Raw genomic sequence first — 67,904 nt, 5'->3', positions numbered from 1 at the left:
GAGTAGCTCTATTTTTAACTCTTTGAGGAGCCTCCACCTGGAGGGTGAGGCCTGAGGCCGGGAACTCTCCTACAGGGCGCACATTCCAGGCGTTTCTCCCGCCCTTTCAAACGTCCTGTGGTTGGTGGATCCTAGAGGGATCTGAATAAGCTACTTGGTTATTTCACAGCCTCTTGTGTTCAGTGCAGATGGATGGACCCGGGAACACAAATCTGGTTCACTTTTGATTCTGTGTGACCTTGGGGAAGCAACTTGTCCCTTTGGGATTCTGCTTCACCGTCTGTAAAATGAGACTTGAAGTCTAGATGACATCCTTTGATGCGGTAGAAATCGCTCTTGAGGGATCCCTGGGTGGCGCAGCGGTTTGGCGCCTGCCTTTGGCCCAGGGCGCGATCCTGGAGACCTGGGATCGAGTCCCACGTCGGGCTCCCGGTGCATGGAGTCTGCCTATGTCTCTGCCTCTCTCTCTCTCTCTCTCTCTCTGACTATCATAAATAAAAAAAAAAAAATTAAAGAAATCGCTCTTGACCGAGGAATTTGTGACAGTCCACAGACTTGCAGAATTGTAACTGGCGTCAGGTTAACTTGTTAGGAGACCATGTTTTTCACAGAGCTGCCTTTTTTTTTTTCTTTTTTTTTAGTAAAATTCAGACTTTGTTAGGTAATTACATTCTAAAAATTGTGTTTGTACCAAATTCTGAGGACTGCCATGTTTAAGTGCAGAATTAAAGTTAGCTTATTAAATAATTACATAATTTAACAGAATTCAAAGCAGAAGAGTTTTTGATGGAACAAATGACTTTTAAAATTAACTTTTTAGTTAAAATTTTAGTTGACATACAGTGCAATATTGGTTTCTGGAGTAGAATTCAGTGCTTCATCACTTACATACAACACCCAGTGCTCATCCCAAGTGCCCTCAATTTCCATCACATAGGCAGAGGGAGAAGTAGGCTCCCTGCAGGAAGCCCGATGTGGGGACGTGATCCCAGGACTCCGGGATCAGGATTGGAGCCAAAGGTAGATGCTCAACTACTGAGCCACTCAGGTGGCCCCCATCTGTTTTTTTTTTTTTCTTAAATTCCACTTATGAGTGAGAGCATATTTTTGTCTTTCTCTGGGACTTGCAAATAACCATTTTAAGTCTTTTTTAAAATCCCCCCTCTTGCAGCCACTGTTCAGGCCCTGCATTGCCCCACTAATTATTCCATGTAAGACTGTATCCATTGTGTTTGACTTTGTTTTCAGAAAAACTAAAATCAGCTTTAGGATGAAAATAAACAGTCTGGATACCATCTACATTGATTTTTTTCCCTGTGTCCTAATGGAGTATTAATGCTCCTTATTATCTGAGCTTATTATAGTGTCCCAGGAATGGGAATAATACCACTTTCGAGAGCGGCTAGTGTTGAGAAATTCACAGCAATGGAGGAACTATTATAATCAAATTGAAGAAAATTAAATGTATCACCACATCTAATTGTAAAGGTTCATCACAGACTTACTGGCCATTATGCAGACATTCCTGGACCAATTCTGATTTGTTTCCCAAAGTTTTTTTCTTCAACTTGACTTTCCAGGTCTACTTTGCACCCAAATCCATGCAAGAAGTAGAAGATAGTACCGATCTAAGCTCTCAAGTTTCCCTCCAGTGAGGGATAGAGAGATTATTATTGGGGTTAGTAGAGTGGTGATTTTGAGAAAGAATTAGGAAAGTAGTTTCAGGACCCACTGATGGAAGGGAGGAAGGTAGGAAAACACCAAAGTTTAGGGTGTTTTGAGGCAATCCATTGATGCAGGGGACATAGGAAGCACAGAACAGGTTTAGGGGAGAAGACAGGCTTGGTTTTAGATTTCAGAACGAGGTATGAAAGATATTGCTTTAGAAAAACTTGATCTGCAGATGTGGGATTCAAAAGAGAGGTCCGTATTGCAGTGGTTCTTATCTTTTTGGCATAGGTGATCTCGGACGCCTTTGAGAACAGAAGGAAAATGTTTTTTCTCCCCCAAGAAAAATGTACATTCCTACATTCAAGATTTTGTATACCTTCTGAGGGGACTCACGTATTTTCCCAAAGACACTCTGAGTTAAGAACCTGAAAGCCAGAAACCTGAGACATGTGAGCCAGCGACAGAAGCTGAACAGGAGCAGCTGGAGTGGTTAGGAAAGCAGTGCCACTCTCAGCCCTAGGTCTAGGCCTAAGCTTCACATGGCCTTATGTTGATCCTCTTCTAGCTATGTCACTGTCCCTCCACAGGGTGAGGTGTCCCAGGGCCGATGGGATGCACTCATCCAAACCTGGGGCAGCCCCTGATACCCAAAGCTCTAATCCTGGGACCCTGGGATTTTTTCTTACCCAATGGCTCTGAGTCTGCTTTGAGGCCTGGCATGTCCTCTTCCCCTAGCTGTCCTTGAGGTCAGATCCCTCTGTTGAAGGGGTGGCTATTTGGTGGTGGGTGGGCTGTGGGTAGAGTGGGAGTTAAAGGGAGCTTGAACAGCAGGGAGGGGTGGAGAGAGGCTGCCAAGTGCTACACAGAACTGAGTCCAGGTGAGAGGACAAGCAGGGTTTGCAGGGCTGGGGCCCAATTCTCAAGGTGCCATGCTTCTGTACGAAACTCCAAGGAGACTATGAGCTTTATTTCTAAACTTTAAAACTTTACACATAGGATCTCTGCCTGTATCCAGGCCCCAGAGTTTTCCAGTGTAAGTGGTGAAGCTGCAGGAAAGAGATGGCCCAGGATGCTGAGGAAAGAGTGTGTTAAGAAGGAAATGGCAAATATCAATGTGACATAGGAGGGCTTCTCCAGGGCTGGTCCCCGGAGGAGTAGCTGCTGCAGCTCCTGGGAACTTCTGAGAAATCAAATGCTCATGCCTCACACCAGACCTACTGAATCAGAAACTGAGGGTTGGACCCAACATTCTGCATTCAGCCTTGTGGTCGCTGCATCTTTTACAGCAGTGGTTCTAAAGCTTTAGAGGGCACCAGACAGGAAAGTCTGTCTGCTTTGGGAACAAAAGAACTGGCCGAAGAAAGTGACCTCTCGCAGGAAAAGGAGAGGATGATGGCCTGGTTGGCAATACCTGGCGCCTCACAGAAATGGACTAGAGTGTCCAGAAGGAGCTTGCTGTGGACAGGAGCGAGATGGCCAGTTCAGTCTGAGGTGACAGTGCAGATTTCAGCAGGTGCCTTTAAACTATGTGACGGAAGCTGGAGAATATGTCAGGGCTCCACGCGTGGGCCTGGCATGTGGTGTAGTGAGTGTACTTGAGCTCTCCAAAGCAGAGGCTGTAGAAGCAGAATGTCCTTGAGTATGTCTATCTAGTTAATGCACCAGGTGATTAAACCACTTCCTCCATCCAAGGCCTGGCAGGCAATGCTATTCAAAATCAGAAAGTCAGACCTTCTACTGAGAGTAATAGCCAGTTTCCAAAGCTCCTCCACCACCAACTCCTCCCTGCACGCATCTGTTTACATCTGCATTCATGTCTTCTTGCCATATGTGCAGAACTCTCTAGAGTCTTATCCGAAAACTTGAGTCTGTCTGAGGACAAAGATCCTGTCCTGAGAAAAATGTTATCCTTGCTCAGAGGCAACCTCTCTACTTAGAGAATGAGGGGAAATCCCATCGCCCTGATTTTACTAACAGAATATTGTCTCTGTTGTGCAAGGAAGTATCTGTTGCTTTTTAATCAACCTAGAGGTTACTTTAAACAAGGAGGTATGTTCCTTCCTGTAGTTACCTCAACTGATATTTTCCAAAGGGAAGCCAATAAAACCAGCAGCCGTGCTGGTTTTAATTCATTCATAAGACTGTTCAACACATTTTTTCCACTCTTTCAACACATTTCTTCCTTTCTGGGTTATAAACCCAGCAAATAACACCACCACCACCACCACCACCACCGCTACTACTATTACTACTACTACTACTAAAATATAATACATGTACATATATACAAAATAAATTTTACCCATAATTATGGCTCCATATATTTAAAAAGCCCAAACTGCTCTCTAAATCCATCAACTTACGCAGAGTTTCTGAATGAATATTTTTTTTGTGTATTTCACAGCTTTGCAAGTACTTAGCTAGAAAAAAAAAAAAGCTACTCAGTGATGACTAACATGTTTGCAATGAGAACATAATGTTATTTCAGTAATTACTAAAATGATAGACTCTAAATCAAAGGATTCAAAAGACTACAATTATTTCTATTTTTTATTTGCTTTTCAGAGCAAAGCAGTTTTGGTACCTTTTGTTATTCCATTAAGAATGTTGGTTCATATACTTGATTCCTGTTATACTTAAAAGCTGCAACATCTTGCACTAGTATGGGACATTTGTTACAATGGATGAGCCAACACTGACACATTATTCGTAACTGAAGTCCACAGTTTACATTAGGATTCATACTTATACATTCAATTGATTTTGACAAATGTATCCACCATCACAGTATCAGGCAGAATAGTTTCACTGCCCTAAAAATCCTGTGCTCTCACCTATTCATCCTTCCCTCCACCTAACCCCTGGCAATCCATGATCTTGTCTCCACAGTTATGGCTTCTCCAGAGTGCCATACAATTCAAATCATACAGCATGCAGCCTTTTCAGATTGACTTCCTTCACTTAGCAATATGCATTTAAAGTTCCTCCATGTCTTTCTGCAGTTTGATGGCTTATTTCTTTTTAGCACTGAATAATATTCCACTGTATGGATGTACCACAGTTTATTTATGCATTTACTTATTGATGGACATTTTGGCTGCTTCCAAGTTTGGGCAATTATGAAATAAAGCTACTGTAAACATTCATGGGCAGGATTTGTGTGGACATAACTTTTCAATTCATTTGGGTAGGTACCAAGGATTGTGCACTTAGTTTTACAAGAAACCCCTGGAGTGTCTTCCAAACCACCATTCTGCATTTCCACCAGCAATTACTGACAGTTTGTTATTTCATGATCCTCTCCAGCACTTGATGTGTTTTGAATTTTAGCCATTTTAATAAGTGTGTGGTGGTATCTCATTGTTTAAATTTGCAATTCCCTAATAACATGTTGTCGAGCAACTTTTAATGTGTTTATTTACCAACTATATATCTTCTTTGGTGAGGTATCTGTTATCTTTTGCCCATTTTTAAATTGGGTTGCTTTCATGTTGCTGAGTTTTAAGAATTCCTTGTATATATTGATACCAGTCCTTCATCAGATAATGTTTTGTAAAGACTGACTTCCAGTCTGTGGCTTGAGTTTATTTTTGTAAAAGGTATAAGGTTTGTGTCTTGATTCGTTTTTGTTGTTGTTGTTTTGTTTTGTTTTTACGTGGGTATCCAATATTGCTCCTTAAAAATACTATCCTTTCTCCACTGAATTGCCTTTTCTCCTTTATCAAAGACCAGTTGACTATCTGGGTCTATTTCTGGGCACTCTGTTCTGCTCTATTTATATATTTGTCTATTCTTTTTTTTTTTAATTTATTTATTTATGATAGTCACACAGAGAGAGAAAGAGAGAGGCAGAGACACAGGCAGAGGGAGAAGCAGGCTCCATGCACTGGGAGCCCGATGTGGGATTCGATCCCGGGTCTCCAGGATCGCGCCCTGGGCCAAAGGCAGGCGCCAAACCGCTGCGCCACCCAGGGATCCCATATTTGTCTATTCTTTCATCAATATCACAATCTTGATTCTTGTAGCTTGAGAGTAAGTCTTGAAGGCAGGTAGTGTCTGTCCTTCAACTTTGTTCCCCTTCTATAATATGTTGGCTATTCTGGGTCTTTTGTGTCTTCATATAAACTTTTAGAATCACTTTGTCAACAACCACAAAATAACTTCTTGGGATTGTAATTGACTCTGTAGATCAAGTTGATGATACTAAGTCTCCCTATACACGGATACGAAATATCACTTTATTTATTTAGCTCTTTGATTCCTTTAATTAGATCCTATATTTTATTAGATTTCTACTTAAGTATTTAATATTTTGGTACTAATGTATTATTATTATTTTTTAAAGATTTTATTTATTTATTCATAGACACCGAGAGAGAGGCAGAGACACAGGTAGAGGGAGAAGCAGGCTCCATGCAGGGAGCCCGACGTGGCACTAGATCCCGGATCTCCAGGATCACACCCCAGGCTGCAGGCGGCGCCAAACTGCTGAGCCACAGGGGCTGCCCCTAATGTGTTATTATTATTGTGTTTTTAAAGTTCCAGCCATTCATTGCTGGTATACTGATACTGGTAATTTGTGTCTTCCATCTTCTTAATTAAGCTAGGTAGGTTTATTAATTTTGTTGATTTCAAAGAAACAGCTTTTTTTAAATAATAAATTTATTTTTTATTGGTGTTCAATTTGCCAACATACAGAATAACACCCAGTGCTCATCCTGTCAAGTGCCCCCCTCAGTGCCCATCACCCATTCACCCCCACCCCCCACCCTCCTCCCCTTCCACCACCCCTAGTTCGAAGAAACAGCTTTCATTTTCATTGATTTTCTCTACTGATTTCCTGGTTTGAATTTCATTGATTTGTGTTTTAATTTTTATTATTTATTATGTTTATTTTGTGTTTAATTTGCCATTCTTTTCCTAGGTTCTTAAAGTGGAAGCTTCAATTACCGATTTTAGATCTTTCATTCAATGCTATACATCTGCTAAACAAGGCTTTCACTTCAGCCCACAAATTCTGTGTTATATTTCCAATTAATTTAGTTAAAAATTTATTTAAATCTCTCAAGAATTCTTCTTTAGCCCACGTATTATTGACAAGTGTGTTAAATCTCCAAATGTTTGAGGGTTTCCAGGTATCTTTCTGGTTTTGATTTCTAGCTTAATTCCATTGTGGTATGAGAGCATATTATGTATGGCTTGCATTTTTAAAAAATTTGTTAAGCTGTATTTTATGGCTCAGAATGTGGTCTATCATGGTGAAATGTTCTTCATGAACTTAAGAAAAATGCATATTCTGCTATATTTAGAATATGAAGTATTCTGTGGATGTCAGTGAGATCCTGTTGATAGTGTTACTCAGTTCAACTATGTCCTTACTCATTTTTTTTTATCAGTTTGTTACTGATAGAGATTTTGAATTCTCTAACTGTATTACTGGATTCATCTATTTTTGCTTGCAATTCTATCAGTTTTTGCTTTATGTATATTGATGCTATGTTGTTAGGTGTATATACAGGAAGTACTGTTATGTTTCTTGGAGAATTGATCCTTTCGTCATTTTGTAATCTCTTTTTATCACTGACAATCCTTCTTGCTTGGAAGTCTAGTATAGTTACTTTAGCTTTCTTATTTTTTTAAATTTTGTTTATTTATTCATGAGAGGCACAGAGAGAGAAGCAGAGACATAGGCAGAGAGAGAAGCAGGCTCCACGCAGGGAGCCCGATGTGGGACTCAATCCCGGGACTCCAGGATCACACCCTGGGCCAAAGGCAGTTTAACTGCTAAGCCACCCAGGCATCCGTAGCTTTCTTTTAATTAGTGCTAGTTTGCTATTTCTTTCTCCACCCTTTATTTTCAATCTATGTGTCTTTAAAGTGGGTTTCTTACAGACAGCATATAGGTGATAAGCTTGTTTTTTTTTTTTAATCCACTCTGACAATTTCTGTCTTTTAATTGGTGTATTTAGATCAATGATATTTAACCTATTGATACAATTGTATTAATATCTACTATAATTGTTACTGTTTTCTATCCATTGCCCTTGTTTTTCTTCTATTGTCTTTCACTCTATTTCTGGCTTTTCTGCTTTTAACTCAGCATTTTATGTTATTCCATTTTCTCTCCTCCCTTAGCATATCTCAGCATAAACTTCTTTAACATTTCTTTTCCAGTGGTTGCACTGGAGTTTGCAATGTAAACAACCAATCCAAGTTCACTTTCATGGAACACTATACCACTTTATGTATAGCGCAAATACCCTGTAATAGAATATCCTGCTTGCCCTGTTTCCATCCCTTATAATATTGCTATTATTCACTTCATTGATCCATTAGCTATAATCACTAAATACATGTGGCTATTATTATTTTGAACCAACTGTTAATCTGTTCAATTAATAATATGGAAAACATGAGTTTGTTTTCATTTATTGTTTCTCTAATGATTTTCCTTTTTTTTAAATGTAGATCTGTTTCTGACCCATGTAGCTTCCTTTTTTTTTTTTTTAAGATTTAATTTATTTATTCATGAGAGACACACAGAGAGAGGCAGAGACACAGGCAGAGGGAGAAGCAGGCTCCATGCAAGGAGCCTGACATGGGACTTGATCCTGGGTCTCCAGGATCACACCCCCGGCAAAAGCCGGTGCGCTCAACCACCGGGCCACTGGGGCTGCCTACCCATGTAGCTTCCATTTTCTCTGCAGAACTTTCAACATTTCTAACAAAGCAGGCCTACTGGCAAAAAGTTCATCAATTTTTATTTGTCTAGGAAAGCTATTTCTCCTTCGCTTTTGAAGAACAATTTCCATAGACACAGAGTTACATGTTGGTGATTTTTCTCTCAACACTTTAAATGTTTCACTCCCTTTCTTATTGCTTGCATAGTTTCTGAAGAGAAATCTGATGTATTTCGTATTCTTGCTCCTAAAGGTAAGTTTTTTTTTCCTTCTGGCTTTTTCAAGATTTTCTTTTTGCCTTTGATTTTTTGCAGTTTGAATACAATATACCTAGGCGAAGAGTTTTTGGTATTTAACATGCTTGGTGATCTCTGACCTTCCTTATCTGTAGTTTGGTATCTGTCATTAATTTTTAAAAATTCTCAGTCATAATTAATTACTTAATACAATCTCTTTTTATTGTGATATTCTCATTGCACATATGTTACATTAAAACACTGTCTCACAGTTCTTGGATATTCTATTTTCATTCTTTTTTTCTCTTTGCATTTAAATTTTGGAAGTTTCTTTTTTTTATTTTTTTTTTATTTATGATAGTCACATAGAATGAGAGAGAGAGAGGCAGAGACACAGGCAGAGGGAGAAGCAGGCTCCATGCACCGGGAGCCCGACGTGGGATTCGATCCCGGGTCTCCAGGATCGCGCCCTGGGCCAAAGGCAGGCGCTAAACCGCTGCGCCACCCAGGGATCCCAATTTTGGAAGTTTCTATTGACATTGCTTCAAGCACACAGATTCTTTTCACGGCCATGTTCAGTCTTTTCATGAGCCCATGAAAGGCATTCCTTATTTCTGTTATAGCGCCTTTGATTTCTAGTATATCCTTTAAATTTTTTCTTAGAATTTCCATGTGTCTGCTTGTATTACCCCTCTGTTCCTGCACGTTGTCACGTTTCCCACGAGAGCCCTTACAATATTAATCATAGTTGTTTTAAATTTCTAGTCTTATATTCATCATATCTGACGTTTGCTCTATCTTTCCAAACTGTGTTTTGTGTTTTAGTATGTAGCATAATTTCTTGTTGAAAAATGGAAATGATGTAGTAGGTAAAAGGAACTGAGGTAAATAAGTCTGTAGTGTGAGATTTTATGTTTGCCTGGCTAAGAATTGGACTATGTTTACTGTCTGCTGCAGCTGTGGGTATTATAGGCTAAAATTTCCTCTGGTGTCCTTGTTTTGTTCTGTTGTCTTTGAGTTTCCCAATACACTTCTTCAATACACCCAAAGATGAGCAGTTTATCCAGTTGTAATCCCATTATTATACAAGCACCTTGTTGATGTGGTGGTAAGGTAGGTATGGGTGAGAAAAATTCCACAGTCCTACAATAAGCTCTCAGTTTTACTGAGCTTCTGCCTCTGGGCTGTGACCTTACAAGTGCTTCTCAGACTTTTTTTCTCCTCCTTGAGTGAGAGGAGTAAAGCTAGAGGGGGGCTGGAGTTGGGTATCTCCTTTCCTCCAGGTCAGTCAGGCTCTGATAATATCCCAGCAGGTCAGGGTCTGGTAAAACAGTTCCCCTTGAGGGAAGGCATTCCTAGAAGAACAGTGTGTGTGTGTGTGTGTGTGTGTGTGTGTATTAAATCAAGTTTGCCTAAGAGATGTTATTATAACAAATCCAGAGGAGATCTTTTAATTTTCTTTTAAATGTTTTAGGATATAGACAAAGACATTGTTTACTTCTATGACTTGCCTAGTATTAGCTAATCTCAGTAAACTGTGGGTTTACAAAATACAGCAAATCCCTCTCTCTTTACCTCCTTAGCAAGAATAATTTCAAATTCAAACAACACACAGTTGTTTCTAGTAAAGGGATTTGCTCATATTCACAGAATTCGCAAAACAGATCTGAGTATTACGCTTATATGAAGCTGAATATGGGAAACATGTCTCATGAAATTGGCCAGTCATATACAAACAATATGAACGATTCAAAAGCAAAATTTTATTTTGCAATACCTATTTTTGTGATTATGTATATACAGCTTAATCTAGGAAAATTTATAGTAAACAGTGCTTTTTAGAAATTAATAAACCATCTACTGTATAAGCCTGTATACCTGTGGCACATGAAACCAGCAAACCTCATGTATGTACTTCATGTATGCCAGTGTATTTTCACTTGTCCTAACAATCAAGTAAAAGCCCACAGTGCTCATATGAAAAGAGCCATATCATAACTTTGGTATAATTACTGTGGCTGCAATAAAACCCCAACATACACACAACCCCAGACAGAGGTGTCTTAAATGGATGGAGAAAAATAACAATATAATTTATTTAAAAAATACTCCAAAAAAAAAAAAAAAAAAAAAAAACCTCCAAAGGTCCTTTTCTTGATTAAATCTGTGATCATTTTTCCTGCCTCCTGAAAAGATCCTCAAAGTTTATCTGTGAGGCCTCTTCCTTTGGTTACATTAACTCTGTCCCATGATGTCACACACTCATTAGCTTCATGAACAGTTTAGCTCACATACACAGAACATTAAAAAAAAAAAAGAAAAGAAAAGAAAAAAGAAATAATCTATTATCAGAAGAATCGTATGTTAAGGATTCTAAGGAAATCCACAGAAAATGTCCTACTTAGAACATTTTGATTTTCTTTCTCCTAAAACACAATGAGGCAAAATGTGTGAGTGAAAACAAATAATACAAAAGCACAACTCTTGGAGGAAAAAATCTGATATTTACCAACGGTTTGGTGGAAGTTACATTTGAACACTTAAATGATGCAGTCCATAACGTGGATCTGGAGTGTGTCTATGTCGGGTAGAACTTCTCCACATTTGGGGCAGGAATGAATCGGAATATTCCGCTGCTGCTGCCGCTGCCAGCTTCTATCCTCAGTTCCTGGGAATAAGCATTCAATGAAAAGCTATTCCATTTCTTTCACATTGCAAGTGACTTTGTTTGATTTTAATAATGGGTGATTAATGTTAACACCCATTAAGCTCTGCGACTGATACCTAGTGGGGAGTGAATAAAGGGTTTTTTATTGGGGGAGGGGCGGTCCTTATTAACTTAAGAAATCTATACACAGAGAAAAATCTCCCAAAATGGTACCTGCTTTCCTATTACTTTGTGATTTGGACTCTAGTTCAGGTTGTAGGCATGTGAAAATATGTGGTTTCAGTTCTAGGGACAGGACAATATGTGTTCTAATGAAAACAAGAATATTTGAGGGAAGGAACAAGATAGATGAGGATATGAGCTGAAGAGAAGGTGGAGAAAACAGTGAGCAGCATGTGGGCAGGAAATCTCACAACAGTGCGAACCTTCTTGGAAGCAGAGACAATAATGACATTCATTTGGCCCACGTGTCTGAGTACCTGGGAGGATGTAGAGAGGGATACAGAGATGGTGGGGACTTTGGGTGAGAAAAATGACAGCAGGAGTGCAGGACGGAAGGGTCACACTGTGTCCTGTTAGTGGGTTAGTCGGACGACAGAGAAAGGTCCCCTGACGAGACCCGTTGCACTTGAGAGGAGTTTTAAGAATAAGTAAAGGCTGCTCAGGGAAAGTCAATGATGAGAAAGAATAGAATAACAGGTCATGTCATTTTGTCCAATTTTGGAACTGGACTGAGGGTCAGGTCGAAATTAAATATGGGATGTCTGGGTGGCTCAACAGTGGAGCATCTGCCTTCAGCTCAGGGTGTGATTCTGGGGTCCGGGGTCAAGTCCTGCATCAAGCTCCCCACAGGGAGCCTGCTTCTCTCTCTGCCTATGTCTCTGCCTCTCTCTCTCTGTGTTTTATGAATAAAGAAATAAATTTTTCAAAAAATAAAGAATGTTTGAGATAAGCCTTGACTCTAAGTAGGTCCCACGTGTGAAAACTGGAAATGACTTCCAGCTCCTGGGACATCTCCTTGGTCTGACCTTTCTGGACCAAAGCAAACCATTTTGGTCTCAAGACTTTCAGTTGGCCCACCGAAATGTTTGCTTTTGGAGGCTGACAATCTTATACGTAATTTTTGGCTTCTGAGCATATTATTTGAACTGAATAACATGTGAGACTATTGCAGACAGTGTGTGTTCAGCAAATTCCAGAAGCACCCTTGAATAGAAATACTGATCCCTAGACATGAGTTCTGAAAGCTGGGGACTTTCTCGTGGTATCATGATCCTAGATCATGGCTCAGCCAACTTTTTCCACTGTAGATGACAACTGGTCACTGATCAGCGACTGCTGATTCTTCATTTTTAAACTTTTTTGCTTCCACCTGTGCCTTTTTTTTTAGGTCCTGATCTAGGTTTCGACACTCAGACTTTGATTGTTGCTATTAGTCCATTAATGGGTTCTCTGTACCTCCTGGCTTTTTGCTATAAAAAAAACTTCTTCGGTTTTTGCTTTTTTTTTTTTTTTAAGATTTTTTATTTATTTATTCATGACAGAGAGAGAGAGAGAGGCAGAGACACAGGCAGAGGGAGAAGCAGGCTCCATGCAGGGAGCCCGACGTGGGACTCGATCCGGGGTCTCCAGGATCACACCCCGGGCTGAAGGCGGCACTAAACTGCTAAGCCATCGGGGCTGCCCAAGGTTTTTGCTGTTAACACATCACATTCCTCTCCGCCTTGGACCCCTCATTCTCATCCTGTGCTTATGTGAATCCTAGCTTCAAGTTCAAGCTTAAAGTCACACCTTTTCAAGGCCTTTCTCAGCTCCCCTGGTCCTCAGTCATCAAACTGTCCTCTGACCTCCAGCAGCATTATTTCTATTACTTAAATATTATCTTATTTTATGAATCCATCCTTTTCTGTGCAGAGCCTGTCTCTCCAACTAGGCTATACGCTGTGCAGGCCTGACCTTGCCTTGTGCCTTTTAGTTCCCTTTTAGTTCTCAGCTGAGAGTCCTGGATCAGGGCAGATGCATTGATGGCCACAGAAGACCATAAATAAGGATGACTTATGGTGAAGATAAGGTACCTTTGTTATGAAGCTAAGAAAATAATAATAAAAAAATAAAATAAAAATTTTCATGCAGTCTCTATTTGGAATGTTGCTTTTTACAAGACAAAAAGCATATTAGGATTATCATGACTAAATCTGTACTCTGTGATGGTTTTTATTTTTTTATTTTATTATTTTTTTTTCTGTGATGGTTTTTAGTTTATAAATACAAGTCAAAGAGTGTTTGACTTTTTTAAAACATAAATAGGCATGTGCCTTCTTTAATTATGACAAAAGAAAATCTTCCTCTAAGAAATTCAGGTGCAAGAGATTGTCTATTTGGACTCAAAACAATGTTGCAGGCACTTTTGATAAAAGAGGTATAGACGGGTGTTTCTGGGATACTTAAAATCGGATTAGAGAAAATGTCTGATGGTGCTCAGGTGGGTAGATGTAGCTTCCAAAGAAGAGCACAGCTTCACCCTGTGATGCTAACCATGTCTGAGGCCAATGTTCACGTCTGTCTACCTGCTACTTCCACATATGCCCCATGAATACTCTGTTTATTTTCGATCTCAATTACTTTAACCTATTTCTTCCTATAAAAGAACTTTGGTGGGGGAACAGGAAGAGAAGGGGGTAGGAGGGATACTCGGAGAAATTTCCTAAAGATTTAACAGTCGATGACACACACTAACATTGCTTCCTTGCTGCTGCCAACACTGTGATGAGAATTTGCCTTGGTAATCAGTTGGCATGTGGAAGGAACTCAGACTGGTCCACCATCAAAGAAAGGTTAAAATGCCAGTTTTATGTGAAATTTAGGATGGCATCTTAAACTAAGATTCATGTCAGTGGCCATGTGACTTTTTGTCTAGCTATGTCAGTCTTCGACCCCTTGAATTTTATGTTTTTTCAAATCTAGACTCCAGGATACTACTTTCCTTTCACTGATGTACTATAACATAGGGATTTATTATATGTTACAGAACATTATGACTAGTGTATTTAAACCATGTAATAAACACAGCATCATACTTTTAATGAGGGCCACGATCAATTTCACTTAGACAACTAAAGTCTGGATGTGATAAAAAACTAGATGACAACTTATTACATGTAGTACCATTTAGAGTCGGATAAGCCTAGGTTCCATGGCCAGTTCTGCCCCTAACTAACCTTGTGATCCTAGGTTATTTAATCTCATCTTCTGGAAGATTGTGATCATCTATAACTCGTGGAATTTTGTGAGGATCACAAGAAATAATGTGTACGAAGTGATCAGCATGGTACTTGTGCACAGTAAACTCAGTAAATGCTCACATTATTATTGCATAATACTAGGTAATGGGTAAAGATACGAGTTCTGAGAGAGCTTAGTTAATATGGTACTTAGGAGCACATTTAGAACACAGAATTATAATATAAAACAGCAGACAAGTGCTACAACAGTAAGAGAGTACTTTGAAAATTTAGGAGGGAGAGGTCACATTCTGCTGGAATCATGGAGATAGTATTTGAAATGGGTTTTACAGATGGGGTAGGAATTCACTGGAAAGAGACGGGAGGGAGACAGGGACGTGAGTGAGGGAAGGACGCTGCATAAGGAGGTATACTAGCCTTGTACAAGTTCAAGGAATAGGGAGTGATTTAGTTGGCTAACAACTGTAGGGAATTAGAGGGGGAAAGGTTAAAAGCTGGGCTATGCCAGGCCTTAACTGCCAGCATGAAGAAAGTATGGTGTCCAGATTCAGTTGGTAAGGTATGGAGAGCGGGGTACTGGGGAATACTGAAAGGTGCTTTACTTTCGTAGTTTGAGCTGGAATTGTGCAGAATGTAGTGAAATTTGTCTTCAAGCATTCTCTTCATAGGATAGGTCTTCCCTGAGACCCTGAATACTTACAATCACACGCGACTCACCTCTCTGGACGAGGTAGGCCTGCTGGTCAGGGTCACTTGTTCTTGCCCCATGACGGCTCTGCATCTCCATCAAAGACTGCCTACTGGGATGAAAAGTAACACATACTGATGTTCTAAAATCCTGACATATGGAAACATTAAGCAGGTATTCAACAGTATTGGAAAAAAAGACTTGAAAAAAGATATAAGGTCCATAAAAAACAGATCTTAAGGATTAACTTGAGGTTTTTAAAAAAATTTTTTTAAAGATTATTTATTGGGATGCCTGGGTGGCTCAGCAGTTGAGCATCTACCTTTGGCTCAGGGTATGATCCCCGTCCTGGGATCAAGTCCCACACTGGGCTCCCTGAGAGGGGGGCCTGCTTCTCTCTCTCTGCTTGTGTCTCTGCCTCTCTCTGTGTGTCTCATGAATAAATAAATAAAATCTTAAAAAAAAAAAAAGACTATTTATTTGAGAGAGAGAGAGAGAGCGCAAGCAAGCACACACAAGCTGGGGTAAGGGCAGAGGGAGAAACAGGCTCCCCACTGAGCAGGGAGCCTAATGTAGGGCTCGATGCCAGGACCTTGAGACTATGACCTGAGCCAAAGGCAAATACTTACCCGACTGAGCCCCTTAACCAGGTGCCCCTTAACCTGAGTTTTTTTTTTTAAATATATATATTTTTAAGATTTTATTTATTTATTCATGAGAGACAGAGAGAGAGAGAGAGAGAGAGAGAGAGAGAGAGAGGCACAGACACAGGCAGAGGGAGAAGCAGGCTCCATGCAGGGAGCCTGACCTGGGACTTGATCCCGGGTCTCCAGGATCATACTCCAGGGCTGAAGGCGGCACTAAACCGCTGAGCCACCCGGGCTGCCCTAACCTGAGTTTTTAAATGTTATTGGCACTAGGACATAGTTTAGTGAAAGATACTAACAATTAAGATTTTAAAAATCAACTAGTAAATGACTAAACTGTCAACTGATAAGGGAATGGATTAAAAAAAAGTGGCATATTTCTAAAACAAGACAGTATAGAGCAGTTAAAGAAAATGAAATATATCTGCACGTGTATACACACACACACACACACACACACACACACACACCCTCAGAGTTCAAAATCACAATGTTATTTATATAAAGCAAGCTGTAGAACAATACTTGGTGATCACTTTGTAGCTTAAGCATAGAGAAATTAATATTACCTTGTTTCAAGACATGACATCGATACTACATAAAAGCATAAAACGGATGGGTATGTTACTCCCCAAAATCCAGGCAGTATGGGGCAAGGAGAGAAACACTAATGAAGGGTGGTGAACAGAGGAGCCTCCAACTTCGCCTATGACACCCTTTTTTTTTTTTTTGATAAAATACACATGATGCAAATAAATATATGTAACTGTCAACTCTGGATAGGATACATCATGGTGTTATTTTATTCCCTGTATTTTTCTATGTCTCTGTTCCAAATTTTTCTCAAAGTGAAAATTTATATTTTTTAAAGATTTTATTTATTTATTTCATGAGAGACACAGAGAGAGGACAAGATACAGGCAGAGGGAGAAGCTGGCTCCCTGTGGCGAGCCTGATGCGGGACTTGATCCTAAGACCTGGGGATCAAGATCTGAGCCAAAGGCAGGTGCTCAACCACTGAGCAATCCAGGAGCCCCTCAAAATGGAAACTTAAAAGAAAGAAGTAATTTGAGCAATATTTCCTTTTAAAGCTTATTACAGAATTGTTTAAAGTGTTAAGACTATGTGTCACTGACAACGGCAGGATAGGACTTTGGAACACATGTGGTCATGTTTATACAGCACGTCCAAAAGCAAAGAACTTATCATGTTCCTACAAGATGCTGCCGAGCTTCCTAAGTTATGCTGAGTGTCAGGTACACAATCAAGTGAAGTGTACTCAGGGTGATTTCTACAGCTCATCTTAAGCACCACCTCTGACAGGCCACCTGTCCTCAGCCTGTGCCCTGGGCTCCAGGTGGGTGCCCTGAGCCTTCCCGAGCCTTACCTGCCTCCATCTTCAAAAGCATTATTCTCTTTCAGCAGGATTGCCAGCTGCAGCGCCAGCTGCTCCTTTTCTTCATGTATCTTCTCTCTTGCTGCTCTTTCAGCATGAAAGTCAGAACAGTAAACCTCCATCTGATAGAAGGCAAAAGAGGCAGAAGTCACCTCCTAGGCAAATGTAGATTCACCCACCTGGTGATGGGGTGCAGACAGAGTGCTGCCTCATGTGATATGCCTTGTAAGTAATGGGTGCACATATTCCTGCTGGAAACCAGTGTGGTGACTGAGACTTTCCAACCACCTTCAGAGAGGAGACAAGTCGCACGCGCGCACGCGTGTGTGAGCATGTCAGACAATTAGAACCTGACAATGACACTGATATAGGTGGTTTAAATACCACATGTAACATTTGTTCAGTAAGATTCTCTGGCCTTTTAAAAAAATAATATTCAAGATTAGCTTAATAGCTTACTTACTCTGCCAGTTATATTTATAAAGGCTGGTCTTTAATTTAATTTTAAATAATAATAATAAATAGATACTATTTATTAAATTCCAAACATGTACAAGGTTCTATGTTGGGTGTCTGTATTCCTACCTCATTTCACCTTATCAAAAAATTCTACGTAGCAATGTGGAATTGCTATGCTCATTTCGCATTTACAAGTTTAACAGCGCTCAATCTTGGGTAAATTAGGTAAGTGATTAAACCAGCACTTGAACCAAGATTGATGCCCACATTCTATGCCATTTCCCACAATGGTAGCCAGCCTCCAAGATGGCTCCAGTGATCCTCACCTTTATGTGGTCCCCTTCCACAATGAATAGAGCCAACCTGTGTAACCACTGGGATATTGCAGAAAGGATGGTGTGTGGCTTGTCTTGTTCTCTTCTGGGTCACTTGTTGTAGGGGAAGCTCACTGCCATGTCATGAGGGTGTGCAAGCTGCCTGTGTACACCCTGGAGGCCCACAGGGTGAGGAACTCAGGCCTCCTGCCCACAGCCATGTGAGCATGCCAGCTTGGAAACGGATCTTGAGTACAGCCTCATGAGGGGCCCTGGGCCAGAATCATCCTGCTAAGCTGCTCCTGGATGCCCAACCCACAGAAACTCGAAGATAACAAATGCTTGTTGTTGTTTCAGCTGCTAAATTGGAGGGTAATTTCTTTCTTTTTTAAATATTTTATTTATTTATTTATTTATTTATTTATTTATTTATTTCAGAGAGAGAGAGAGAGAGAGAGAGCGAGAGAGAGAGAGAGGCAGAGATATAGGCAAAGGGAGAAGCAGGCTCCATGCAGGGAGCCTGACATGGGACTCGATCCTGGGTCCCCAGGATCACGCCCTGTGCTGAAGGCGGCGCTAAACCACTGAGCCACCTGGGCTGCCCTGGAGGGTAATTTCTTATCTAGAAATATATAAATATTATGGCGTGATATGATTTCCTGTTACAAAATTCTCTAAAGTAAAAATGAACTCAATAGTGAAATGAACATTACTCTAACACCAGTTTTTAGTTTCCCAGATTTAAAATGAGTTTTTCCCCCCCAAATTTTATGGTTCTAGGATACAAATGTTTATCTCTAAAAGTAAAATTAATAAAAATTTAAATATTCTATCACAGTTTTAGTTACCAACCTCCCCTCACTACAACCATGTAATAAAAAGGTCATTTTAAGGGACTTCCTGCCATCTGTGAATGCTCCAACATTTTATGCTATCATTGATGCATCATGGGGTTTTTTGAATCAGATCTCAATTTGAGTTATAGTCTTACTTCTTTCTCTGATTAGCTTTAAGCCAGTCAGACCTGGGTCGTTCTGTCCATTCCTATACATGCCTTGCAATGACAACAGTGGCTCATGTTACAGGTGCTCAAAAAGCAGTGGCTGAATGAGTGAGAGTACCTATCAAAACACAACCAATGTCCGAAGGACAAATGATATGACAACAATACCATGAGGTACTCAAATAAATGAATTGCTATAAAGGGCTTGGGTTGAAATTCTGATAATACAGGTAAGGGTAAGGATGTCGATCAATGGGGAGTCTGTTGATAGGAGTGAAAACTGGTACAACCACTTCGGAAAACTGTTGGTGACATCTAGTAACACTGAGTAATACGTGTACTCCATGAACCAGCCATTCCACCACTTGTGAGATATGCACCCAACAGAAATGAACGCACAAACCAAACAAAGAGACAGGCACTAGAATGTCAGAGCAACCATAATCATAACGCTCCAAATTGAAAATAAGCTAACTACCTATCAACCATAAGTGGATAAATTCATTGAACTATACCCTTAAAAATTTGGTGCACTTTCCACACATGATATACTTCAATAAAACTTTTTTTTAATATATTGGTGGGAATTATATAAAATCCAAAAATATATTTTAAACACGATTGCTTTTCCAAATGAGAATACGATCAAGGTTGGCCTTACTCAATTCATGTTTCAGAACACAGCTTACCTGAGCCCTAAGAATGGTCATGGTTTCCAGGTCCTCCTCCTGCTTGGCGATGGTCTGCTTCATCTCATCCATCTGAAGCTGCTTGGAAGCCAGGGCCTTCTCTGCCAGTTCCAGTTTTTCACTTAGTTCTTGCAGTATCACCTTATCTACTTTTTCTGACTGAAAGAGACAAGATTATTCTAGAAATGGCTGTGAAATAATCCAATCTATTTTTTTTAAGATTTATTTATTTGAGAGAGAAAGAGAGACAGTGTGGGCATAAGTGAGGTCAGGAAGGGACAGAAGAAGAGGGAGAGTCTCAATCAGGCTCCGTGCCGAGTGCAGATCCCAACGTGAGGCTTTGATCTCACAATCCTAAGATCATGACCTGAGCCAAAACCAAGGGTCGGTTGCTTAACCATCTATGCCCCCCAGGGGCCCCTAATTCAACCTATTTTAGTAAAATATTAAATGAAGTTTAATTTCTTTAAGTGACTGGCTTCTAAACTGTTCTGTTAATTAGCAATCAATGATAACTTACTGAGAAAATTGTATTCATTTAACTTATAGCTTGCAAATTACATTTTCTTAGTTTAAAACAATTTTAAAAAACCCACTGAAATAAGGGAAATAATAACAAACCCTGATCTCAGTGAGGTTGTAACTTGCTGATACTGTCATCTTCCCCACTGATATTACTGTTACTTGGTGAAGTCAGAGGAAAAGAAGAAACATGTTTATATTAAAAATTGGTCACCTCACACCTGTCAGAATGACTAGTGTCAAAAAGACAAAAAAGAACAAGTGTTGGTGAGGATGTGGAGAAAAAGGAACCCTGCTGGGCTGTTGGTGGGAATGCAAACTGGTATACCCACGGTAGAAAACAGTACCGAGGTTCCTCAAAAAGTTAAAAATAGAGCTACCCTATGATCCAGCAATCCCACTTCTGGATATTTATCCAAAGAAAATGAAAATACTAATTAAAAAAAGATATATCCATGCTTATTTTTACTACAGCATTATTTACAATACTAAGATATGGAAGCAGCCTCAATATCCATCGAATAGCTGAATGGATAAATATGTGATCTATACATGTACACACACACAGATGTATCACTCAGCCATAAAAAGACTGAAATCTTGCCATTTGTCACAACAGGGATGTACTTAGAGGTCCACCTATGCTAAGTGAGGTAAGTCAGAGAAACAGACAAATACCATATGATTTCACTTATATGTGGAATTTGAAAAACAAAACATATAGAAACAAACATAAATACAGAGAATAAACTAGTAGTTGCCAGAGGAGAGGGAGATATGGGAATGAAGGGGACCAAGAGGCACATAACTTCTAGTTATAAAATAAATAAGTCACGGGGATGTATAGTACAGCAGAGGGAATATAGCCGACCCTTGAACAACATAGGGGTTAGAGCCACTGACCCTCTGCAGAGTCGCAAATTCACAATGTAACTTTCGACTCCCCAGAAACTTAACTAGTAACAGACTATGGTTGACAGGAAACCTTACCAATAATTTAGTGGATTAACACATATGTATCATATACTGTATTCCTACAATAAAGCTGGCTAGAGAAAAGATGTTATTAAGAAAACAACAAAGAAGAAAAAGACACACTTATAGTTCTGTATTTTAAAAAATCTGCACATTAAGTGGACCCGCGCAAACCCTTTTTATTCAAGGATCAACTGTACAGTCAATACTATTGTAATAACTTTATATGCTCACAGATAGTAACTACAATCATGAGCATTTCATAATGTGTATAAACATCTGATCACTCTGTTAGACAATGAAAACTAGTATGACATTGTAGGTCAACTGACTTCAATTAAATACAAATAAATAAATAATGAAAAAACTTACTAGCTTCTAGAAAGGAACAATATTCTATCAAAAAAAAAAAAAAAAGAAGAACAACAACAAGGATGTCTGAATGACCCAGTCAATTAAGCATCTGACTGTTTCAAATCAGGTTATAATTTAAATGGTTGTGGGATCAAGTCCTGCATCACTGAGCTCTGCCCTCAACGGGGAATCTGCTTGAAAGATTCTCTCCATCTGACCCTCCCTCCGCTTGTGCACATACTCTCTCTCTCAAAAGAAATAAAACTAAAAAAAAAAAAAAAAAGAAAAATGAAGAGTACATTTATAAGCATATTAAACTCAAAGACCCCCTTCTACTAATTCAAAGCTTCCATGATCTTCACTTATTTATCCCAGCTTTATCCAAGTAAAACTGACTGACAAATTAAATTGTAAGATTTAAAGTGAACAGGGTGACAATTTGATATGCATATGTAGCATGAAAAGGTTGACCCCACCCGATTAACTAAAATGCCTATCACACCTCACAAATCCACTCATGTTTAAACTGCTGCACCACACTGGCATTCTATTAATGTAAGTTGCAATCTGGTGAATCCAGGGTCTCCAGGTCACTGACAGCAGCAAGCTAGCCCTGTAACAGCTCCATGGAGACAACCCCTCCAGTGGCAGCCCACAATCTTGCTGCACCCTGTTCCTGTGGGAGCCCACACTGGTAGCTCTCCTACAAACCCACCCTGTTAGAAATGCTAAAGGCTGTGGCGCCAGGGAGGCTCAGTTGGTTAAGTAGCCAACTCTTTGATTTCAGCTCAGGTCATAATCTCAGGGTTGTGGGATCGAGCCCTGAGTTGGGCTCTGTGCTCTGCAGGCAGTCTGCTTGAGATTCTCTCTCCCTCTCTCTCTGCCCAGGCTCACCATGCTCTCTCTCTCTCTCTCTCAAATAATAAATAAATGTTAAAAAAAAAAGAAGTGCTAAAAGCTTACTCCCTGACTGTAGGACATTAGCACGATCTTTGCACATGAAGCAAATTATACACAGGTGGACCATCAGAAGTTCTATGCACTTAGACACAAGAAATCAACTATAAAACTGAAGAACAACCTTTGAAAAACAGACTTAAGGATTAACACAACTGCTTTACATATAAAAATGTTTATAGCCTGTTTGTTATGAGGCCATGAAAATAATTTTTTTCTATGAGTACCTCTTTCCTTTTCAGTTCCTCGATTGTTTTCAATGAATTATTGTATTCTTGAAGAAGCTTGTTATGTGTCAACTGGAGAGTGGCTAACTTGGACCTATTCAAAAGAAATTAAGAAACTGAATCTTGGGGGGAAATATGATAAAAACTTAGATTTGTTCTCCAATCTTCTTCTGAACACTCAACTAGCAAAATCGTCTCTCCTACCTTTACCATCTCACCACCTGCTGACATTTTCTTACTCTCAAAGAAAATATTTTTAAAAAAATCTATAGGTTACAAGGAACTTTAATAATTCTGTTATAATAGAACAAATTTTATCTCCTCAGAAAAGTCTTAGTACTCCTTCAATTACATAAAAAAGTTTAAAGTTTGTTGTTAAATCCTAATTCCAATCTTATAAAAGTACTATTGTATCTTCTCCTAGCAAGGGGTCATTCAGTCGTGGGATACTCACTTCTCTTCTTCGGTTTTAGCTTGCTCCATTTTGATTTCTGATCGCATGCTTTCCACTTGTAGCTCCAACTTTTTGTTGTTATAAACAAGCTCTTGCTTTTCATTCAGCTCTGATGGGGTTGCAGAATTTTTCCTTTCAAGGGTCTGACATCTAAGAAATATCAAATTTTCATGAGGATAAACAACACTCCTTCATTTCTCAGTGGCTTTTAAACAAATCCCAAGATTATGTAGCAAACACAAAGAAATTTAGGATTGCATTTTTCTTTTTTTTTTAGGATTGCATTTTTCAAGGATATAACGGCAAAATATAATATTTTATCCTCCTTGCTTCTTTACCAGAAGCAAGTAGTATTTCTAAACCCTCATGACTAAACATTAAAAAAAATACAGATTTTTTTTGGAAAAGAAATTTACACAATTTTGAACCCTTATGCTTAACATAAAAAAAGTGCAGATCTAAGACCACACAAGCTATGGCCCACTTGGAATAACCGTCTTCAGTAGTCACACAAGTATATTTTTGTTGGTCAGATATAGACCAAAATAGTAATTGGCTAAAGATGCTTTTCATATAGTGATCCATGGATATCTTCAATATTTTAAGAAGTCTGGGTTCCCTTAAGCACAAAGAATATGACTTCTGGCGAGGATTTAATAAGGGAAAAGGAAGCGCCCTAAGTTCTCTTAAAGATCAGAAAGAGAATTTCAATATAATAATAGCAAATATGAACTCATGGTTGATATATGCAAGGCGTTAACGCCAAGCATGTTAAACATCTCAATACAATATTATGAAGTAGGGATAACAACACGTGTACGTTTTACAAATGATAAACTAGGCTCACAGAGGCTTAATAAATAATTTGCCCGAGGTAATACCACAGATAAATTCCAGATCCATATGTCAACTAAGTCTGTTTGTCCAAAGTCCTTTAGCTGCTAGGCTGTGCCAGATTACCATAATACTGTAGCTCTAAGGCAACGTACACTCATGTGTTGTGCTGGATATATGTTTGCCAACTAATCCAAAAGAACAACATCAACTTAGCTTTTCTAAATTTCAAGTAATTTGCTACATCAAGAAAAACAAGCAAATGCAAAGGTCTCAGTTTAAATATTAGCCTTCATAATTGACTAAAAATGAATTTTTTCCTCAATAAATCTCACTCAAGTTCTTCCTTCTCTTTGGCAGTTTTCATTTATGTTTGCTTACATCAATATTGTCAGCTCACATAAGTCAGAAAATTGGGCTTACTGCTTTTTTACAGGTCCTCACAGAGGCTCTAGTATGCATAATAAACATCTCTGAACAGCAGAATCAGATTTCCCTGGGCACCATCCCCCTATCCGCAAGTATTTCATATTTATAAATGAACCTGTACATTAATCTTGATGTTAGCATTTTCTGAATTCATATTTTAATTCGGTTTCTACTTTTCTTTGGGTTACACAGTAACAAAGCCATATTTTTACACATAGTAATACATTTTGTAAAAATGTCCATTTTCTGAAGGGGAATAAAATTCATCTCTCATTCTTACTTCTCTTGAAGTCTCTTCTTCATTAACTCAGCCTCACTGAGTTTTGTATGTGCCTCTTGAAGCTCCTTAAATAGGGTTGTCACCTGACGGTTCAACGTCTCCACTTCACTGCCAACCTGTCATTCAAGAAATTCCAAACATGCACAAGTGATTCATATCAGAGATTAAATGACTCTCTTTGTGGGAAAATAGAGTGAACCATTAGTATCCAATGAAGACCGGTGATTAAATTTTGGACAATCAATGCCCTAAATATCTTACACGAAAAGAAATGTTTTAGATACAACTCTGTTCCCTTATATGTTTACATTTACTAATTACAGATAACATTTTACATTTCATAATATGTAATTTACATATATAATCACTAATACATCTGGCAATATTTATATATAAAACTGTTTTTCTTACATAACAGATCAATTTGGATGCACTGTCATAACTGGTTGTCTCTTGATCTCAGTGTTGAAATGTTCTCTGGTCTCTCAAAGTAGAAGACTCAGCCCAGAGCATGGCATATAGTAGGCATGCAACATATATTTGCTGAATAAATGAACTGGCTAAAGTGAGCATCTTACATAAATGTCTTTCATGTGGATGACTGAGGCACTTACAACCTCCTGGCTTCGTCAACCTTTCCTTAGCTTAAGACTGTGTGACAGGCTCCAATGCACATCTCTGAGTTGCCACAGAACACTGGCTACAGAAACATAAACCTTTTCATTCAAACTATTTCATTCAAACCAGTAGTAGGGTAGAATCAAGGTCTTTCAATTTTATCTCAAGTTTCTGGGTCATATTCTCAAGCTCATTATAAAGTGGACAAAATTGCTTTCTTTGCTAGTGGATCTGTTCATTCACAAAGTTAGGAAAGAAAATCAGTCATGAAGAGTTTAGAGGTAGGGCCGTCTGGGTGGCCTACCCAGTTGGTTGGGTATCTGACTTTTTATTTGGGCTGGAGTCCTAATCTCAGGGTGGTGAGATGGAGCCCTGTGTTGGGCTCTGCCCTCTGAGGGCAGTCTGCTTGGGATTCTCTTTCTCCTTCTCCCTCTGCCCCTCCCCCTGACTCACGCACACTCTTGCTCTCTAAAATAAATAAATCTTAAAAAAAAAAAGAAGAGATAGAGGTATGATTCCCTACAATAACTGGGATGGGAACACATCTCACTACAATTTACTATGGATGAAATTCAAATCAGAACAAGGAAATATGAGAGAAACAGAATATATCCAACATTAAAATTATTTCTGTTTCTAAAGCTAGTAACAGCACAAGACTTGACTTCAGATATGACTCTTATGTACAATGGAGGTGTGACAACAGCCTTAGAACTTAAGTACCCACAGTTTCTGGGTCTTTCTCCTCTTCTTTCTCTTTTTCTGTGCTCTCCTCTGTCTGGGTCTCAATCTCAGAACCACCACTGGCTTTCTTTTCAAAATATAAAACTCTGAAAAATACAGAATATGTTAAAGTTACTTTCTCTTTGGCTTTAAGAGGAATAACAATTGCAGAAACACTAAAAAGAACATTGTCTGAAATTTGGATAAAGGATCAGGGGCTTCAAAATCTCTCTACATTTACTCTATTAACCTTTCTGGGCTTAGCTTTTCATCCTAAAATTGGCTAGACATGAGTTAAAGCATGAATTCATGCAGAGGCAAAAGATGGGCATAAATCATCACAAACACTGAAAAACACTGCCTCTTTCTGTGTATTCAGTAATACACAGAAATATTTTTAAAATCTGTCTTTGTGTGTATGTACACACAAGCATATGTGTTACATGAGTGTGTCCCTTTATAAGGATTCAGCAGAGAAAGGAAAAATAGACAAAAAGTACCAAGATTCTTATACTGAATAATAACCACCTGAAGGCCAGCCCAACACAAATGCAAATGAAAGAAGAGATTTCTAGTTAAAAACGGTGAACTGAATATATTTTTCTCCCACCTAGATGCCACCAAAATGACTTTTAAAAAGCCATATACAGGGGCACCAGGGTGACTCAGTGGTTGAGCATCTGCCCTTGGCTCAGGTCATGATCCCAGGGCCCAGGGGTTGAGTCCCCCATCTGGCTCCCTACAGGGAGCCTTCTGCTCCCTCTGCCTATGTCTCTGCCTGTCTCTCATGAATAAATGAATGAAATCTTAAAAAAAAAAAAAAGCCATAACGTTCAAGAACAAAGAGAAAGGGAGAGAAAATAACAGCAAGATTTAGGAGGCATGGCTATGAATGAACTGATTTGGCAGCCCAGTAAGGCTAGGTCTGAAGCCATAGCAGGGAAAGCCAAGATATAATCCAACTGACATTATGGCAACCCGAAGGCTCAGGAGTCAGTGACAGCAGATTCCTCTGGACACGGGGACAAAGGTGGAGCCTGTTTAAGAGGGACTAGAAGGGGGCAGCCCCAGTGGCCCAACGGTTTAGTGCTGCCTTCAGCCTGGGGTGTGATCCTGGAGACCCGGGATTGAGTCCCACATCAGGCTCCCTGCATGGAGCCTGCTTCCCCCTCTGCCTGTTTCTCTGTCTCTGTCTCTGTCTCTCTCTCTGTGTCTGTCATGAATAAATAAATAAAATCTTAAAAAAAAAAGAGAGAGAGGAACTAGAAGGGGTGCCTGGGTAGCTCAGTCAGTTGGGCATCTGACTCTTGATGTCAGGGTGGTGAGTTCAGGCCCCATGTTGGGCTCCAAGCTGGGTGTGGAGCCTACAATGAAAGAATATCACAAAATAAAAGGTTTCTGGGTTGAGATGTTAGAGATGAGAAGTGGGTTCTTCCATAAGGGGAACTGACACACAGTTACACACAGAACACTAAGACCTTCACCCACCTTTTTCTACTCATCTCAAGAACTTCAACATCTTCCAGGCAGGAGGCTGGAAGAGTCTCCTCTGCAGTATGTAACCAGGATAAGGGAAAAGATTTAAATTTCTTAAAGAATTTATTTATTTATTTATTTATTTATTTATTTATTCATTCATTCATTCATTCATTCATTCATTCATTTAAAGATTTTATTTATTTTTTCATGAGAGACACAGAGAGAAAGGCAGAGACACAGGCAGAGGGAGAGGTAGACTCTCTGTGGGGAGCCTGATGTGGGACTTGAACCCAGGATCCTGGGATCACAACCTGAGCCAAAGGCAGATACTCAACCACAGAGCCACCCAAATGCCCCAAGATTTAAAATTCCTGATGTGGGGCTTCCCCAAGGAAACCTCCCAGCCAGATCTCCTTAGATGTGCTCAGCTTCTAACACCCTATAATTCTGCTAAATCTGGTCAAACAGCCAAGATTGCCAGACATTTAAGGAAAATATTAATATGAAACAGAAAAAGTAACTTACTGAAAATAGAAAATGCCAGTGGAGGGAAAAAGTCAAAATAGTATCACTAATATCCTTAGAGATAGGAGGAAACATTATAACCATAAAAAGTAAAACACAGTAAAAAGGAACATTCAAAGGTTCTCCCTTGCAAAAAACAGAAGATCAAAGTTGGTCAAATCTAGCAGAAGGGGAAAAAAGAGAGAGATAAAAGGAACAAGGAGCTAAAAAAATTAGAAGAGATCCTATCCAAAATACTAATAATGCCAGAAAGAGAGAACAAAGAAAACTGAGGGTAAGAGATTATCACTAAATTAATTCAAGATCATGTTTCAAGAACTGAAGGACATGAGTTTGCAGAACTAAAAGCCCAAGTGTGTCCAGAATAAACAGATGAAAAACGGGCTCAAACCAAAGCACATGAGAAGTCTCATTCCCAAAGATGAAGAACCAGGATGGCAGTGGGTCTCTCAGCATTAAGACCAGAAGCTGGGACACAATGAAGCAATGTTATTGAAATGTGAAGGTAAAATCTTATCCAATTACAGAATTTTATACCCAGCCAAACTATCCATGAAGTATAAAGGCAGGAGAGATTTTCAGATATACAGGTCTCAGAAAATATACTGCCCATATGTTCTTTTTCAGTAAGTTAGTGGAAATGTAGTGAACTCTGTTTGAAAAAAAAACACAAAAAAACATTCAAAAAAGAGTAGGAAAGGCAATGGATTCAGGAAACAGGTGATGGAACACAAGACAGTGAAGGAATTCCTTAGGGTGAAGGTAGAGGGAGATGCCAAGATGATACCATGTGGCAGGACCTAGAAAGCAAGTAGGTCAGACACCAGAGAGAATACCACTAGACTCCTAACATGTCTGAATGTAACTGAGCGATTTCTCCATTGGGGAAGAGCATGGAGAAACCAAGCAAATTTTAAAGATGTAATTATGCATAGAAGTAAAAAAAAAAAAAGTTCCATAAGAAAAGGAAAAGGCACAGAGTTCAACTGAGTACTCCCTGTGTGTGCCTAATAATGTAAACACCGGGTAGTTATCTAACTGAATTTCAATATAGCCAATTTTGGAAATGGAACAGGTAAGCTGGGTCCAGGAGCATCTGTGGTATGTGAGGTCAGCTAATTGTGTGTTACAATTCAGTAGGATTTAAGTCTGGTGCATGGAGGTAATTTAAGTCTGGTGCATGGAGGTAAGCATCAAAATAGCTAGAGCCATTGCAAAGTGCCAGACCTAGCTGCTGCACAGGCATTGTTTCAGGCTAAGGCAGGCTAACTGGTGCAGAGGCACTGTTTCATTAAGACAGGCTTAAATGGGTTAAGAGCCAGCTGCGGCAGGGTTGATGGATGAGCCTTTTTCATGTCACTCAAGCATGACCTAGGGTTCTGATCTACATTTGAATGATCACTTATTTTACTTCCTAGGGCAAATTTTCATCTTGGACTGACTGTCTCTGCTACCTCTTGATTCTCTTGCTATGCACTTTCCCCCTCTTCACTTGCTATCAGTTCAAATTTGTTTAGAAAATGCAAATTACATGAAATACTAATCCTGGAAAACAATCAGAAAAAACCCTCAATCTATGATCCCTTTTCCCCACAAGTCTCCTAAAAGTTTTCAGAATAAATTTTATACTGTCTATACCATACCCCTCATTTGTTGTGATTCATGAAAATAGTTGAAGACTCACTTGTCTGAGAGAGAGACGTATTGGGTCTTATAATACATTTTCATTGTATCCTATACAGCCTGGAAAGCAAGCCAGGTTGTTCAGGTATCAGGGGTTTAATTTCTTGGTTTCAGGCCTATCTTAGCAAGGGAGAAATCACCATTCTGGTACCCACCCAGAGAACATGAAGTCTTGTTAACTACTGTTGACGTGCCAGTTACCAAATACTGAGAGAAGGCTGGCTTACAGAGTAGAAATTTAATACTATTGAGAAAGGGACCCTTTACAGGTGCTTAAGGTGGGAGACTAAACAGAGCCATCTCAAAGGCATGCCTGACTTCCTAGTGCTATCTGAAGAGCTATAGCTGCAGAGAGAAGGCTAGAATTATTCTGAAAGTAGGAATTACATACATCATATGAATGATGAGGAGGTATTAATTAGCAAATTCCTAAGTTGACACTTTCATCATGAAGGCTAATAATGTTGTCTAAGTATGCATGAACTACTGGCTAAACTTGACTTCTGAGAATGGTGGATAGAACACAGGTGGAGTAAAGGTGCTCACAGAATACAAACATGCCAATTATTCATAGGTAGTAATGGTCTTTTTCAAAGTGGAACATCTTCCCTTTAAAAACCAGTTGTGGTAATTAAGGTGTAAAAAGGGTGCTTTTATTTACCTTACCATCTATCTATGTATGTTACTGTATTTCGGGATTTGTCTAAAAGATAGGATGAATATTTTGCTCTATTAGAATACATGGCCCTAGTCTCCTAGAAGTCAACCTTTGAAATCTTCTAAGGGACAACAGTAGTATATGATGTAAACCCCTAGGATTTAAGAGACAGCATGCCCTCTGTAGCTTTTGAAACAAGCTATCAAATAAGTTATTGGACCACTGCTGATGTGTCTGCCAGGTTAACCTCATCTGAATAAATAACTTATGTTTCATATTTTAGGAAAAGATCTTTTTATAGTTAAAAATTTTAACTGCTTCAGGGTGCCTGGGTGGCTCAGTTAAACATATGACTCTTGGTTTTGGCTCAAGTCATGATCTTGAGACTCTCTCTCCCTTGCCCTCTGCCCCCCCCCCCAATATAGAAATCTTAAAAAAAAATCTAAGTTGCTTCAGTTAGAAAGTGCTAATTCTTGCAGTGCTATAATTTTAAGATTAACAAGCCATTTATAATGTCTGAGGGAATTAATTATGTCATAGTATATTTATGATTAAATGTTGCAATCATGGGAACCCTAACTATTGCACAACCTTTCCCATGTCTTACATGGTTTAGCATTTTGCATTTCTTTTTTTTTTTTGCATTTCTAAAAAGTGCATTTGCACATAAGAATTCATTGACTTCACAACTCTATAACACAGATGAATTTTACTCCAAAGTAAGTGCATATGTGTATACGTGTATACCACATTCTATTAGGCCAGTATTTCCCTTCTACCAAAATCAGACAAAGACATCACAAGGCAAGAAAACTATGGATTGATACCCTTTATGAATAAAGATGTAAAAATCCTTAACAAAATTCTAGCAACCCAAACTAGCAACATATAGAAAGGATTATACATCATGACCAAATAGGATTTACCCATGAATGAAAGGCTGGTTTAACATATGAAAATCAATAAGTGAAATACATCATATTATTAGAAGTTTAAAAACCCACGTAATCATCCCCATAGACATGGAAAAAGTGTTCCACAAAATTCAAAACCTGTCATGATAAAAAGTGCAACAAACTAGAAATTGATGGGAGCTTCTCAACCTGATAAAAGCATCTATGAAACCTTACAGCTAATATATAAAAGCACTTTCCCCCTAAGATCAGGAACAAAACAACCATGTTGCTTTCTCCACTTGTATTTAACATTGTGTTAGAGGTTCTAGCCAGGGAAATCATGCAAGAAAAAGAAATACAAGGTACCCTTGTTGGTAAGAAAGAAGTAACACTTTCTCTTTAAGGATGATGTGACCTTATATAAAGAAAATGCATAGGAATCCACTGAAAAAACTATTAGTGCTGATAAATGATTCTAGCAAGGTTTCAGGCTATAAGATCAATGTACAATATATAAAAAAGTTGTGATATTTCTGTACACAAGCAAAGAATACTCCAAAAATGAAATTAAGGAAACAATTTCATGTAAAACAGCACTAAAAAGACTAGAATACATAGTAACTAATTTTGAAAAGTAGCTTAAGACCTGTATACTGAAAATGACAAAACATCATTGAAATACATTACAGATGACCTAAATAAATCTATGTGTTATCTTCTATGGATCAATAGATTTCATATTATTAAGATGGCAATGCTCCCCAAACTGAACTCCAGATTCAATGCAATCCCTAACAAAATCTCAGCTGGTTCCCCCCACCCCCAGAAATTAGCAAACTTATCCTAAGATTTATACAGAAAAACAAGAAACCCAGGATAGCCAAAATGATCTTTCAAGGTTGGAGAACTCATACTTCCTGATTTCAAAATTTACTACAAAACAGTAATAATTGAGATAGTGTAGTATTAGCAAAGGATAGACATATACATTAAAGGAATAAAATTGAAGGTTTAGATATTAATCTTTACAGTCATGACCAACTGATTTCCACCAAGGGTGTCATGACAGTTCAGTGAGGGAAAGAATGGTCTTTTCTTTTCTTTTTTTTAAATTTTTTTATTTATTTATGATAGTCACACACAGAGAGAGAGAGAGGCATAGACACAGGCAGAGGAAGAAGCAGGCTCCATGCAGGGAGCCCGATGTGGGATTCGATCCTGGGTCTCCAGGATCGTGCCCCGGGCCAAAGGCAGGCGCCAAACTGCTGCGCCACCCAGGGAATCCCAAGAATGGTCTTTTCAATAAATGGTATTAGTGCTGCTGGATATTCACAGACAAAAGAATGAAGCTGGACCCCTATCTCACATCATACACACAAATAAACTCAAAATAGGTCAGAGACCTAAATGTAAGAGCTAAAATGAAAAAGCTCTTAAGAGAAAATATAGGAGTGAATCTTTGTGACCCTGGATTAGTCAATGGTTCATTAGGAAAAACACTAAAAGCACAAGTGACAAAAGAAAAATAAAGTGGACTACATCCAAAAAGACTTTTTTGTGCTGTCAATGATAGCATCCAGGAGGTAAAGAGGCAATCCACAGAATGGGAGAAAGTATTTACAAGTCATATACCTCATAAAGGATTTGCATCTAGAATAGATAATGAACTCTTATGACTTAGTAATGAAAAGGAAATCCAACTTTTTTAAATAGGCAAGGGACTTCAATAGATATTTCTTTTTTTAAAGATATTTCTTCATAGAAGATCTATAAGTGATCTACATGAAAAGATGCTCAACATTATCAGTCACTAGGAAAATGAAATCAGAATCACAATGAGGTACCACTCTAATTCCATGAGGATGGCTATAATCAAGAAGACAATTACAAGGGTTAAGGAGGATGTGGAGGAAAGTAGGACCCTCATATGTTTCTGGTAGAAACATAAAGTGGTGCAGTCACTGTGGAAAACAGCTTGGTAGTTCCTCAAACTATCAAACACACAGTTGCCAATGACCCAGTAATCCCACTCCTGGGTAGATGCCCCCAGGGGATTAAAAAAAATGTCCACACAAAAAACTGCATGAATATTTAGAAGTAACATTAAGTGGGAACCAAAATGTTCACCAACTGATGAATAAACAATATGCTGACTAGTCACACAATGGTCTATTACTTTGCAATGAAAAAGGAACTGAAGAACTGATACAATGCTACAACGTAGATGAACTCTGAACACATGACGCTAAATAAAGTCAACCACAAAAGACCACATATTAAATGGTTCCATTTATATGAAGTGTTGAGAAAAGGCAAATCTTGGAGACAGAGAACCGATTACTGGGAAGAATGAGGAATCAGTGCTAACAGGTCCTGGGTTTCTTATCTGGAGAAAAAAATGTTCCAAAATTATAATGTGGTAATGGCTGCAAACCTGTGAATATTCTATACAATATGGAAATGTATACCATAAATGGATGGATTATTTGGTGTCTTAATTCTATTTCAATAAAACCGTTTAAAAAAAAGCAATGTATGCATACTTTAGAGTTACCTATTTCATACCTTTCTTTGGCTTCCTTGAGTGCAGTTTTAAGCTTCTCCACCTTCTGGTTTTCCTCCCTTAGACAAAGCAGGAGCTGGCTCACAGTTAATTTCTCAAATTCCAAATAATTCCTTGCACCTTCTGTAGATTTGTTCCTACATCGAGAACAGTATAAAGATTAACAGGTTTTCATCAGAAAACACCAATGTCAAAGTGTCTAAGAATGGAACTGGAACCAACATAAAGGAACTTCTTTCCAGAACACTCTCCAAATAATTCTCATTTACAGACCAAACGCAGTTGGCCCTGTGACCACTGGGGCCATACTCCTCTGTGCTTTCCAAGAAAGGAGTGGGGGCTCTCGGGTAGGCTCACTTTGCATGCACACGCTCACTTTCTCCTAATAGCCAGTGTGCCCATAACATTAGACCCCAGTACCCATGGGAATGGTGGAGCAGAGGTGGCCCTGGTTTCTTGTGCCCGGCCTTCCTACAGAAGAGGAAAGTCACACAAAGTCTACGAGCAGGCGTGCAGCCTGGAGACATGCAGACCACCAGCCTTTCTCTAACTTTATATTCTCAAGTTAGGAGAAGAAAATAGTGTTTGTTTTTGATTTCAAGTAATTACAGCAGAGAAATATAGGCACTGTTGATAGATAATGTACAATATTTTCCTTGACTTTGAAATCTGATTACATCAAGAAGCTGTTGGATGATAAACAAAACCAGGACCACCGGTGCAGTAACTACACTTCCCGGGTGACTGCGCCGATGCTCATGGCACCTACTCCAGTTCACACCTCTTATAAACAGCCAGGATTAAATCCCAGTTCCAGACTCTGAACTCCATACCCAGAAATCAATCTCTGCCTCCTTAATATATTTTCAAATGAGGTAAGGAAGCTGTTACTAAAACATAACTGTGGCTCAGGGCACCTGGCTGGCTCATTTGGAGGGGCGTGGGACTCTTGATCGTGAGTTCAAGCCCCACGCTAAGTGTAGAGATCACTTAAAAATAAAACCTTAGAGAAAAAAAAACAAACAAACCTGTGGCTTAAAAGAGGAAGTGGTTTTGGCAGGTTGATATAAATGACGAGGAAGTGGCTTGGAAATTTCAAACAGGGCTTTCTTCCTTCCCACCACTTCCAGGAAAGTCTTTCGATATTAAAAAAGCAATACAGGGGAAAAGCTGAGGAACTGCTAACTAAGCTAGGGAGTAACTTTCATTTATACCAACTGCCCTGTTTGATGATAGAATACTATCTAACACTTATTTTCTCCCTGATGCAAGGGCTTGGGAGCATAAGTGGGGGAAAAAAAACTAGCCCATTTTCATGTTTTATAAGAACATTCGTCAAGTTATAGAAAAAAAGATACTAAAAGCCTTAGACAGAAAAGATTCCTAGAGAAATTTTCTGGTAACTGTCTCTTTCAAATAGACTAATACAACAGTAACCTGCTTACAGGGGATGAGTCAATAGCCTGCAATGGGGAGAGGCTCAAATGCCCAGCTCCTTTGCCATCTCTTCCTCCAAGCCCCTCTGCCATTTAAGATGTATGCTACCTAATATCTACTGGGAACAGGTCAACTTGAGACGCCACGGGTAAGACATCTGGCCACTGGGTAAGGCGGTGACTCAGAACACTCGCAGTCCTCACTAGAGATTACTCAGTATCAGTCACCTGGGCTTATCCTTGGGAATGAACAGGGAAGACAAAATGATAACATCCCACTTATCGAGCTGGACAGCCTGGTCCAGGTCAAATTGTGCTGATAAACAAATTAGGAAGCAGGAGTCTTTTGATGAAGGACAAGTTTGTCTTCACTTCTCATCTTATGGCAGATGAAATGAAATGCCTCTCAACAGAGTGGTGAGGGTTGTTAGCCCACAAAGGCATCACACATAGTGTTTATTCTCTGCCAGTTTGGGCTGCAACACCAAATCACATTCAAACCGACATTCTTAAAAGGCATAAGTTAGTAAGAATCAACTTGTGCAGCCAAGATGTTTGACCTCCCAGTGGCGAGCTGCAAGTGACAAGACTGCCCGAGGGTGTCTCCGACGGCCCTAGCCCTTCTTCACATACGTGTCAATGGAATCAGTTCTTGTAGGACCAGGACTTGTCCTGATTTCTCTCACTGCCACATCTGCTTCTCCTTCCTGTAAAGGCAGAAAATGAAAGGGCTTTAACATGATAATGTCTGCAAGACAAATTATGAAAGAGAAAAAGGCAAAAGATCAAGAATTTGATGACCTGCAACCCAAGGAACCTACCAACATTTAAATGCGAGATGTTTAAACAAGGTCAAGGAAATGGAATGGAAATCTACCCTTCTTCCCTCACCCTGCACATCCTGTCAGGATTATAAATATCTAGGCCAAGGTGTGAAGATTGGTGTCTCATCCAGAATAGTCAACCTGACCCCAAACACATGAAAGCTTATCTCCTCCCTCTCCTTGGCAGGTCCCTTCTCTCTCAAGTTAAGGTCATATAGAGCTAGTGACAACTCCACACGCCTTCCCTGTACAGGCCTTTAAAATGCAAAATGTCAGAACTTGCTGAAGCAATGCTGAAAAAGAGGCTGTCTTCTGTGGGCAAAGCTCCCAAAGCACAAAGTTGGCTCCTATCAGAAATGTGAACACATCGTGGGCCACTTAAGGAACAAGAAGTCTAAGACCAGTTAAATGATTTGAAAGACACTTATATTTTAATGAGCTAGCAGGAAAATCTTCCAAAAATGCACAAAGATGGTTCTAGATAATTCTGAATGCATACATTCTTCCTAAATCTTGGGCAATGTTTTCTAGTTTACAGAAGCCAGGCAAGAAAAGCATGTTTATGCTAAAAATAACTGTCAGTCATCAGATCAGTGAAGCAGCATATTATGCTAACTGTGCACCTCAAAGGAAGAAGCCTCATTTGGAAACTTCTCATCTGTTCTTTGGCCTCCCTGAATTTTGCCAGTTATTTGCAAAAGGTGAAAGCTATTTGATCAAACTTGTGTTTCATCATCTTTGGTTGTCTACAGAAGTGTGCTTTCCATCTGGTATTTCAATTCTCCTGATTTCAACTGCTATGAAGGCACCCAAAGATTTATTAGAGGGCATGGGGGGCCAAGGTATTAAGTGCCCTTTCCCCAGGCTGTTACTCTTTAGTGCAGCAAAAGAACTGGAAGGCAAAGGAAGTCATACGCTAATAATTCCAACACACCCAGGAGTTTGGCTTTTTACAAGCTCCCCAGATATTATCTACGAGGTACATGCTTCTTTCTCAGAGACGCTATCTCTTTTCCTATGTCAGATGTGCAGTTTGACAAAGCTAAAATGCCACAGTGTGTATCACAGAAGGTCTAATCCTTGTTTTTCTCCCTCACTATTCATGCAGCGACCATCACCTACCTGCCCTGCTCTTCATTTAGCCGGACCACCCACACACCCAGACTCGGTCACAACAGATGCTACTCATGCGCTCAAGAATGGCCCAGCGCACACCACATCACTGAGCTCACTTCAGTTTTGGTTTCACCAAAATGTGTCAGATGCAGGGATCCCTGGGTGGCGCAGCGGTTTGGCGCCTGCCTTTGGCCCAGGGCGCGATCCTGGAGACCCGGGATCGAATCCCACATCGGGCTCCCGGTGCATGGAGCCTGCTTCTCCATCTGCCTATGTCTCTGCCTCTCTCTCCTCTCTCTGTGACTGTCATAAATAAATAAATAAAAAAAAAATTAAAAAAAAAATGTGTCAGATGCTGTGGGCTCCCAACTCTGCTCCCGGAGGTGCCCGGAGGTGCCCGGGCAGCTGCTGTCAGAAGCGGGGGCAAAGCCAAGGTGGACCCTCAATCACAACCCCAGCGGTTCTGCTCGCTCTTTTCTCCACTTCTTGTTTTTAATAAACTGAGGTTCCTTGTAAGGCTGGTCTGAAAAAAGGGTTCTATAATTAACAAGTGTCTTAAAGGGCAGCCCCAGTGGAGCAGCGGTTTAGTGCTGCCTGCAGCCCAGGGTGTGATCCTGGAGACATGGGATCGAGTCCCATGTTAGGCTCCCTGCATAGAGCCTGCTTCTCCCTCTGCCTTTGTCTCTGAATCTCTCTCTCTCTCTCTCTGTGTCTCTCATGAATAAATAAATAAAATCTTAAATAAAAAAATCTTAAAAAAAAAAACTGTCTTAAAGTCAGTTCACTGCACTTGCTCAGGATTCTGCTCACCTAAGTGCAATGCCAGACACAGCTGAGGACCTGGTCTGAAAAAGTTTATGTTTTGGTTTTTTTTTTAAGATTTTATTTATTCATGAGAGACACACACACACACACACACACACAGAGAGAGAGAGAGAGAGAGAGAGAGAGAGAGAGAGAGAGAGAGAGAAAAGCAGAGATACAGGCAGAGGGAGAAGCAGGCTCCATGCAGGGAGCCCGATGTGGGACCCGATCCTGCATCTCCAGGATCACGCCCTGGGCTGAAGGCGGCACCACCCGGGCTGCCCTCTTTTGTTTTTTAGGTCAGACATAAAATGTCTAATTTGCCAGGACCTATGGGAAGGAAAAAGAAACTATCTCTTTTGTCATAAAAGGTAATCAATCGTCTTCCATTTCAGCCATGATAAACCTCACGAGAATTATATTACACTATTTTTTTGGGAGAGAGAGGGAGAGAGTGCTTGTGTGTGCGCGTGAGCAGGGGTAAGGACAGAGGGGGTGAGAGAATGCCAAGCAGGCTCCACACTCCAAGCATGATCTCATGACCCTGAGATCAGGACCTGAGCTGAAATCAGGAGTTGGATGGACACTTAACTGACTGAGCCACCCAGGTGCCCCAGGATTATGTGCTACTTAAAAACAAGAGCCAATTTATCTTGGCGATGTTGATGTTGAAACTTCTCCACTTTTTGGCTTCCATGTGTTGAAGAGACATGGGGTGTAATCTAGGTGTCTAGGTGAGGTTCTGTAATTTGCTTAAAACTGAATCAAAGCTGGGACACTCACAGCTATCCTGATTTCCACAAAGGAGTCTTCCGAGGGGCCGCCTGAGTTCAGCTTGAGCTGGAGTTCAGACACAATCCCCAGCAGATCGGCCTTTTCAGCTTGAAGATAGGCCACCTGGGTCTTCAGCTGTTCCACTTCCTGGTCTGCTTCTGCTTTGGGGGCTTTGAGGTCCCCAGCCGGGTCCTGGAAATGACAAGAAGAAAGTGAATCAAACTCACACCTGACCATCACACTCAAGTGTCCCCACACCCACTGGCAAGGCAGCAATGCCTTATGGTAGAAAATTCTAGCCTTTTCTAGGAGATCTATATTGATACATCAATTCTAATGGAAAATTTTACATTATTTTATTATAGCCAAACAATAGAAAGTTAAAACAACCTCATGCCAAGAAAGAGAAGCTTCCTCAGCCCACAGAATAATCTGATACAAAAATGACCAATCGGACTTTGTCAATGGTAGACTGTTAAGCTGTAGTCCAAAATGTCAAAAAGGACAAAAAGCTGCCAGAATCAACCTCTTGCCTTTTCTTTCTCTCCCACAGATGCAGACCCAACCGTACTCCTCCCCATACTTATCATGGGCAATCAGAAGCCAAAGGACCAAAATATTTCATTACTTGATACATGAATGGCAAAAGACCATGAAAAGTCCAAAATTCTCTCAGGCATGCAAGCTGGTGGCTATCATACTCTATGATGGTGTTTTTAGGTTGCTAAAAGTAACCCTGGGGAGAAATAAGAAAACTGAACATTCAGAGGGTGCTACCAAAGGTAAAAAAATTAACTTTCAGCCTATATAAACATTGGTAAGTATTCATATTTTACTAACACCAGTATGTATTGTGTTCCTCATTACAATTATTGCACATGACAAAGTTGTCAGAGATGGACCCTGCTTACATGAAGTGTTTTCACTCCGGGGTAGAGTAAACAGATTCCAGTCTACACCCTGCTAATCCCTGTGTGTGTTGCCTTGAGAAGATTCGCTTAATGTCTTGGGCTTGGTTTTCTTGAGTTAGGAAGATGAGGTGCTACATGGTCTCTGTGGTACCTTCCAGCTGTGACCTACTAGGCAGGCCTCTCTGATTTCCTCCTCAGGAAACTGTCACTGCTTTTCTGGGCATGGTGCCACCAGAAATATATACTTGAGATCATCAGAGAATGACAACACTTCAGAAAACTCTCTCTCACACACACCCATGCCTGTTGATAGATTTCCTAAGGAACTGCAAACAGACCCAAAGGCGGGGAGCAAAACCAAGAAAGCACCAGAAAGGACATGCATAAACCAGCTGGTCCATGAACTATTAAAACCTGGAAGGAAAGGTATTAACATGTATCATGGGAGCGCCCCTCACACCAGTGAGATCGTGCTCTTCCTTTACTGGGAGTGTTCTCTTGCCAGGAAACCACTACGGGCCTGAGAGAAAAGAACTCTTTGTGAGGCTGAAGAGGTAGGTGTGCAGCAAAAGGTTATCAGCCTCTGCATCCTCTCTAGGTAATGACTCATCTGAAAGAAATGTAAATGTGAAGGGGGTGGGGGAGATCAAAGAAGAGGTGCTTAGCCTGGAAATAGGAAGCAAGTGGGTAAGGGGAAGGCCATGCTTTTTTTAGGAATCTTTGCGTTTTCTTATTGGACCCCTTTGAGGACATTTTATGGATTTTTTTTTTCTCTTCTTTTTAAAGGGTGAGTGAGCATGTCAGCGAGGGTAGGGAGGAGCAGAGGGAGAGAGAGAGAATCCCAAGCAGGCTCCCTACCCAGTGCAGAGCCTGACGTAGGTCTTGATCTCATGACATTGAGATCACGACCTAAGCCGAAATCAAGAGTTGGATGTCCAACCAACTGAGCCACCCAGGTGGCCCAGAATGGATTTTTAAAACCACCCTGGTATAAGAGTAGGAAACAGAGTTTTAAGCAAGTGTCCAAGGACCAGGGATATAAGATGATCCTAGAATCGCAGACTTGTCAGGTTTTGTTTTTTTGCAATGGTAAGGATCCCTTCACCATTGTTTGGAAATTCTGAATCTACTTGATTGGCCATAAAACAATTCACAAATTAACATTTTAAATCTCTCTTCATTTTACTACTTGAGACTCTTTCCATTCCCTTCTTAGACTAGAAGTCACACGTTTTAATCTCTCTGATCAACCTCAATTCCACTATTTGTTACTGTCTTTTCCACTTTTGAGTGCCGGCCATTGATTTTCATGCAACACAATGGCTCTCCTTCTTGTGTACTTGTATCATGTCTTCATCTTGCTGTCTGGCAAATCCGCCCAGACTAACATGCCATTTTAGAATCCTAGAGGAAACATCCATCTAATGACCTCTGCCTAGCAATTGGTACAATTAAAAGTTAAAAAGTTCTCTCTACAGATGCTTATAACGTATAATTCTGTGAAATGGGAAAGAACCATTAAAACCTCAGCCTTACCCTGAGGATCAGAAGGCAGATCTCCAAAAGAAATTCCCTAATCCTTTCCTTGTGTGGCATAGAACACATGAGAGGCCCTAGTGGCTGGAGGGGATTCCCTGGAGGAACAGCAGCAAGGATGGACAGCAAGAGTGAGACAAGTCAGAGGCTTTGAGAGCTTTAAGTCAGGAAGATGAGAGCCTCAATTTTACAAATCACCTCAACCGGTCCATGAAATAAAAATTAAAGAGACAGGGAGGTAATAGGCAGGCCTGGAAGGCACATTTTGGGGGGAGAAAGCTGATGACCAAGGGTTTTAAAGACCCATAAATATCTCTCTGTCCAACATACCTCTGTCCCAAGGACTCACTTCTGAGTCCTGCTTTTGCTTATGGCTTGTTTCACCTGATCTTCTGCACTGAAAGTTGTTGTCTAGAGCTCTAGCTTCTGTTCTCAACTTCTTCTAATACTAGGACTTTTTCGGAAAACCCATAGGCAGACTATTTCAAGCAGACAAACTGCTTCCGGAAGGCTCCTCAATATGACAGGTCCCACCAGGCTGATGACAACTGTCAGTTCACATCCCCAAAGCCAAAAGAGGAAAACAGTGTAAGATATTTTCTTCCAGGGAGCAGAAAATTATTCATACATCCTAGGTCATCATTTCTTCAGAGTATCCTATCTTGAAAATATTTAGATACTAAGAGATTTCCCCCAAAGAAGTGACTTAGTGTTCTTTGAAGTGTAAGACATCAGATGTGATAAATCTAATCAACAATGAGTCATTTCCTATGCAAATGTAAGTATATTAAAGCAGAATGTTCACATCATCCCATGAGCAGGGACTGATGAATAAAGCACTGACATAAACCACAATTTCTCTAACAACTTTTCATTCTTCACGTTATTCTGTATCATCCTTTTTTGTTATTTCTTCTTATTTTTCTTTGTTTGCATACTTTACCCAAGAAATAAGAGATCAACAGGGTTCAAGGTATCTCAAGGAAAATCACTGATGTCTGGGATTCTATCCTTCAGGGGGCTGCTAAGTTCTAGGTTGGGAAGGAACGGCAGATGTGCACCCTAATGAACAATATCCAGTGAGCCTTAGAATGTGGGCAGATGGTTCACATGTGTTTTTTTTTTTTTTAATTTTATTTATTTATTCATGAGAGACCAGAGACAGACACAGAGAGGCAGAGACACAGGCAGAGGGAGAAGCAGGCTCCATGCAGGGAGCCCGACATGGGACTCGATCCTGGGCCTCCAGGACCACACCCTGGGCTGAAGGTGGCGCCAAACTGCTGAGCTACCTGGGCTGCCCTCACATGTGTTCTGATACATATTTTTTCACTGACATCTTTGACATCCACTCTTGGCTACGGGCACATTTCTCAGATTCTTTGGGTCAATGAAAATGTGACAACCTGATAGCCTTCTATCACAACATGACATATGTCATGCCATTTCTCAAAAGCAGACGTAAAATGTAAAGGGAGGAATCTCTATTTTAGGCTTGGGGAAAGGATAAGATCAGTAAATAAAATTTCTGAGTAACAGACTTTTAAAATGTTATTTTATATCAAAGAGAAACTAGAAACTAACACTTGGATGGTTCTAGGCAGAGGTTTTCCTGCATCATCTATAATGAATACAAAATACTGATTGATGACTACAACCTTCTTTTGACTATAATCAATATGGTCAAAACCGTACAAATTTCCTTCCCCCAACAGAGATTGTACACGACCCTTGATATTGCAACCAACCTTCTCAGCAAGAACAATTCTTTCAAGACGATGCAAAATACTCATCTAGCCTGAACCATGAAAGGTTTTGATCTAGAAGTCTAGACAAGTGAGATTACACTTTAAATATTAATCAAATCAAATCAAATCACAACTGATCAGTCTGCTCACCTTAAGAGACATCTTTGTTTTCCCTTTTAGTTTTTCAAGTTCTTCCTTCAATTTTTCATTCTCATGACTCAAAGCCATGAGGCGTTCTTTGGCTTCTTTGCTCTGTACCTCAAAATAAAGGCGTTCTTCCTTCTGCTTCTCTGTCCAGGCTGAAAGCTCCTCAAATCGCCCTTTCATCGCCTGATTATTTAGTTTCATGGCTTCTGCATGGGGTTCGGAATGAGATTGTCCTACATCAGTATCGATTTGATGAATCCAACCTCCAAGACCACCCTCACACATAGTTCTATATCTAAAGACGCCATGCTTGGCCTGGACCCCAGGGTTGGCCAGAAAAAGACCAAGGTGGGTGGTTTTTGCTTCCAGATAGGACTAGGGCATCTAGTGTCATTTCCAGTGCTTCAAAGACTCCAGAAAACAAAATGGGTTTGGGTACCTCCACTACAGCTCACATGCTAGAGGACTCATTTGAACACTAGTCCTGCCAGAGGCCATGGCCTGAGACAAAGGATGCCTTCTGTGAACTATTTAGGACTAACTCTGTAAAAATAGTAGCCTTTCTTCCTGTTTCTTTCTAAATGGACTACATGTCATTATGCCATTTGCCTGAGGTATGCAAGTGCTTTTTATTCTTACCTGTATCTCAAACTGAACAATGGAAACAATTTTAGTCTTACCAAAAGCTAAACTCTGCTCTTGCTCCTGCTAGTGAAACAGAGAGGAGGGAATGCAACAACAAGCCTTTTTGCAAAAATATTTCATTCACCAAGGTCCAGGGTGAATGAAGAAACATAGGGGCCAGATGCTGCTCACCTTTGAGCTGATGGTTCTCAGTTAGAAGCTCCTTCATCTGCTGCAGCAGCTCCTCTGGAGTGAAGGTGTCCAGGTTTGCGTGAGCCAGATTGGGGGGTCCATTTCCTGTGGTTTCATTGGAGCTGTCCCCCTTTGCAGTCAGGCAGCTAAGCGGTTGGTGGGACATGGCAGTAGGACCTATGGAAATGTCACAACCTGAAAATAGAGCCATCTTCTCTCAGCAAGGGGTCTCCCTACAAGTCCCACAGATCCACTGGCAATTGCTCTTCAGTATTCCAAAAGCTGTCTATTTCCTCTCCAATTGTATTTTGGACATTTTTGGTTCTTCCTTCCCCCCACCAAAGATTTTATTTATTTATTCATGAGAGACACAGAATGATAGAGGCAGAGACACAGGGCAGAGGGAGAAGCAGTCTCTCTGCAAGGAGGCTGATGTGGGACTCAATCCCAAGACCTTGGGATCATGATCTGAGCCCAAGGCAAGACACTCAACCACTGAGCCACCCAGGTGCCCCTGGTTCTTCCTTTTAAACAAAAAAAGTGTATTCTAGCTTTAGTGTGTCTGTGGGTGTGGTGAGGGGCCACTAGATGGAGGAGGGAGAGAAGACGATGATATCATGAGACTTGGGAATCCAAGAGAGGAATTCAAGAAAGCTTCCATATATTCGTGCATGTGGGTAAAGGATCCTTAAATTGGTTTTCCTATGCAAATCTTTAAAGCTCAGCTCTTTTTATTTTGGCCGAAACTGTTGCAAAATCTCCATATTTTATCTCTTGTATTTTTGGCTAAGTGGAAAGGGAGAACAAACATATTTTGGATGCTTACTATGTGCTGAATCACCGCACCAGACATGTCAGTTTCTAATCCTCACTAAAACCCAACTGGATAGTTATTTTCTAGGATATGGAGCTGAATTCACAGAGGCTTTATAGCTCAGCCAAGGTCACTTAACAAGACATGCAACAATATTGACAATATTGTTAATTAACAAGACCAAAACCCAGCCACGTAATACAATAAAGATGCTACTGAATATTTATGCTTCCATATTTGATAATTCTGCAAGGCATACTAAAAAGACTAAGGTATCGTGCTCACTTACTGCATGTCCTGAGAATATTTTAAGCATACCACTTCATTTTGTACAGGGGTCAATGTGGACATAAATAAGATAGACAAGTGTATCCCAAATCCACTTAGTATGTGCTTCCACCTGGGCATACACAGGAATCTGACAACTGGTGACATGCTACAGGCAAATATTTTCTTTTTCTTTTCTGTACTTCATGAAGATGATGATAAGCCTTGTCATGAAAGATGGAGAGAGATAAGTGCACTCTGATACATCACTGTATCATTAACATCTAAGAGTCATTCTTGCTGGCCATATATTAAGATGCAACCAAACACACAGGGTGTGGTGCTTCCTCCCCGCCCCCCCAACTGGAAGCAACGCCTAAGGGTTCTCTGGAGGTCCCTGGACTCAAGAGCCTGGTGACTTGCTTTTGTTTTGTTCATTTTTTTTTTTAAGATTTTATTTATTTGAGAGAGAGAGAGACAGAGCACGCACACACACAAGCTGGGGGAGGGGCAAAGAGGGAGGAGAGACAGAAGCAGGCTGAGCAGGGAGCCCGATGGTGACCTGCTTTTGGTCTGAAGGAGCCTGCAGGCCATGAGAGACAGTACTACCGTGGCTCTTCTCCCCAGAGCAGCCATCTGAAGAATGGTAGCCCCATGAAATGCTTTAATGAGGGTGGCAATCTTAGGAAGTGAAAAACACTGATGAGGCATATTATTCAACTATGAGCCTTAGAAGGTATCTGTTTCAGGCGTTCTAATGCATTTAGAAAAGAGATTATGCTGAAGTGTGCTCTTAGCATTCAGTGGCTAGAAGAGACTGCTTCTCCCTCCCCCCCCCCAATAATTTGTATAAAATAATTTAGACAAAAGTAATTTGGAGAAAGCCAGTTTCTGGCTTTCCATAAAATTCATTTTTGCACAGTATGATGTTAGAGCTAATATTCACAAACGTGGGTTTTTACTAAATAACAGGAATACTAAAGAGACCTACCCTGGCAGTGTGCCCCAACATTTATAGCAGCAGTGTCCACAACCGCCAAAATATGGAAAGAGCCCAGATGTCCACTGAAAGATGAATGCATGAAGAAGAGGTGGTATATATATATATATATATATATATATATATATATATATACAATGGAATACCACTTAGCCATAAAAAGAATGAAATCTTGCCATTTGCAACAATGTGGATGGAACTAGAGGGTATTATGTTAAGCGAGATAAGTCAGTCAGAAGAAGACAAATATCATATGATTTCACTCCTATGTGGAATTTAAAAAACAAAACAGATAAACATAGGGGGAGGGTAAGAAAAATAAAATAAGATAAAAACAGGGAGGGACACAAACCATAAGAGACCATAAGAGACTCTTAACTCTAGGGAAGAAGCTGAGGGTTGCTAAAGGGGAGGTGGGTAGGAGAATGGGGTAAATGGGTGATGGGCTTCTTAATGAAGGGCACTTGATGGAATGAGCACTGGGTGTTCTTTTTTTCTTTTTTAAAATACTTTATTTGAGATAGAGGGAGCACAAGTGGAGGGGGAGTGGAAGAAGGAGAGGAAGAAGCAGGCTCCCTGCTCAGCGCTGGGGCCTGTTCCCAGGACGCTGAGATCATGACCTGAGCTGAAGGCAGACACTTAGCCCACTGAGCCACCAGGAGCCCCAGCACTGGGTGTTCTAGGCAGCTGATGAATCACTAAATTCTACCCCTGACACAAATAATACACTACATATTAACTAAATTGAGTTTAAACAAAAAAAATTTTTTAAATCCTTACAATGTGGATCATTTACTTGTCAACATTCAATTTGCTCAGGTATTCAATGATTATAACACACTTTGCAAAAGTAAATGGAAACATTCAATAGATGTTTTTTAAAAGAAGTTCCTAAGCAGTTCTCTTCCAGTGTGTTTAGTTTCATTTTATTATATACACATTTCTCCTTAATGTTTTTTCCAAGAGAGAGGAAAAGGGAGAGATGGAGAGAAGAGAAAAGGGCAGGAGAGGGGAGAAAAGAAAGATTTTCTCTTGAAAATTATCCAGGTATTGTTCTTCTTCGACTTTCCTTTGTGCCTCCTTTAGACACAACCACAGTAAAGTTAAAAATTGGTTCTACCGGTTATATCAGTGCTCCTACCTTTATCAGGTTGCCCAGATATTAGGAGGACAGAAGGGGAAAAAAAACAGGGTTATGCTAAGGCGGACAGTAGAAAAAACAGAGTGCCTCAACTAAATGTGTGACCTCTTATGGTAATTTAGTGACTTGTCTAACAAATGATGATTCTTACATTTGCATTCAGCTCAAAAAGCAAATGAAAAGTATTCTTGAGTTTCTAGGAAGGCCCAACCCTACCATCCAACACATACACCCCAGCACCATTATGGCCATGCCACCCTCTCTCACTAATACATATGCCTGTCCTAATCATTGCAAACACTTCATTTTCCAGCACTGTGAGGAAAAATTATTTGGTAATTGAAATGTCAGAGTAATAAGAAGTTAACATATATGCCAAACATAAGCATGTAAATACTTACTACCAAATTTTTACCAAAAGCAATACATTTGATTTTTGGTGGCTCAAAGAGCATATGATGATTTTAGGTATTTTGGGGGCATCATTATGAGTTACGAATACACTAAGTGAAATATCTATTGGTAGAACACCCATCAGAGAAAGCTGAATTTTCTAAATCTTTAAACATCATCTTAAGCTATTTTCAATTGAACACAGAGATGCATTATAAATTCTTTTTTTTTAATTTATTTATGATAGTCACACACACAGAGAGAGAGAGAGAGAGGCAGAGACACAGGCAGAGGGAGAAGCAGGCTCCATGCACCGGGAGCCCGACGTGGGATTCGATCCCGGGTCTCCAGGATCGCGCCTTGGGCCAAAGGCAGGTGCCAAACCGCTGCGCCACCCAGGGATCCCTGCATTATAAATTCTTGCACATATCTTCAAAGGTTATAGAAATTGAAACTAAGCCATTTATTCCAAGGTTCTATCTGGTAACAGAATTTCTTTTTTCTTTTTTTAGTAACAGAATGTCTCATAAAAATCCAACTAATCTGGATCTGAAATGTGTCAGTTTTTTCTTTGTTCTTCTTCTTTTTTTTAATGTAAACTCTATTATGTCCAACATGGGGCTTGAACTTACCACCTTGAGATCAAGAGTCGCAAACTCTACCAACTGAGCCAGCCAGGCACTCCTGAAATGTGTCATTCCTAAGCTAAGGTGGTATTTAACTACAGAAGGGTGAATTAATTTAGCACAGGATTTGCCAAGATTTCACCAGTAAGGAAGAAGGCAAACCACCTGGAATGTGGAAGAGCAATAGCAAAACATCTTGGATTTTATTCTCAGATCTGTTTGAATTCTTAAATGTCAGTTTTACTTTCACAAGTCAAGTAATTATATCAATGACCTGACTTTGTGGATGTGAGCATGAGCTTAAATCTTATTTCTGAGGTGGCCTTACAAATGATCCACTCCAACTAATTCGATGCAAAAATGTCTTATCTGGTCTCCACGGAAGATGGTCATATAGACCAGGCATGAAAGGCTTCAATGACAGAAGATATGAGCAATGACTAGCAGGCAACAGCCCGTTCTATTGGAGGACCACTACCATTGTCAGAAAGTCATTTTGTATCAAACAAAAATCTGCCTTATGCGGACTTCTACTCCCTGGACATTGGACCAACCAGCATAATACAAAGTAAGTCCAGGCCCTTACCCTGCTATGGCTGACGTTCCAAATTTGCTTAATAAGCATTCACAGGCTTAATCCGCACATGGATAAATTAATTTTAAACAGTGCAAACCTATTTCTTGATCAGAAACAATAAGTGGCTATTGACAAATTCTGGTTTGGGATCATGAGAGGGCTGAGGAAGAACCCAAGATTGCATCAACTAAAATTATCATCATCCTGGAAAAAGAACTCAAAGTATGTATCCTATTAAGAGGAAAAGAACTCAAAGTATGTATCCTTTTAAGAGGGTAAGAGAAGCTCCTACGCCAGAAATGGTATTCTGATTTGGTAATTCGCTAACATACAGAAAATGGAAATCGATTTAACCTTATCACATAATGCAGGAGCCTGGGAGTGTCTTGATGCTCCATTCGAGTCTGAGGGGTGACCAAGTGCTGGCACTTGCACCTCCCTCCCATCCCTGCCAGCTCAGGTCAGGCCCTTCTTGTCTTGTCTCAATTACAGCAATGCTGCACTCCGCAGAGTACAGGATTTTTGTCTCTTTCGTCCACCACTGTGTCCCCAGTACCTAGAATACTTGCTGAATAGCCTCCTACGTGGTCTGACTCACCTCTTTACACTGCAGTCCCACTACCACCACGGTTTCTTTCCCAGGAGGAAGTCACTCTCCTGCTTAAAACCCTTCCCATACAGGACAGAGTTCCAGCTCCCAAATGAGAAAAACATGGCCTTTCAGAGTCTGGCCCCCACTTACCCACTGGTATCATCTCCCATCACCATGCCACTCACACGCAAGGCACATGAAAGAGTTCACAGTTCCCTGATTTTTTCTGCTTCTCTGCCCTTGTCTCTGTTTTGTTCTCCCCTCTGCACAAAATGCCTGGCCACAGTTTTGCTCTGGCAAATACTCACCAGACAGTTTCATGTCCGGCTGAAATGCATGTCCTGTGTTAAAGTTCTTTCCTCTAAGTACCCAGTAGCACTTGGCTCTTTCTGCAAAGTCCTATAATCCTCCCATTCCAGTCTATCTTGCATCAAACTTCAGCAAAGGTCTCTATTTTATTTTTCCTTGTGAGCGGCACATAGCAGGCTCTCAGTAAATGTTCGTTGAAATGAAATAAAAATACAGCGTAACGAGGTATTTTAAGGTCTAGCAATTGTAAAACACTTTCTGCTCTGTAGGTGACAAAGCCAGCGGTGCTAGTAGTATTTTTTTCTACAGCTCTACAGCACTCCTCTCCCGAATCTCGAACTCAACTTTCAGAACTTGTTTTGAAAATTAATACTCTTTCTTTTGCCATCCCCAAAAGATCTGGGTGTCATTTTGTAACACGCATTCTAGCATTCCATCCTCATATACATGTCAAACCTTCCAAATAATATTTTTCTCTGGATGAAACAGACTTCACTTTTTAAAAGACAGAGTTTAATTCCTTCCTTTTCATTTGGATTTACTAATCCCATTGATTCCAAAGAACATAACAAATAACCCAAGTCTCTATAAAATTTGGAAGGGCACCTGGGTGGCTCAGTGGTTAAGCATTCTGCCTTTGGTTCAGATCATGATCCCGGGATTCTGGGATAGAGTTCCAAATGAGGCTCCTCACAGGGAGCCTGCTCCTTCCTCCACCTGTGTCTCTCATGACTGGATAAATAAAATCTTAAAAAAAATTTCGGAAAAAGCAGGGCTAGGAGAAGAAAATACCCACGCATCCTTACTTAAGGGAGAAGGTTCTGTAGTACAATGGCCAATTCCTTTAAAGAATAAAGCCTGTTTTTGTTTTTTGGAGGATTTAGTTGGATTCCATAGCATAATATACAACTTGAGATCAGTTACAAAAAAAAAAAAAAAAGAGGCTATTTTTATAATGTTGTGTACCATGTACAAAGAACCACTAGAACTGGCCCAGTAGAAAAACAGATCAGTCACTTGGAAGATTCCAGTCACTGTCCTGTCTCTCCGGGCCACATTTAAACTTCACTTACCTTCTCCATTCCAGGACAGCTCCTGGCCTCAGCCTCTGCTCCAGGATCTTTCCAGCCCAGTACAAACTGGGCAAGCATATCCTGGGAGGTAGCCAGGGCTGCCTAGCTCTTCTCTCCCTCAGCAAAGAGCAGGGGGAGGAGCTGGCTCCTGTGTTAGTAGGGATGCCCTGCTCAACCAGATCTGAGGCTCTGAGGTCCCACCTAACACCACCTTCACTGGCCGACGGTTCTGTTTTCCAGTTCATCCTTCCACAGCTCTGGGGCATACAATTCCATACAACAGTTTTCCTGGAGGAGAAGGAGGAGGTGGAGGAGGAGGAGGAGGCCAGACCAGACTCTGGGTTTCGTTTTCTCCCAGCGATGTTTACTCCGCCTCCAGCTCACACCTTTCCGACAGTATAAACAATTCCTTTGGGGTTCTCAGCCTCCTTGAGTGTTCACCGTGTATGTCCGTACATGCACAGATACAGACATCGAGCTGGTGGTTGTTTCTCAAAGGTGTCCCTTTAACCACTCCCCACATAGAGAGGAACTGGCTGTACAATCATTCCCAAGCTGCGGGAGGATGTCACCCTTAAACCACCTCCGTGCCCTACAGAGGAAGTCACCTGCGGTCAGCCGGGCCGGTGAAAGAGCGGAGGGCCGCCCCGGCTGCCCTTTCCCACCAGGTCAGGATCCCCCCCACCCCGCCCCACCCCCGGGCCTGGAAACCCTCCCCCGGGCGGCGGCAGCGACGGGGGGTCTAGAGGACGCCCCATCCCCCGCCACCCACACCCCGACAGACTCGGGGTCGCAGGGAAAAGGGGGGTGGAGCCGCGGGAACCGCTTCCAAGGACGCAAGGGAGCTGCCGCGCCCCTGCCCGCCCCCGGCCCCGCTCACCCCTGCCCGCGCTCCGGCCTCGCTCGGGGTCACTGCTTCCTCGCCATGGTGCCCGCGGGGGGAGGGCTCCGGACCCGGATGCAGACGCCGACCTGGGCACCGGCGGGGGGCGGCGGCAGCGCGCTCGGGGAGCCTCGGGCGGACTCGCGGCCTCGCGACCCCGCCCAGCGCCGCTCAGCTGACCGCCGCGCCCGCCTCCCCGCCCCGCCGGGAATTTCCCGGGCCCCGCCCCCGAGGCCCCGCCCCGAGGCCCCGCCCACTCGCAGCCTCCGCCCACCACAGCCCTGCCACGAGGCCCCGCCCACCCGCGGGCCCCGCCCCCTCCTCCCGGGCGCGGTCCCCACCCGGCGTCTCTATCTTGGAGAGGTCGCGACCCGGGAAAGCTCGGCTACGCGGGCCCGTGAACGGCCGTAATCCGTCGTGCTCATTTAAATAAATTACCAATTAAAGGCTCTTGCGGAGTCGGTCTCCTCCGCTGGGGTCCCTCTAGGAGGCCGGAGCCGCAGGGGTCGCTGCGCCCCACGGTAAGAGGAGGACGTCCGAGGCATGCTTTGCGCGAACCCTCCACCTCTGTTAAAAGCCTTACATCTAGATGGAGTAAACTGAGCCTGCATGGCTTTCCATCCGACTTTGCCCTTAAAATAGACCTTTCAGGGCAGCCTGGGTGGCTCGGTGGTTTAGCGCCTGCCCTCAGCCCGGGGTGTGAGCCTGGAGACCCGGGACCGAGCCCCACATAGGGCTCCTTGCTTGGAGCCTGCTTCTCCCTCTGCCTGTGTCTCTGCCTCTCTCTCTCTGTCTCTCATGAATTTTTTATTTTATAAAAAAAGACCTTTCATTAAAAACACAAAGCCTGCAGGATTTTTGGTCCCAGGCGACAGGCCAACTGTTGACGCCGGCATGGTTGGGGTGCCCCTGGCAGGTGGGATTACTGGGGTGACCTGGATTGTTTAGGCAAGCAGAAGTATTGATCTACTGTAGCGGAGGAGGGAGGATGCCTCCGGATTAAGATGAAAAGGGAGGAAACCAGACGAGGAAGGAAAAAGAACCACAATAATTTGCATCCTAGGCACAGCGAGGAGGGCTGAGCAAGGACGCAGACCCAGGACACCGAAGGCAAGTGATAGTGAGGTCAAGGTCTGGGCAGGGTCTCCGCCCAGGCGGTGCAAGATGAGAAAACAGAAATGGGAGAAGGGGAGGAGGAGAGGGTCTGAGAATAGGTTTGTGCCAAAGATCAAAAAGGAGTTCAAACACCAGACTTATACCCTAACTCTAACCGTCAACCGTGACCCCAGCAGAAACCTGGGGTTTTATTCTCTGGAGCCTCGGAACTGCAAAATACCAGGCACATGCCCTAACCCTAACCCCTAACCAAGGGGAAAATAAATAAATAAATAAATAAATAAATAAATAAATAAATAAATAAATAAATAAATAAATAAATAAATAAAAGGACTTCACATGGGGAGAACTTGATTTAGTAATGAAGATGCTGACTCTGCTCGGTGGTCATTCGCAGCACGTGACTGTGCGTCCAAACTGCCCAATGGTTGGAAGGCAAGGCAAAAAGCCGAGTCCAAATCGGAAAAGGCCGATGCGCCCTCTTCTGGGATTTCGGAAGGATTCAGTTTCACTTTCAATACCGACTGCTTTGGTCGGGCTCCCCCTGCCGGTCTTTTATACCACCTGTGAGTGAATAAACTCTAGAATTGGGCAGAAGGGTAGCGAGGCAGCACCTGATCTCACACTCAGTTCCCCGGGGTCTGGCAGGGGTCTCTGGGGTGAATCCCACTCCCGCTGGGTTTCCTTCTGCTATTTTAAACCATATTAAGGTAAGATAAAATGAGTATAAGAGGATTTGGGGGCGGGGAGGTACAGGAGGAAGGTCGTTTACAGGCTGCCCTCAGCTGAGGAGTACTGAGGTTGGAGTTGAGTTTCTGGTGGAGAAAGTGGTGGAGGGAGTTAGGGAAGGGGGGCCCTGAGGCGTCGCGCACCCCTGCCACTTCTTAGCTGTGTGACCTTGGGCAAGTTGCCTGATCTCGCTGGGCCACATTCTCTTTATCTGTAAAATCCAAAAAGTCCTGAGAACCCAAAGGCTTTCTTACTTCGTTTGGTGGCAAAACCTGACCTAAACCGATGGAAAGCTACTTGCAGTCTCTAGACCACTTCGTGCGATCATTTATTTCATTGAAGATGCGTTAATTGGTTTGTATGAGATCTGCTTCAGACACTCTTGGGGAGGTATGTTATATAAATTACATACTTTGCAATACATTACTGTATCACCTTTTTAGATATTAAAAATCCTCAATGAGTTTTTGAGATTTTTGAATTCTTAAAAATTCTGAATTCTAAAACTGGAGCTTATTCCGAAGGCTTTAAATAAGGGATCTGGATCTACAGCTCCGACTGCTGAAGGCCATTGTGAGAATGAAGGGCTAAATCAAGTAACAGTAACACTGGGGCACAGTGTCATTGCTATTGTTGCTGGTGGGACAGCCTGCCCTGCTTCTTCGCTTGCCTAGTCCAGGGTGGTGCCTCCTTCCTCTCGCACTTCCGTGAGTAGATGGAATCTAAGGGTAGATAAAACTAAAACTATAACATGCTTTTAGTTGTTCACTGTTGTGGTTTTGTGGTAGGTGAATGCAGAGCAGTGTGGCAGGATATTTACTGAGATATTCACTTGTTTGATGCTTTCTATGCTGCTCCCCACCCTCTCACCCCCTCTGTTTGGAGAAGGCAGTTCATTCCTTGGTTCCTACCTCAAGGGTGTTTGCAGGACTCTTGGACAAACTATCTTTCTATACCTTATGTACCCCAGGTGTCCTGGAGGGAAGAGGGGGAGAAGCCAGGTGGTATGTGTCAAAGCAAAATGAACAAGACTTTTAGTTTCTTTTTAAAAAGATTTTTAAAAATTCATTTGTGAAAGAGAGAGCACAAGCAGAGGGAGAAGCAGACTCCCTGCTGAATGGGGAGCCTGACTCAGGGCTCGATCCCAGGACCTGGGATCATGACCTGAGCCAAAGGCAGACGCTTAACCATCTGAGCCACCCAGGTGCCCCAACTTTTAGCTTCTAAGAAAAAAAGGAAGAAAGTTTTATTTGAGCCCAAGTAAGGACAGCTGCCCTGGATACACTGTCTTCACAAAGAAGAGAGTGTTCCTGAGAAAGAATGTTTGATACAGGGTCAACATACAGGTTAAATATATACATATATATTTTTGCACCAAGGGTTACAATTCACCATGACATAAGACATTTCAGAAACTTACAAACTCTTATGTTTTAGTATGTACACAGTTGTGGGCTTAGAGGTATGGGAACTTTTTTTTTTAAAAGATTTTATTTATTTATTCATGGGAGATACAAAGAGAAAGAGAAGCAGAGACACAGGCAAAGGGAGAAGCAGGCTCCATGCAGGGAGCCTGACGTGGGACACAATCCTGGGACTCTAGGGTCATGCCCTGCGCCGAAGGTAGCGCTAAACCGCTGAGCCTGCCGGGCTGCCGAGAGATATGGGAACTTAGGGAGATTCTTTAACTCTAGAAATGTTTATTTTAGGTAATTTGCTAATGAAGCAGATGTATAAAGTGTGCTCACAGCAAAAATAATGCCTGCGCTCTGAAGTTTGGTTAAATCATTCTGATCTTGGTAAAAGTTAAAAATATAGCTTCCCTGAGATCCCAGGAGCCCACAGCAGTATAAGTTGAAATTTTCTTTATCAGGTGGAGAGCTTTCACAGCAGATGAAGGGCTGCGTGGGAGGGGTAGAGGTTGGTGGTCTCAGGAGCATCACAGAGTCGAGCCTCAGCCCCTTTGCCTATAACCATACTGTGATTGAGGTTATCTAGCCTTGGGGTGACCAAAGAAAAGACATTTCTCAGTGCCTCTCAGACGTTGGCATTGACACAGAGGAACAGCTTAAGCTTCGTAGATTATAAAGTGAACCTAACGACGTGGAGAAGTTTTTGAATAATGTTCTCCAAACCTACTTTGGCTTCCTTTTGAAATGATTCTCTGCAGTAAACAAACTTTTTATTTATATGATCATTCAAACTTCCATTCAAATCTGCATGATTATGTAGGCTAGGAACACATAGGAAAATTGCAATAAGGTGGTAACAAAACCGAATACCATCGTAACATGCTTCCAGTGGAAAATTTTTTGTTTGGAGTATTGATTTCTTTATTGTTCAGTTTATTATTTTTCACTTTATTAAATACTTTTTTGTTGTATTAAACCATGTATGTTGCAACTTAACAATAAAGTCTATGAAAAAAACACCTCAATTATACTATAGGTCTACCTGTAGTATGATTTCATATGTATGAGATGTCTGGAAAAGGGAAGGAGAAACAAAAAGCGGCACTGTGGTTACCTGGGATTGGAAGTGGCTTTGACTGCAAGTGAGTTCAAGGGAATTTTGGGGGGTGATGAAAATATTCTAAAACTGATAGTAACAATCATTGTACGGTGCTATTGGCCTAATTAGAAACATTGGGCTTACAATGAGTGAAATATATAGAATGTAAATTATACCTCAGTAGAGCTGCAAAAACAACACCAAAAAACACCCTGGAGCCAGAAGCGAATAATCCTGGTCTGATGAAGGGTACACCCCTTCTTCTGTTGGATGGGTGGTCTAGCGCCCATGGCCATCATCCCCTCTGCAGCTGAGCTGGGTCTGGGCTTCCTTTGAATTTTAGTTAGATTCAGTTCACCATTGGCTCCACACATTCTGAGGATGGGTTCCTTGGGAAAGTTCAATGGCATTGCCGCATGATCCAGCAGTTCCACTCCTAGGTATACACCCCCAAGGATTGAAAACAGGGACTCAGAGGAGCCTGTGTATTTCTTCTAACGGTATCTGCCATAGGAGGAATGAGGTGTGTAGTGGAGGCTTCCATCAGAAGAGAGCTGTGGGACCAGAGTCTAACCTGCCACCAGTTTGCAAGCCAAGTATCCTGAATGCTAGGAACAATGACTCTGCTTTTAAAAAGCCAGAGCACAGCGTGAATGTGGTCTGTTTTTAATTCCTCTCCTTTGCCTCATGACTGTAAACCTTGAAACAGTGAACTCTTTGGGGAGGAGTCAGTGTTTATCTTTAAGGGGATCATTGGTCCTCTGTGAATATTAAAAAAAAAACACACCATAGTAATGCTACTACCTAACCATTAATTCCTGCCCCTCTCCATTAAGTACATACAGACGCTATCCTAGACTCTGGCACATTTTCTCTCAAGTCAAAGCAGAACGTAGATTACACCTTCAATTCTTATTTCTGTGTTTTGCTATCAAACTGTTAAAAATTCCTGAAACAAAATTTTCTATCAAAGTACTTATTAGTCAGAACCGGTGATTCGGGAACATAATCACTCTAAGACACCACAGCTCTTCATCATGGTCTGCGAAGCATTGCATTGTCTTCGTTGTATGCCTGGTGAGTGAGAAATGGCCTGGGTGTCTCATTTTCTACAGAGTTCCTTGCTTTTGATTAAATAATTCATCTGTCACTGTTGAAGCCCATGTGATTGGTCTTTTTTCCATCTTACTTACTCTTTTCTAGAATAAAATTTCTCCTCAGAAGTGCAGGGTGGAGTAGGGGACACAGTTCTGGGTATCAGGCTACCTGGTTCTGACTTGAGAGCACAAGAAAGGGACAAAGTTCCTTGGGCTTTGGCCTTTGTATCAGTATCAGTAGAGACGCTGGGGCAGGTGATCTCTTAGCTTCCTCCAACACTGAAAAAGCATTCCTTTTGGTCCATTATATTTGGTATTCTGTTTTAGTAGATGCCAAATTAACTGAATTTCAGTTTCGACTTCTTTTTTCATATGTTAATCACAGTTCTCCAGAGAAACAACTCATAGGATAGATGTGTGTATGTGTCTGTACAATTTTTTTAAATTTTTTTAAAATTTATTTATTCAAGAGAGATACAGAGAGAGAGAGAGAGGCAGAGACACAGGCAGAGGGAGAAGCAGGCCCCATGCAGGGAGCCCGACATGGGACTCGATCCCAGGTCTCCAGGATCACACCCTGGGCTGCAGGCAGCGCCAAACCTCTGCACCACCGGGGCTGCCTGTGTCTGTACAATTTTATTTTGATTTTTCAATTTGAATTATATGTATACAAAATAATATATTTATTATAAGGAATTGGCTATGCCAATAGAAGCTGATGAGCTTCTTGATCTGCAGTTGGCAAGCTGAGGTCCAGGAGAGGTGTTGGTGTAATTCCAGTCCAAAAGCTGGCAGGCTTGAGACCCATGAAGTTGTTCCTGAAAGTCAGGAAAAAACTGATGCCTTAGCTGAAGGCAGTCAAGCAGAAAGAACTTGTTCTTATTTGGGAGGAGGGGTCAGCATCCAGTTGTATTCAGGCCTTCAACTGATTGGATGAGACCCACCCACACCAGGGAGAGCAATCTGCTTTATTCTGTCTTATTCATTTAAATGTTAAAATCATGCTACAATTCTCTTATGGGAATATCCAGAATCATGTTTTTCAAATATTTGGGTACCCCATGGCCCAGTCAAGTTTTAAGCTGACACGTAAAATTAACTGTCATATTTCTATAAAGCTGACTTAATACTTGGCTAGTTAAATGATCGTAAGTGACTTTGCAATTTGAAAAGTCACAGGTGTCTTGAAAAAAATGTATTCATTCCTGGCTTCCATATAGACTATGATAAACCTGGACACAAAATCTTAGCTGGACTGTCCCTGACCTTCTGTACCCACAAAGCCTCAGTGCTCCCCTTAGCACACTATATTCACCCTTTTCTGGTTTTGTGGACAGAGGTCCTATTCCCCTCATCATAGGCCAGTAGACAGTTACTAAATTTATAGACATGATATTCTGCTGAGCAGCAAATCAGCTTTCTCTAGGGTTGGTCTCCTCAGATCTTCACAACTGTGGATGCCAGAAACACATTTCTTTCTTTCCTAAGGTCCATGGGTCAATTCTCCAGCTAATATAACATTAAATTTTGCAACCAATGACTCCATTGACATTCCTGTCCTCATCCATTCCTCTTTCTGGTTCCGTTGGAAACTAAGGGGAAAAATGACTTTGATTACACAGGAGTCATTCCAATGTGGAAGTCATATAAAGCAATTCACACAAAGCAGTTTTCACCAAGTTAATGTGATCCAACCCCAGGGAGGGGGGAAAAGTCTCAGCCAAAATACGCTTCTTGCAGAGACAATTGGATATTCATGGAATATTATGGCAGTGGGGGCCAAGCTTTGAAAAGCTGGCTGTGAACACTCTAAGAGGAAGGTCTATTTGTGAACTTGGAAGTGCTGAGGCATTATTTCCCACTGCCATGATTTCAGAGATCTTACATAAATGTAGAGCTTTCCCATTCAGTGGGTCTTATTGAAATTCTGGGAAACTGCTTCGTTCTGTTTATTACAGAAAAAAGAGAAGAGTCTCTGTGGATCTTTTTATAAAACCATTTCCTGTGCCTTGGCTCATGTCCTCATGAATTCCTTTACTCACCTTCAGTGCAAAAAGTATATTTTAGTTGATTCTGGCTTGGTTGGCTCAAGCATACCTTGTTTGCCTATGTGTTCACGAAATATCACCCAGCGACTTCTCTCTGCCCCCTACACCCTTTCCTTCCTGCTCTGATCTCCCACTCCCTGATTTCCCAGCCTCACTCTCTGTGTGTGCCCTCACCTCTCCCACCTCTCCTGAAGGCTATGTGATAGAGCAGCGACACCTTGGTGTGCTTCAATGCAGGCTGTCACCCTTCCAGACCCTTTTGCATTTCAGATCATTTCTAACATTGTGATAAAAACTTTGCCTGTTAGAGGAGTTCCAGGGATCCACCAGCAGGGAGGATTTTGTTTCAGGTTTGGGCCTTTCCCAGTAAGCTTGAAATCGGGGACCTCCGTCTCAGCTACAAATAAAGTCTCATATTGGACTCTTATGAAAAGGGGGGATACATTTGGGAGTTTTTATACAGGTGGAGCAGACAATTTCAGGATGATGAGATGTGACAGATGAGAAGAAAATAGTAGTTGAAGACAATTACGAATTTCTGCCCTGGGTGACTGTATAGATGGTAGAATCATTAGCTGAGATGGGAGCACAGATGGACATTCGTGTTGGTGGGAAGATGACTAGTCCTATCTGAGGAATTTGAAGAACCTACGGGGCAGGTGAGTGAAGTACTTGTGGGATAGGTGAGTGAAGTATCTGTGGGGCAGATGTGGGAAGCGCCTGTTGGGCAGGTGTGGGAAGTACCTGTGGGATAGATGAGTGAAGTACCTGTGGGGGTGGAGGTGTGGCAGGTGGAAGTGCCTGTGGGACAGATGAGTGAATTACCTGTGGGGCAGGTGTGGGAAGTGCCTGTGGGACAGGTGTGGGAAGTACCTGTGGGATAGATGAGTGAAGTACCTGCGGGGCAGGTATGGGAAAGGCCTGTGGGGCAGGTGTGGGAAGTACCTGTGGGGCAAGTGTGGAAAGTACCTGTGGGATAAATGAGTGAAGTACTTGTGGGATAGATGAGTGAAGCGCCTGTGGGGCAGATGTGGGAAGTGCCTGTGGGACAGGTGAGTGAAGTACCTGTGGAGCAGGTGTGGGAAGCACCTGTGGGATAGATGAGTGAAGGACCTGTGCGACAAGTGTGAGAAGTGCCTGTGGGGCAGGTGTGGGAAGCGCCTGTAGGGCAGGCATGGGAAGTGCCTGTGGGACAGGTGAGTGAAGTACCTGTGGGGTAGGTGTGTGATGTCCACATCATTTGAGAAAATGAAACTCAGGAGAGAGAGTAGTATCAAGAGCTGTAGAACCATCAGGAGGATGGCAGCAGAGAAGTAAGTGTGAAACTTGGAGACTTTAGTCAATCCATTTCCACTGAGTTCAAGAGAATAAAGCAATAATGCTAAATTGTTTGGTTGTGTTATTTTTTTAAAAGATTTTATTTGGGCAGCCCGGGTGGCTCAGCAGTTTAGCGCCTGCCTTCAGCCCGGGGTGTGATCCTGGGGACCCAGGATCGAGTCCTATGTCGGGCTCCCTGCATGGAGCCTGCTTCTCCCTCTGCCTGTGTCTCTGCTTCTCTCTCTCTGTGTCTCTCATGAATAAATAAATAAGATATCTTTAAAAAATATAAATAAAATAATAAATCTTATTATTTAAGATTTAGCATGTAAATCCTTTTTTATCTTTATAAATCTTTTTTAAAAATTTTTATTTATTTATTCATGAGAGACACACACAAAAAGAGGCAGAGACACAGGCAGAGGGAGAAGCAGGCTCCATGCAGGGAGCCCGACGTGGGACTCTATCCCAGGTCCCCAGGATCACTCTCTGGGCCAAACACAGCACTAAACCGCTGAGCCACCCAGGCTGCCCTGGTTGTGTTCTTTATTTGATTACATATGCTCATACATGCTAAATAATAAACTTGTTATATAAAACCGACTCTCTACAGATTCTCTACGTAAGCTGCAAGATATAGTTTATATGGTCAGCTATATATTTCTTGGACCTTACTCAGACCCTAGAGAATTTGAGGAGAAAATTTATTCTAAACCTAATTCCGCATGTATCTCAATATTCAGTTAATAAAAGGATGCTTTCCTCCTTCTCATCCTATCTCGCTGATGCTGCTTATTGCCTTGTTTAATTCCTTTGCCTAATTTTTTGGTGACAAGAGCAGGCAGGTGAGAGACAACCTGTCTCATAATATTCACCTGGTGGCTTTGGTTATTTCTAGAATGTCATCTGTGGGAGATCTTCAGCTTAGCTTCTATCCCTGGGGCTCATGTTAACTTTCAAGATCAAAAACTCATTTTTCGACATGATTCATCCCACTTAGTGGCTGGTGCTAATTATAGCCGATATTGACTCTGCTGGATTTTAGGGGACGTCTTCCCACCATGTTCCTTCCTTGTGTTTGTAAACACTAGTTTGCTCATTTCATATTTCCCCTTCGTTGATTCCAAGATTTGTATCTCTGCTATGGACTTGGAATCCTTCCTTCTATCTTTGAAATAGCATGTAAATCCTTTTGATCCTTCTCAACACTGTCTCTAAACTCTTGAATCTTTTTATGATAACTAAGAACCAATGGGGAAGAAAAAGCCAATAAAAAAATGACTTAGTGGTGGGTTGCCTGGATGGCATAGTCAGTTCAGTGCCCCACTCTTGGTTTCAGCTCAGGTCGGGATCTCCTGGGTCTTGAGATCAAGCCCTGTGTGGGGCTCTGCACTCAGCCTGAAGTTCTCTTGAGTTTCTCTCTCCCTCTCCCTCTGCTCCTCCTCTACAGCTCTCTCTCTCTCTCCCAACTAAATAAATAAATAATCTGGGGAAAAAAAAAGACTTAATGGTGAGTAAGACGGCCCAAACTTTCTGTATATAAATTTGCTAATGTGAATTTACTGTGGTTTAGTCTTGCGAGGATTTGCCTGAGGCCACTCCGCACGATTGTGCAGGCTATTTGTGGCATAGTGGCGCTTGGCCGTGGGAACCAATGCAGGCTGCCGGGCAGCTGGCACTTTACACAGCCCCCAGCCGTGCACTGGTGGAGTGTGACTGCCTCTCCCCAGGGAAGCAATTCCTTTTTCTAATTTACACAAAGACCCTACATTGATCATCGGAGAACTGGATTTGATCATTTTATAGAGCTCCTCAGCCAACCATACGATCACCAAAGGGAGGGAGCAGTGTAGACCTTGTCTTAAACTCTGAAAGGAGATATAACTATTGCCGTCAGGGGCGCCCTGGGTGGCTCAGTTGGTTAAGCATCTGCCTTTGGCTCAGGTCATGATCCCAGGGTTCTAGGATTGAGCTCCACGGTCGGGCTTCCTGTTGGGTGGGAAGCCTGCTTCTCCCTCTTCCCCTGCCCCTCCCCCTGCTTGTGCTTGCTTTCTCTCTCTCTGTCAAATAAATTAATAAGAACTTGTTAAAAAAAATCTTGCCTTCAGCCATTACAGAGTTCACAAGGTCTGTGTAGCCACGGCTGCTCTGCTAAGCAACTAGCTCCCTGCTCCCACTCTCTACTGGTGCCAGACCATACTTGCACCAACAGGGCCAAAATCTTCTGGTCAGGAGAAAAGCCCCTTTCCCTTCAGACCTCCTATTTTTTTCCCTTCTGTCACCCATAACCCTTCTGTACTTTTCTCTTACGCACCCCACTTCCAGGGTTCTGATTCCTCTTGTGTTGATTTCCAGAGCTTCCATCTGGTCTTGTCACTGAGTGTCCCGTTGTTGATTCTTCATGGGGAGAGGGACAGGGGTGACCATAGAGAAGGGACGGGGCAGTGGTATCCCTATGGTCTTATACTCTACCCTGTGTCAGAGATGCTAGAAGTCTGGAAACTCTATTTCTGAGACTCCCTTGCCATGAGGCTTCAGGATAGGGCTTAGAAACTGCATCTGTCAGCCACGTGCAGAAGAATGAAACTGGACCATTCTCTTACACCATACACAAAGATAAACTCAAAATGGTTGAAAGGTCTAAATGTGAGACAGGAATCCATCAAAATCCTAGAGGACAACATAGGCAGCAGCCCTTCTTACCTCGGCCACAGCAACTTCCTGCAAGACACGTCTATAAAGGCGAGGGAAACAAAGCAATAATGAGCTACTGGGACTTCACCAGGATGAAAAGCTTCTGCACAGCAAAGAAAGCAGTCAACAAAACTAAAAGGCAACCTACCGAATGGATTTGCAAATGACATACCAGATAAAGGGCTAGTGTCCAAGATCTATAAAGAACTTATCAAACTCAACAGCAAAGAAACAATCTGGTCTTGAAATGGGCAGAAGACACAGAAACAGACATTTCTCCTAAGATGATCTACACATGGTGAATAAGCACATGAGAAAATGCTCCGCGTCACTCGCCATCAGGGAAATACAAACCAAAACCACAATGAGATACCACCTCACACCAGTGAGAATGGGGAAAATTAACAAGACAGGAAACAACAAATGCTGGCGAGGATGTGGACAAAGGGGAACCCTCTTGCACTGTTGGTGGGAACACAAGCTGATGCAGCAGGTCTGGAAAACAGTGTGGAGGTTCCTCAAGAAGTTAAAAATAGAGCTACCCTATGACCCAGCAATAGCACTTCTGAGTATTTACCCCAAAGATAAAGATGTAGTGAAATACTGGGACACCCACATCCCAATGTTCACAGCAGCAATGTCCACAATAGCCTAACTGTGGAAGGGGCCTCAATGTCCTTCATCAGATGAATGGATAAAGAAGATGTGGTCTATATACACCATGGAATATTACTCAGCCATCAGAAAGGATGAATACTTACCATTTGCTTTGACGTGGGTGGAACTGAAGGGTATGATGCTGAGTGAAATAAGTCCATAGGAGAAGGACAGTTAGTTATATGGTTTCACTCACATGTGGAATATAAGAAATAGTGAAAAGGATCATTAGGGAAAGGAGGGAAACTGAGTGGGGAAAATTTAGAGAGGAAGACAAACCATGAGACTCCTGACTCTGGGAAACAAAAGGTTGCAGAAGGGGAGGTGGGTGGGGGGTTGGGGTAACTGGGTGACGGGCATTAGGGAGGGCATGTGATGAGATGAGCACTGGGTGTTATACTATATGTTGGCAAATTGAATTTAAATTAAAAAATCCATCTGTGCCAGGCTGGGAAAGTTATGGCTGTACCAAGTATGTGGGCTTCAACAGATGGATTTGTACCCCTCTTGCATACCTTTGTTGGTTCTCAGTCCCCAGGTTGTGGACACCTGTGACCACTGAGAATGGTTTTCTGCATTTTGCTGACCTCTGGGTGGCAGCTGCAACTTTCTGACTTCTGGACCACAGCTCTGGGGACTAGTCTGGAAATGAGGGGTAAATCCCTGATGCTCTTTGTAGGAGCCTTTGTAGGGAATTAGAGTTTTTTTCATAACACCCCCAATATTAAGAACAACTGCCTTACATTTTAAATATCAGCAAGAGTGGGACACCTGGGTGGCTCAGTGGTTGAGTGTCTGCCTTGGACTCAGGTTGTGATCCTGGGGTCCTGGGATTGAGTCCCACATTGGGTTCCCCGCAGGGAGCCTGCTTCTCCCTCTGCCTAGGTGTCTGCCTCTCTCTCTCTCTCTCTCTCTCTGTGTCTCTCATGAATAAATAAATAAAATCTTAAAAAAATAAATATCAGCAAGAGTGACTTGAAATGGTGGGGGCCAACATCTTTGGAAATACCTGAAAAGGGTAATTACCCATGTATTTTGCATTTACAATGTTTACGTTTGAGGCTTCCTCTCATTTACATTGACACGGGACATATTTACCAAGTCAAAGCTACCTGATTATGAACTCCTTGAGGGATTGAGATTATTTGTGTTTATCCTATTGACCATCTGTCCCTTTCTTGGGGCTTCCTCCCTTGGCCTACAAACATAAAGGTGGTCCCTACCATTTCCAAATTAACTCCATCATGAAGTAAAAAAGGCCTGTCTTGGTTCTACTCTTCTCTTTACAACCATCAGGCATCCTTTCTAATTTTCTGTACCAAGATGTCTTTTTTAAAAAATATTTTTTTTGTTTATTTGAAAGAGTAAGAGAGTACAAGCAGGGGGAGGAGCAGAGGGAGAGAGAGAAGCAGAAGGAGGGGGAGAAGCAGACTCTTCACTGGGCAGGGAGCCTGATTCAGGGCTTGATCCCAGGACCCTGAGATCATGACCTAAGTCCAAGGCAGATGCTTAACCAACTGAGCCACCCAGGAGCCCCTGTATCCAGATGTCTTAAATGATATTGGACTCCCTGAATTTTCAATGTTTCTTGAAAGCATTCATAGGATTTTGGCCTGAAAGGGATGATTGTGGGTCAAAAAGTCTCTGTTAAGCAAAATTTAGGAGGAAAATTTCAATGCCCTTTAATATGCTGATATGCATTATTCACACAGAATTCAGTATTTCCTGAATGTTTCTGGCTGAGAACCCTTTGGCTCTGTCCAAAAACACTGAGGACCTCCAGTCGCTAAATTCAATGGATGTGTAACAGGATGAAGAATTGCTTTTTGGCAGAAGAAGCTGACATTTCAAGCCCTTTCTATTTCTGGCTTGGGACACCCCAATCATCCAGGAGCAGACTTTCTTTGTTCTGGGAAGAGCTATGGGAATCGCCCCTTTTAGCTCTTGAGCTGCAACGTTTCTGGGGAACCTGTGCCCAAGCATGCTTACTTACTAATTTTTCCTCAGGCAGGGGCTGGGACCCTGGCTTGAGGTAGATCCCATACCTCGATCATAGGTAAATGTTGCTGGGATGGTTTCAAGGGACAAGACCTTTCAGGGAGAAAGGATACAGACACTAGAAACTTTTCTCTTTGTGGTTTTGTCAGGGGCTTTGGGTGGGGAGCTCTGAAAATAGGACCTTTCCCTTTCCACGGCCTTTAAAAATGCTGACATGAATTATTCACACAGGAGTCAGTATTTCCTGAACGCTTTTGACTGAGAGCCCTTTTGCTGTGTCTAAGATCTTCCTCCCTGCCTGGCTTCTGAACAAATTGAGAAATAAGACAAGAGAGAAGGGCAGATGGAAAATTAACATTTTCCTCTGACTGATTAAGGCTTGGCTGGAGGGTGTGGCTTATCTACTGGGGAAACTGGCTCCCTAAGTTTTTACAGACACCTCGACCCAGGCCCTGACCGGCTAACCACACCCCTGGGGACCCTGGGGGAGCAAAGCAGAGCTCAGGCTTTCATGGGCAACTCCATCTGGAGAAGAAAAACAGAAGGGAGGGAATACATGTGATATGCAGCATTGAGTCCTCCCAAATTTAAGTCACCCTGCCTCCCCCCGCCCCACCCCCAGGTTGAAGTAAGTAAATGGGCAAGATCCAGGAGGGTGGCCCCAAGTGAGCTCCCTCCTACCTCTCTTCCTGCAGGAAACACTTGGCATAGACATATGTCCCCCTGACCTGTGTTAGCATGATTAATGGGACAGGGAGAGTTAGAACAAGATCAGCTGATGGGAAGGCACCCTGGGGTACCTGATGGGGGGGTGCTTTCCACGCACAGGTCACCGATGCTGTCATTGCTTCTGTCCCAAACACACCAAAGGATAGGGGGTCTTGGGGCAAATGGCTGCATTGTGTGTATGTGTGTGTGTGTGTGTGAGTGTGTGACATCGAGTAGTACCTTGAAGCTTTGCCTTACTTTGGCGTGTAGCACCATAGCTCAAGGTAAAACTGAGGACACAGGCAATCTTGCCTCCCAAATCCTACATCAAAAGCCTCAATGGTTTCAAATCCCTGGCACGGAACTGGTGGCTTTTAGCAGAGACACCGTGGAGGACTGGCCACCTCTCCTGCCCCTTCTCTGTAAAGTGACACTTCTTCGGATGGTTCTCTTTCACGGTATAGGCCTGCCTGGGGATTTCAGACCCTACCTGCGATAGGAACCTTAAGAACATTAGAATGGGCTGCTGGCACTTACAGCTGGGAACGTACTGTGGTCTGAATTCTAAAGAAATGCTGTTTTGGGGATCCCTGGGTGGCGCAGTGGTTTGGCGCCTGCCTTTAGCCCAGGGCACGATCCTGGAGACCCAGGATCGAATCCCACATCGGGCTCCCGGTGCATGGAGCCTGCTTCTCCCTCTGCCTGTGTCTCTGCGCCTCTCTCTCTCTCTCTCTGTGACTATCATAAATAAATAAAAATTTAAAAAAAATGCTGTTTTTTTGTACCTCAAGGGGATGTGATAGGATGCACGACTTATAGATGCTTCCCTTGTGTTATTTTATTGATGCCTCTGCGGCATTTCACAGCTGTGATCATACACGTAGCTGCTGTGTTCTCTTCTCGCTGCCCTGAGTGCTCCATCTGGCCTCCCTCACAGCTGAAATTTGTTTTCCTGATACTCCTCTTAGTGCACTTTGATGCTTACTGCTCAACGCTCTCCTTCCTCACCCTGGAAAGTCTCTCTCCCACTCCTGGTCCTGCTCTTGGTCTCTTCCAGCCTCAGACCCTCTTGACCAATTGCTTGCTGTGACCCTTTAGGCACTTCAGAATCAACATGTTACAACCTCTGAATTCATCACCTTGGCCAAACTGGTTTTCTCTCTCTATTCTTCAACTTGATTCATGTCATGGATGTTCAGACAGTTGTATGAGTTAGAAATTAGGGGCACCTCTGACTCTTCCTCCCACATTGACTTAGTCATCAAGACCTGACCCATTAAACAACATTTTTTAAGCTTTTTTGGAATCTGTTAGCATCTCTGCCTCCATCAGTAGTGTGCTGGTAGGTGACTAACAAATAGCTCTGAGGGGA

At 41.8% G+C, this 67,904-nt stretch overlaps 1 protein-coding gene across 4 annotated transcripts; it reads right to left on the bottom strand.

The window, feature by feature from the left end:
• Positions 1–10,330: 10,330 nt before the first annotated feature.
• OPTN (optineurin) lies at positions 10,331–51,824 on the bottom strand. Of its 4 annotated transcripts, none has more exons than XM_055332065.1 (14): positions 51,655–51,824; positions 43,983–44,177; positions 43,170–43,372; positions 38,834–39,016; positions 35,940–36,013; positions 33,873–34,007; positions 26,071–26,173; positions 24,726–24,841; positions 23,183–23,332; positions 22,729–22,822; positions 19,694–19,852; positions 17,220–17,350; positions 15,215–15,297; positions 10,331–11,255 (listed from the first exon to the last, which is right to left on the bottom strand). In XM_055332065.1, the coding sequence occupies exons 2-14, from the start codon at positions 44,146–44,148 to the stop codon at positions 11,128–11,130; spliced, it is 1,725 nt and encodes a 574-aa protein (XP_055188040.1). In that variant the 5' UTR covers positions 44,149–44,177; positions 51,655–51,824; the 3' UTR covers positions 10,331–11,127. The 4 variants fall into 4 exon arrangements, with proteins under 4 accessions (XP_055188040.1, XP_055188039.1, XP_055188041.1 ...); XM_055332064.1 differs by having other exon boundaries at positions 43,983–44,159; positions 51,655–51,823; XM_055332066.1 differs by lacking the exon at positions 51,655–51,824 and adding an exon at positions 50,775–50,901 and having other exon boundaries at positions 43,983–44,159.
• Positions 51,825–67,904: the final 16,080 nt, after the last annotated feature.

The sequence above is a fragment of the Nyctereutes procyonoides genome, unplaced genomic scaffold (genome assembly GCF_905146905.1).
Source record: "Nyctereutes procyonoides isolate TBG_1078 unplaced genomic scaffold, NYPRO_anot_genome, whole genome shotgun sequence".
In the NCBI taxonomy this organism is placed as follows: Eukaryota; Metazoa; Chordata; class Mammalia; order Carnivora; family Canidae; genus Nyctereutes; species Nyctereutes procyonoides.
The sequence above is the reverse complement of the archived record's forward strand: the minus strand, read 5'-3'. Positions and strand labels throughout refer to the sequence as shown.

Bases quoted from the DNA above. Each gene is read 5' to 3' on its own strand.
- OPTN (XM_055332065.1), bottom strand. From the start codon at position 44,148: ATGTCCCACCAACCGCTTAGCTGCCTGACTGCAAAGGGGGACAGCTCC. The intron at 24,842-26,070 runs GTGGGTACTTAA...CTTGAATGACAG, and splicing joins AGGAGAAAGACCCAGAAACT to GTTGGCAGTGAAGTGGAGAC. The intron at 22,823-23,182 runs GTGAGTATCCCA...TCTTTTGAATAG, and splicing joins GCTAAAACCGAAGAAGAGAA to GTCCAAGTTAGCCACTCTCC.